This window comes from Sander lucioperca, chromosome 1 (assembly GCF_008315115.2).
Source record: "Sander lucioperca isolate FBNREF2018 chromosome 1, SLUC_FBN_1.2, whole genome shotgun sequence".
Classification (NCBI taxonomy): Eukaryota; Metazoa; Chordata; class Actinopteri; order Perciformes; family Percidae; genus Sander; species Sander lucioperca.
In genome coordinates, this window is record NC_050173.1 from 4067398 (window position 1) to 4139088 (window position 71691).

General features: G+C 40.8%; 25 non-coding genes across 25 annotated transcripts; all 25 read right to left on the reverse strand.

The window, feature by feature from the left end:
* Positions 1 to 12778: 12778 nt before the first annotated feature.
* trnam-cau lies at positions 12779 to 12851 on the reverse strand. The gene has a single exon. It is a non-coding gene; the product is annotated as a tRNA-Met (tRNA).
* Positions 12852 to 14421: 1570 nt separating this feature from the next.
* trnam-cau lies at positions 14422 to 14494 on the reverse strand. Its single transcript has one exon. It is a non-coding gene; the product is annotated as a tRNA-Met (tRNA).
* A 1213-nt stretch (positions 14495 to 15707) lies between these two features.
* Positions 15708 to 15780, reverse strand: trnam-cau. Its single transcript has one exon. It is a non-coding gene; the product is annotated as a tRNA-Met (tRNA).
* A 799-nt stretch (positions 15781 to 16579) lies between these two features.
* On the reverse strand, positions 16580 to 16652 carry trnam-cau. Its single transcript has one exon. It is a non-coding gene; the product is annotated as a tRNA-Met (tRNA).
* A 2098-nt stretch (positions 16653 to 18750) lies between these two features.
* Positions 18751 to 18823, reverse strand: trnam-cau. Its single transcript has one exon. It is a non-coding gene; the product is annotated as a tRNA-Met (tRNA).
* Positions 18824 to 19622: 799 nt separating this feature from the next.
* On the reverse strand, positions 19623 to 19695 carry trnam-cau. Its single transcript has one exon. It is a non-coding gene; the product is annotated as a tRNA-Met (tRNA).
* Positions 19696 to 20494: 799 nt separating this feature from the next.
* Positions 20495 to 20567, reverse strand: trnam-cau. The gene has a single exon. It is a non-coding gene; the product is annotated as a tRNA-Met (tRNA).
* Positions 20568 to 21780: 1213 nt separating this feature from the next.
* On the reverse strand, positions 21781 to 21853 carry trnam-cau. The gene has a single exon. It is a non-coding gene; the product is annotated as a tRNA-Met (tRNA).
* A 799-nt stretch (positions 21854 to 22652) lies between these two features.
* trnam-cau lies at positions 22653 to 22725 on the reverse strand. Its single transcript has one exon. It is a non-coding gene; the product is annotated as a tRNA-Met (tRNA).
* Positions 22726 to 23938: 1213 nt separating this feature from the next.
* On the reverse strand, positions 23939 to 24011 carry trnam-cau. Its single transcript has one exon. It is a non-coding gene; the product is annotated as a tRNA-Met (tRNA).
* Positions 24012 to 25695: 1684 nt separating this feature from the next.
* trnam-cau lies at positions 25696 to 25768 on the reverse strand. The gene has a single exon. It is a non-coding gene; the product is annotated as a tRNA-Met (tRNA).
* A 799-nt stretch (positions 25769 to 26567) lies between these two features.
* trnam-cau lies at positions 26568 to 26640 on the reverse strand. Its single transcript has one exon. It is a non-coding gene; the product is annotated as a tRNA-Met (tRNA).
* A 797-nt stretch (positions 26641 to 27437) lies between these two features.
* Positions 27438 to 27510, reverse strand: trnam-cau. Its single transcript has one exon. It is a non-coding gene; the product is annotated as a tRNA-Met (tRNA).
* Positions 27511 to 28723: 1213 nt separating this feature from the next.
* On the reverse strand, positions 28724 to 28796 carry trnam-cau. Its single transcript has one exon. It is a non-coding gene; the product is annotated as a tRNA-Met (tRNA).
* A 799-nt stretch (positions 28797 to 29595) lies between these two features.
* Positions 29596 to 29668, reverse strand: trnam-cau. The gene has a single exon. It is a non-coding gene; the product is annotated as a tRNA-Met (tRNA).
* Positions 29669 to 30467: 799 nt separating this feature from the next.
* trnam-cau lies at positions 30468 to 30540 on the reverse strand. The gene has a single exon. It is a non-coding gene; the product is annotated as a tRNA-Met (tRNA).
* An 856-nt stretch (positions 30541 to 31396) lies between these two features.
* On the reverse strand, positions 31397 to 31469 carry trnam-cau. Its single transcript has one exon. It is a non-coding gene; the product is annotated as a tRNA-Met (tRNA).
* A 1213-nt stretch (positions 31470 to 32682) lies between these two features.
* trnam-cau lies at positions 32683 to 32755 on the reverse strand. The gene has a single exon. It is a non-coding gene; the product is annotated as a tRNA-Met (tRNA).
* An 856-nt stretch (positions 32756 to 33611) lies between these two features.
* On the reverse strand, positions 33612 to 33684 carry trnam-cau. The gene has a single exon. It is a non-coding gene; the product is annotated as a tRNA-Met (tRNA).
* Positions 33685 to 34896: 1212 nt separating this feature from the next.
* Positions 34897 to 34969, reverse strand: trnam-cau. The gene has a single exon. It is a non-coding gene; the product is annotated as a tRNA-Met (tRNA).
* Positions 34970 to 35825: 856 nt separating this feature from the next.
* Positions 35826 to 35898, reverse strand: trnam-cau. Its single transcript has one exon. It is a non-coding gene; the product is annotated as a tRNA-Met (tRNA).
* A 1213-nt stretch (positions 35899 to 37111) lies between these two features.
* On the reverse strand, positions 37112 to 37184 carry trnam-cau. The gene has a single exon. It is a non-coding gene; the product is annotated as a tRNA-Met (tRNA).
* A 1920-nt stretch (positions 37185 to 39104) lies between these two features.
* On the reverse strand, positions 39105 to 39177 carry trnam-cau. Its single transcript has one exon. It is a non-coding gene; the product is annotated as a tRNA-Met (tRNA).
* Positions 39178 to 40320: 1143 nt separating this feature from the next.
* trnam-cau lies at positions 40321 to 40393 on the reverse strand. Its single transcript has one exon. It is a non-coding gene; the product is annotated as a tRNA-Met (tRNA).
* A 1213-nt stretch (positions 40394 to 41606) lies between these two features.
* Positions 41607 to 41679, reverse strand: trnam-cau. Its single transcript has one exon. It is a non-coding gene; the product is annotated as a tRNA-Met (tRNA).
* Positions 41680 to 71691: the final 30012 nt, after the last annotated feature.

The following is a 71691-nucleotide window of genomic DNA, read 5'->3' on the forward strand; positions in this document are numbered from 1 at the left end:
GGATAGCTAAACTTACTTGCAAGAGAAAACAAAGGTAAACGGTAGACTGTACAAACCTATATATCTATTGTAAACATCCATCACAGTTTACAGACTCAAAGTCTGTTCCAATTTTGACTTAATGTACTTGCCGCGGTTGAGATCATTTCCAACATTGCTTTCAGTTTTTACCTCCAAATAAAGTGTTTCCAATTATCTGGCTAAATTGTTGGCTTGATTACAACCTGTCTGGTGGTTTGACTCCTTGTGTTTCTTGCCCCGTAAGTTAAGATCCCAGCAATTAAATTGGTGAGTACAATATTCTCATAACTGATATAAAAAATGGCCAAAGCTACAAAAACAAAAGCCACGTTTTGATAACCGAGAATGGCCATCTAGCCCTGTTAAAACTGTCTGTTGGTGGCTTGTAGAATTCATTAAAATGTGAAAGGGCCACAATACTATATCAACCTGGAAAGATGGATTAAGAAAAAAAGATCTCTTGAATCTGGATGGATTAAGACATGTCATTTTCACCTCACCAAACTCCTTTCCCCCCCTCTCTATGTGTTCCTCCTCTGTTTCTCCCTCTGCTTCTTTTTACATCTTTTAGTATTGTATCAACCTGCTGAGCTACACTCATATCTACAAGATGTTCATCATGGGACCAGCTTATGCTTCACAATAGCCCAAACAGTGAGGAATGTCAGTATAAAAATCCTTTAAAGGTTTCACAAAAACATGAAGATGTTGTCATGTGACTCCATTTTTAAAAACTATTTAGAATTTCAAGACTGTATACTTGTTTTTTTCCCCTTTGTGAGTCAGGGCTGTTTGGTAATGTCAGTATCACCCATGAAACAGTATGAGACATGGCAACACATTAGTATGGAAATAAAAGACCTACAGAAGAGGTGTGAATTATATTAGTGCCACTGTCAGGATCAGAGCTATGGAGCGAGTCCATCAAAGAGATAACATGTTGCATACACATTACTGCAAGAACAAAATTATAGAAAAGGATTCAGTGCAAGTAATACTTCCATAGGCATGAGATTCAGAAGAAAAGTCAAAATACAGTTTAGGGTTTACCTGGTTATCAATATATCCAACATAGGTTTGTCATTTGCTTGGCAGATTAGAATTGTATTAGAACTGTATCTGGGCAGTCATAAGAAATCATGTTTTGAGCTAATTCTCCTGGTTTAACATCTAACAGGCACCCACGCTTTCTACCTTGCTACACTGGGAAAAAAAGGAAGGTCATTAGTTGTAAAAACATAGTGGGTTGACTAGCAAAGGCAGGCTTTAAGAATTTCAAAGAACAAAAGCACATTTGTTTTGTCCCTTGCACTTTTTTTTATTAAGTGATATTTCAAGATTTGGCAAATACGTCCCTCATAACAAGGAGTCACTGAATGTCTTTTCAGACACGTATTCACAGAATATGCTCCCACGCAACACTCATAAAGTGTCCTTTAGGAGCCCTAAGCCACACACATTAAGGAACCAGTCATAAGCTGAAATGAGTGACTCCCTGTTGTTTGCAACAGTGTGCGTCAAAAAAACAAGTGACTCGTGATATGATGTATAATGGTAATGTTCAGCCTGGAAACATCACATAGTATGTTAAAAAATGCCTAAAAGCAGCCTGAATTTGACCTCCACAGTCTGAATGAAATGGTAACACACCAAAAAGACGACTAAAGCAGTGGCAGCAGTGGCAATACAATTGAACACAAACTGCAGGGTACCAGTGCTTTGTAGTGATGGCCAACTGAAGCTTCATGAAGTTTAATGAAGCTTCATGAACCTGAAGTGATCAGCTGTACAACAAATTATTTAGATTAACCTTATGTTTCTAGGAAATCTTACACTGTATGAGAATCATTACTCAATGCCAGAGTGACTCACTGAGCAAATTCAAATTGTGCTCTTGCGAGAACTCTGGATTTCCTGGGTAGGATATATGGACAGTTTGAGCAAATGTGACAAAAAGTTATTTTTTATGAAAGTTACAACTGTAGCTTTAATGCTCCTTGCTGTTGTACAGTAAACTAAAGCAGGAAACAGTTTTGGTGAAAACCTTTAACACAGCACATATGCTTTGATAATTGTTGTATATGAGCTGTATAATGATATAACACCAATGAAGGCATTCTGTAATGCAGTTATAGCAGCTTCAAAACCCCACTTGCTGAAAGCAATGTATGAGGCCATACCATTGTAAATTACCAGCAATGCAGGGGCGGAAATTCCATAAGATAATGTTATCTTATATTATGCATCAACATCACAGCAACATATGGCACATCTCCATAATACCATTCACATTATTCCTTTATCCCATAAGATCCAAATGGTAATCATTGCAATGTTGCATTTTAAAGTGTGTACTTTAATGTATCCACAGCTGCAGTCGCATGTATTGTCCCTGTATGGCACAAAGGACAATAGATGATCAGGCTTAAAGGACAATTCCGGCGCAAAACGAACCTAGGGGTTATTAACAGATGTGTACCCACTCTGTCGCTCTCTGGGACATGTTTTCATGCTAATCGAATGAGTTTGGAGCTTGAAAGACGCTAGCGCGGACTGCTGATTAGCTTACAACGCTAGTATTCGGGGCACAGGGAACGTAAAAACAAATCGCTATTCATACCACTAAAAAGGCTCAAAATATCACCAAACTTCAACGGTAGCATAATGAGGGTCCCAACATGTTACATGAAGCATTGAGAACTTTGTAAGTGTACAGACAGTGAACGCGAGTGTCTTTATAATCTATCTTTTCAATAAACTGTCTGTCTGACAAAATCCAACCTTTATACAGCCTCACAAGTGAAGCTTTTTGAAAGCTGGATTTCCCAAATCATGTTTGCTTGCACAACCCAAGATTTAAGATTTAAAGCTGTCTTTTTATCACTTTTAAATTGTCATTGATACATTTAGGATTTATGGTTCACATAGAGTACCAAACACATGATCAGCTGTCTCTGTGTCACATGGGTGAAATAAAGTTAAGTTGGCAATGCAAATGTAGTGTGTCACTTGAGAGACTGAGGGAGATGAAGAGAGGGAGATAGATTATTTGAGCTGACAGGCTTTCATGTCATATGCTTTTTTCATCAAGTGAACGATCACCCCCCCCCCACACACACACACACACACACACACACACACACACACCGCAGTCAACTGCCTGATTGCCTAAGCCCCTATGGTTTAAGGCCCCAACCAACCTCAATATCCATGTAAATCTGCATAAGCCTACGGTAATGAAAGAACAACATGGATATGGCACGACTCTCAAGAGCCCTGTGATATGATGTGACACACGCACACACAACAGAGAGAAAAATAAATAGGCAGTGCTTATTCGAAAAGTTAATGACTAGGCTATATTACCCTGAGTGTATGTGTGTCTCTCTGTGAGGTGTGTGGACGTACAAACTGAAAGCCAGTTGTCTTTACTTAAGGTGCCTAAGCTTTAGCATTAACTAACAAAGGATGGGTCGATTGTATTTAATAACTGGCATAATTAGCAGTGACTCATCTATTCTTTTGTTCTTGGGAATGATTTGCATCACCACCAACATGCAAAGGCTGTTTCTTAAGTTGAAGTGGAATTCACAAGGGGTTTGGAGATTCAAGTGGGGTAAATAGGTGGGTGGTTTACCTTTTCATTTACAGAATACAGAGAAGAGAGCACCCACCAGGCTGGAATAAATCTTTATGAATAAAGTATACAGAATAATAAATCAGCTCCAACAAGATTAGGGTGTAAAAGGCAGAAATTGTCATTCAGAAAATGTTTTCTTATATCTATGTTTGCTTTCTGATGGTCACAGAGTGAAGGTCATGGTGTACCCACAGTTTTATTTACCACCAGAGCCCCTGGCTCATTAAATCAGAGGCACTAGAATGTCAAATCCTCTTTAATTTTATTTTTGCCAACATTTTCCTAAATTATTCATTGTTGTGGTACTTTCACACAGTATTTTTTAAAGAGTACTGTGACATCCTTTTCCCTATATTTAATGTTCCTGAAGATATTCTCTGCAGGTGATGGCCTTTTCACCTCAATTCCTGTGAGTGGATTGGTATAAATATTATGATGGCCAGGCAAATGGAGCTTCATGAAGCTTCATTAACCATTTTCTTTATTTTCTGAGCTCACTAGATGGCGCTCCCTGTTCAACAAAGGGTTGAAAGCAGACTGAATTGCCATTCCTTTAGCCTTTTTCTTTAAAGGGGTGATAGAATGCAAAACCGAGTTTACCTTGTCATAGTTGAATAACAGTTCGGTTGGTGAAATGGGCATACTGTCAGGGAGGAGGTGTAGCTTGGACCCAAATGCAGTGAAGATGAGAGCAGAGTAAAAAAAAAAGTGTAGTGTTAGTGTAATATAATGTAATGTTACCTAGCTTGTTGGATAGAAATGCACCCACTACAACTAACGTTAACATGCCGATTAGCCTAACGTAAGAAGCTTCCTGCTTCTTACAGTGCAGACGCTTTGCTGCTTGCTCCTGCCTCTGCTTGCATATTTCTGCTGATAATCTTACTTTTCCTCTGAGAGAAACTATGAGCAGCGGCTCTTGGATACTTATAAATCACTGGACTATACATTTTTTGTAGACATAGTAGGCTATTGCCATATTTCAACATTTTTCTGCGTGAGTGTGGCCTACCAATAGCTCAAGCCTGTCCTAAAGTGATTGTAGCTAAAGCTAATTAGCAGCAGGATGCCTCCCTTCTCCATGGAGGACTACTACAAACTCCTTCAGAAGATTGTTATTCTGGAAACCAAAATTCAACGGTTAGAAGTAAACCTGGAAGTGAACGGATCATGTGGGAATGACACCACTTTACCATTGACCCAAAACAATGGTCAGAAGCATGCCAACACACGGCTAACTAGCACCAGCAAGACTACGGACAAACAGGAGGGCTGTGGAATAAGTAACAAATCAACAAGTGGTAGTCCTCCCTGGAACTCTTTTGGTGCAAAGCCTAAGAGTAAATCCTTTTCCTGGAAAGGACGACTAACGGGCAGGGCACAGCGCCCTGAGATTTGTGATATGAACGGCTGGCCTGCATTACCATCCAGGCAGAGCGCCTCTTCTACCCCTGTACTCAGTAGGACACAGCCGTGGACAGCTGCAAAAGGGAGAATTAGCAACAAAATGCCTCCCCAACAACTGAGTGTGCAACTGGATAACAGATTTGCTCCTCTGCTGCAGGACCCTGGACATGACCTGGATTGCGTCTCATCGTCACACAGCAGGGTAAGGACTGAGAGCAATTCAAAAAGTAAAAATCTGCAGGGAAAGCTAACGACTGGGCACCAAACTCTGATTGTGGGTGACTCTGCTGTAAAAAACATAAAAAGCAGTAAAAACACCAAAATTCTCTGTTTTCCCAAAGACATGGTGTCTGACTTAGCCCAAAGAATCCCGGATATCATGGCAGCACACCCAACTGTGAAAAACATTATACTGCATATAGGGTCACATGATGTCGTAAAGCAACAGTCTGAACTGCTGAATCGTGACTTCATGATTCTGCTGAACACAGTCAGCTCCCTAAACGCGAAGGTGTTTATCAGTGGCCCTATACCGCCAGTCAGAATAGGAGCTGAGAGATTCAGCAGACTGTTGGCACTGAACAAATGGCTTTCAACTGCATGTACCGTCCACTCTCTGCAGTTCATTGACAATTTTAAAAATTTTTGGGACCGCAGACATCTCTTTAAAGCAGATGGACTTTTCCTTAACAAACCAGGAGTAAAGCTGTTCACCTCTAGCCTACTTTACTTTCTGCACCACACATCTGCTCCCTCAGCCAAGGACACAGGACAAGATAAATCAACACAAACAAAACAAGAGGAAGACACAACAAAGTGCGGCAGTGATCCACCACAGCCCCCACCTGAGCAAAGATTTGACCATGGAGGACCTCAGAGCGGAGACGAGAAATCTCAACCCCCTTCACCCGTCCAACACTCCTCAAACCCCCTTATCAACACCGACGCCTTTGATGATCCATCGCTCTCCCCATTCACCCTTTGCCCTGTTTCCCCCTGCCACATGTTGGGGTTCACTGACCGGATGGAGCAGCTGGTAGATGCTGGAACCAAGTTTACCCCACTACCTTCTCCCATCACTCGCCCCCAGCATCAAACTGACCCTGTTTGGACTCAACCACTGACAGTAAAACGCCAGGCACCTCTGCCCCCTCCAGGACGGCAGCTAACTCCTTCTCCCCAGACTGATAAGTATGCTTGTGTACAGAATGAAACAAGCTTTAACTGATATGTGCTGGGCCCAGGCTGCATGCCTAGTGGCACTCATGACTCTTTCCAGGACAAGCCTGGGCCCTGTGTATTCAATTCTTCGTCAATCTATGTTGTGATAGGTAATAGAAAAAGAATGGTGAATCCGCTAAGTAAGAAAAAGAAGCACTTAACTGCCAACTTAGCAAATTTAGCATCCATTCCTCGTCAGCCACAGCCTGTCCCAAAAAACGAGACAGATAATTATTTTAACACACTAACATTAGCCTTACTAAACGTCAGGTCTTTGGCGGGTAAATCATTTTTAATCAATGATTTTATTATTAAACACAATCTTGATTTTATGTTTTTAACTGAAACCTGGTTAGACCATAATAACAGTGCTGCTGTTCTCATTGATCAGCTCCCCCTAACTTCAGTTTTATGAGTGAGAATAGAGCGAATAAGAAAGGAGGTGGAGTCGCCATTTTTGTTTAACGACTCGTTCCAATGTACTCAAATAGCTTATGGAAACTTTGCTTCTTTTTGAATATGTGGCTCTTCAGCTAAGGTCCCCCTCTCGACCTATATTTTCTAATTATCTACAGCCACCTAAATACTGTGCATCCTTCTTTGACGACTTTAGTGGACTGCTGTCTTTAATCTGTATTAACTTTGACTGTGTATTATTGCTGGTGATTTCAACATTCATGTTGACAACCCCCAGGATAGAGGGACAAAAGAACTGTGTTGTATTTTTGAGAACTATGGACTGACTCAGCATGTGACGGAGCCCACACACAACAAGGGGCACACTCTGGACTTGACTATCTCGAAGGGTTTGAACATTTCCAGGGTTGTGGTGACTGATGCTGCTCTCTCTGATCATTCCTGTGTTTTCTTTAATGGCACTATCTCTGTGCACAAAAGTGTCCAAACAAAGTTAATAAAAAAACGGTATATCACTGACAACACCAGTGAAACATTCATTCAGCTTTTCTCGTCCACACCCACCCTCTCAGGGGTCTCAGTCACTGAGCTTGTAGACAATTTCAATTGTAAAATTACAAATGTTATTGATGCCATTGCTCCCATTAAGGTAAAAACTGTCTCTGATAAGAAAAGATCTCCATGGAGAAATGCCATACTGGTAAGAACAGAAAAAAGAGAGTGTCAAAAAGCAGAACGCAGGTGGCGAAAAACTAATCTCCAGGTCCACTACAACACCTATAAAGAGAGACTTCGCACTTATAATTTGGAACTGAGGAATGCAAGGCGGTCCTTCTTCTCGGACATTATTGCCAAAAACAATAATAATTCGCGTGCTTTGTTTGCTACTGTTGATAGGTTAACAAACCCTCCAGTACCAGTAGCATCTGAACTTTTATCCACAAAGGCCTGCAATGATTTTGCCACCTTCTTCAATGACAAAATTCAGAAAATTAAACAAACAGTCAGTGCTTCCATATCGAGTACAGGGTATGTGTTGTCAGTGTCCAGGCAAAACAGATTCCAATATGACCCAATTTCATATGATTAACCGTAAAAACCTAGAGGACATTATACAACATCTGAAAACCTCCTCCTGCTGCCTTGATATTCTACCAACGGGCCTTTTCAAAAATGTTGCAAATTGTTTGGCTACAGATCTTCTACAGATTGTAAACACGTCTCTTCTCTCAGGTATCTTCCCACAGGCCCTGAAAACTGCAGTCATTAAGCCACTCTTAAAAAAGAACAATCTAGACACGTCACTAATGAGCAACTATAGGCCGATATCAAACCTTCCATTTTTAAGTAAAATCATTGAAAAAACGGTTTCTCAACAACTGAACCTTTTCTTGTCACTAAACAACAGTTTTGATGCATTCCAGTCGGGTTTTCGACCACACCACAGCACTGAGACAGCTCTTGTTAAAGTCTTTAATGACATCCACTTAAACACAGATAGTGGCAAAATTTCAGTCTTGGTATTACTTGATCTCAGTGCTGCATTTGATACGGTCGACCATGACATATTATTAGACCGATTGGAAAACTGGGTTGGCATTTCTGGCTCAATGCTAAAGTGTTTTGAGTCTTATTTAAAGAATAGGGACTACTTTGTGTCTATAGGGAATTATACATCTGAGCATACAAATATGACGTGCGGAGTTCCCCAAGGCTCAGTTCTGGGGCCTGTCCTGTTTAACATCTACATGCTTCCACTGGCTCAAATTATGGAAAACAACAAAATAAGTTACCATAGTTATGCGGATGACACACAAATTTATATAACCTTATCGCCAGGGGACTATAGTCCAATACAACAACTGACTAAGTGCATTGAACAAATTAACGACTGGATGTGCCAGAACTTTCTTAAATTAAATGAAGAAAAAACTGAGGTGGTTGTTTTTGGAGCAAAAGAGGAACGATTAAAAGTCAGCACTCAGCTTCAAACGATAATGTTAACAACAACAGACAAAGCCAGAAATCTTGGTGTAGTCATGGACTCAGACCTGAATTTTAACAGCCACATTAAGACAATTACAAAGTCAGCCTATTACCACCTTAAAAATATCTCAAGGGTTAAAGGACTTATGTCTCAGCAAGACTTGGAAAAACTTGTCCATGCTTTCATCTTCAGTAGACTAGACTACTGTAACGGAGTCTTTACAGGTCTCCCTAAAAAATCAATCAGACAGCTGCAGCTGATTCAGAACGCTGCTGCTCGAGTCCTCACTAAGACCAAGAAAGTGGATCACATTACTCCAGTACTGAAGTCTCTACACTGGCTTCCAGTGCATCAAAGAATTGATTTCAAAATACTTTTGCTGGTTTATAAATCACTAAACGGTTTATGTCCAAAATACATTTCTGATCTGCTAGTACACTATGAACCACCCAGACCTCTCAGGTCGTCTGGGACAGGTCTGCTTGTTGTCCCCAGAGTCAGAACTAAACAGGGGGAAGCAACATTTAGTTTTTATGCTCCACATATCTGGAACAAACTCCCAGAAAACTGCAGGTCTGCTGCAACTCTCAGTTCTTTTAAATCAAGGCTGAAGACCTATCTATTTGATGTTGCCTTTCTTTAAATCTGATTAGTTCTCTGATACAGCGTGGCAAGGGAATAACAGAAGAGTCAGACGTCGGGCTGATCAAGAGTTAGAAGAAGTAAACTAACTAAAATTAGGCAGAAGGCCTAAATACAAATAGACTAACATACTCCAAGGGAGTCCCTGTCTATTTAGAGACAGACTGCAGAAGGAAATAAGATAGTTTAAGAAAAAGTTCTTGACTACTGAAAGGTTTTTGTCTGCAGGGCTGTACCGGGTTTTTACAAGGTTTGCCGAAAAAAGAACCGAGCCTTGTGGTGACGATCACATTGTAAGGAAATAGTATACTAGCTTCTGTTATTATGAGTAATGAAAGCTCAAAGCCGTGCCAGGTATCGGGGCCCATTGTGGGCGAGATGGTTGGAAAAATATGGACCGGACTGCTTGAGATGTTTGTCTTATTGGTAAAAATGGATACTGCACTGTAACTTTTATTCTTGTATTTTATCTGTTTTAAATTTTTTTAATCTGTTTTCATGTAAAGCACTTTGAATTGCCCTGTAGCTGAAATGTGCTATACAAATAAAGCTGCCTTGCCTTGCCTTGTGTGAACTGATATTAGGGTTAATATTGAAGATCTACAGTTGTGTTTTGCTCAATATGATGTTAAGTGGCAGATCAGTGGGTTTGCTGCAGTTAAATATATATCCTCTGTCCCAGACGAAACCTAATATGTATGTGGATGACCCAAGATCATTTTAGAATTATAATATGACCGCGTGGTGAACCTATGAACCTAACTCATATTTAGACATCTGACGTTAAAGATTTGTGCTGTTGTTGCCCAGATAAAATGAAGAAAAACAGACATAAGATCCTTTTTCAGTGCACCAAAACGCCAAGCATAATAAGTCCTCATATGAAGACAATTTGGTAACATCTTTATAAGAATGGGTGCTTATGGAAATACTAACGTCACTATGTCACAGGCAAAGAAGACAGAAAGAACTGAGGAACAGGGAGACCAGGGACAGTCAGCTGTAGAGTCTCAGGTAAGTGTGTTGAGCTTAGTTCATATTTTTGGAGGTGTGGCTGTCAGGGTTAGCAGATGAGCTTTACCAGTGGCTCACTAATTTACATTATGATCAGCTAATTTAACAAGTGTACAAAAGCATTGTATTTCGTTTATATGGGGGCACTTTTTCAAAATAAGTCATTATGTTTTAAGGTATTTTTGATTGTAAACAATTTAATAACAAATAAATGGTTTTAAAGAAGAATACTTTTGGTCAATTTAGTCAGCTTTTTCATTTAATCAAGAGAAACACTGAAAAGAAGGCTAATGGTACTCCATGCTACACTAATGATAGTATTAAGGCTTTCCTCTGTGTACACATGTCCTCTACAAATATAATTATGGCTGTATTATTTGTGTCCCCTTCAAAGAAGGCTCTTGGAGGACGGTAAATGAAGGCTCTGGGAGGCCAAATTCCTGCTCCGTAGCCTGCCAGCGCACCTCCATAAGGTGCCTAGCCATGGCAGGGTCCTCCTCCTAAAGACAGCGAAAAAATGTGATCATGAATTTACCATCAGAGTCCAATGGGTGAACGTGAGGCTCAAAAACTGCTGTGTCCATTTCTGGTCGGCTCATTCTGTCAGGGGGAGGTGTAGCTTGGACCAAATGCAGTGAAGATGCGAGCAGAGTAGCGTTCAAAGATTTAATTTAATCAAAAGGTACAACAAAAAGTGGCCTGAAGCAACATGCAAAATATGTTTCCAAAAAAACACTGAGGTTACAAAAGTCCAGGAAACACAGAACAAACTGGAACACCGACAACAAAACGTGTGTGTGTGTCTGTGCAACGCAGGCAGCGGTGTGTCTGTGTGTGTGCGGGTAGGCCGCGCTGTGTGTGTGTGTGTCTGTGTTGCGCAGGCAGCGGTGTGTCTGTGTATGTGTGTGTGTGTGTGTGTGTGTGTGTGTGTGTGTTTGTGTCTGTGTCTGTGTGTGCATGGGCAGCGGCCGCACTGTGTGTGTGTGTCTGTGCCGTGCAGGCAGCGGTGTGTCTGTGTGTGTGCGGGTAGGCCGCGCTGTGTGTGTGTGTCTGTGTTGCGCAGGCAGCGGTGTGTCTGTGTATGTGTGTGTGTGTGTGTGTGTGTGTGTGTGTGTGTGTGTTTGTGTCTGTGTCTGTGTGTGCATGGGCAGCGGCCGCACTGTGTGTGTGTGTCTGTGCCGTGCAGGCAGCAGTGTGTGTGTGTGTGTGTGTGTGTGTGTGTGTGTGTGTGTGTGTGTGTGTGTGTCTGTGTGTCTGTGTGTGCGCAGGCAGCCGCCACGCTGTGTGTGTGTGTGTGTGTGTGTGTGTGTGTGTGTGTGTGTGTGTGTCTGTGTGTCTGTGTGTCCCAGGGGCAGCAGTGTGTCAGCAGTGGTGTGTCTGTGTGTGTGTGTGTGTGTGTGTGTGTGTGTGTGTGTGTGTATGTGTGTGTGTGTGTGTGTGTGTGTGTGTGTGTGTGTGTGTGTGTGTGTGCAGCTTCGCTCATTGTAAACCAACCAGCGTGCAGCTCATCTAAATATTCATGAGCATACCATATAAGGGAGAAAACCTCTCATTTCATTCAGGGCTATTTCACAGGGTTGCATTAGGGCGCATAGAACAGCACCCGGGCCATTTTCAGCCCAACCAATGTTACATATTCGGAGACCTTAAGGAACAGTGTGAAATACCCTATATAATCATTCTATCACCCCTTTAAACCAAGAGTCCCTGGTTTATTTTTAAGCATCAGTTGTGCTTTTTTGTCATGCAAATCTTCTGGAAGTCTACTTTTTAAGAGTACGTATTCCTGTGTTCCCCATTGAAAACATGCCTTGTGTGAGGCTTGAACTCCTAGTAGGCTTGAAACCTACTTTGACATGACAGCCTGTGGGCAGCGGTGACAGGAGCAGGAGGCTGTAGAAAAAGCGGATTCTGGGGTGCTGGCTGTGGCATGACAGCCTGTGGGGTACTCATCCATAGACAGTGAATTACCTACTGTAGATGGTAGTCGGCATTAGCCTGGATGCCAGCCGAACTTAGCCCCGCCCACAGCATTTGAGGTCGGGAAGTTCGGTCTGGACTTGATCCGTTGTGGAGCATGCCAACGAAGCTTGAAAATTTGCACATGGTGATTCGGAGTTGATGTCACAGTTGAAAGTGCAAAGTGACTTAATTTTCTAAAATGTCTGCCTACAGTGCCAACGAGAGCTCTTTTCAAATATTACAGGGTAAGCAATATCTATTGAACTTCGTAAGTCACTGTTGAACTCGGAAACGATTGACAACACGATCTTATCACAACGTCCACTCATATGCTTGTTCCAGAGCTTTAGACCACCTACTACTACTATTTTTAAGCATCATTTGCGCTTTTTTTGTTATGCAAATCTTCTGGAAGTCTACTTTTTAAGAGTATGTATATCCGTATTCCCTGTTAATTTTAAAACTCATGCCCCGTGTGAGGCTTGAACTCACGACCTTCAGATTATGAGACTGACGCGCTGCCTACTGCGCCAACAAGGCCATGGAAGCTGTTCCAATTATCGAGAAAATTACGGAAAGACTAACAATGCAGTCTTTAAACTCAATAAAAAACAATGTATCTGCAAACTCAAATACTCACACAATGGCTAAAATCAACCGTAGATGCTTTGTCATGACCCCACGCAAAAGCCATGATAGAAGACGGGAAGCAAAGGCTGAAGGAAATGCAAGACTAAGTATATGACTACAACACAAGAAATGATAATTCAGTGACGATGGTAGTCAGTTTAATCAGTGGTGAATGTGTATGCATGGATGAGTGTGAGGTATGGTGTCAGAGATTTACGCTGGACAGCGTAAAACAAGCAAAGATGAGCGGGAGAGGTGCTGGACTGAGAGCACCTCTAGGGCAATCACAGATGCACAACCAATAACGAAACACGACTGAGTGAATTTGCTCAGAAAATAAAGAAAATGGTTCACAAAGCTTAATGAAGCTTTATTTAGCCATCACTATTAACCACCTAAACCTGGTAAAAGGTATGAGGTACTCATTGAATTGCCTACTGTAGATGGTGGTCGGCATGCCAACGAGAGCTCTTCTCAAACATTACAGGGTAAGCAATAACTATTCAACTTCGCAAGTCACTGTTGATCTCGGAAACAAACTGGATGAGTGTGAGGTATGGTGTCAGAGATTTACGCTGGACAGCGTAAAACAAACAAAGATGAGCGGGAGAGGTGCTGGACTGAGAGCACCTCTAGGGCAATCACAGATGCACAACCAATAACGAAACACGACTGCGTGAATTTGCTCATAAAATAAAGAAAATGGTTAACAAAGCTTAATGAAGCTTTATTTAGCCATCACTATTAACCACCTAAACCTGGTAAAAGGTATGAGGTACTAATTGAATTGCCTACTGTAGATGGTGGTCAGCATGCCAATGAGAGCTCTTCTCAAATATTACAGGTTAAGCAGTAACTATTCAACTTCGCAAGTCACTGTTGGTCTCAGAAACAACGATTGACAACGCAATCTTATCACAACTTCGCAAGTCACTGCTGATCTCGGAAACAAACTGGATGAGTGTGAGGTATGGTGTCAGAGATTTACGCTGGACAGCGTAAAACAAACAAAGATGAGCGGGAGAGGTGCTGGACTGAGAGCACCTCTAGGGCAATCACAGATGCACAACCAATAACGAAACACGACTGAGTGAATTTGCGCAGAAAATAAAGAAAATGGTTCACAAAGCTTAATGAAGCTTTATTTAGCCATCACTATTAACCACCTAAACCTGGTAAAAGGTATGAGGTACTCATTGAATTGCCTACTGTAGATGGTGGTCGGCATGCCAACGAGAGCTCTTCTCAAATATTACAGGTTAAGCAGTAACTATTCAACTTCGCAAGTCACTGTTGGTCTCAGAAACAACGATTGACAACGCAATCTTATCACAACGTCCACTCATGTGCTCGTTCCAGAGCTTTCGACCACCTGCTTCATTTTTAAGCATCATTTGCGCTTTTTTTGTTATGCAAATCTTCTGGAAGTCTACTTTTTAAGAGTATGTATATCCGTATTCCCTGTTAATTTTAAAACTCATGCCCCGTGTGAGGCTTGAACTCACGACCTTCAGATTATGAGACTGACGCGCTGCCTACTGCGCCAACGAGGCCATGGAAGCTGTTCCAATTATCGAGAAAATTACGGAAAGACTAACAATGCAGTCTTTAAACTCAATAAAAAACAATGTATCTGCAAACTCAAATACTCACACAAAGGCTAAAATCAACCGTAGATGCTTTGTCATGACCCCACGCAAAAGCCATGATAGAAGACGGGAAGCAAAGGCTGAAGGAAATGCAAGACTAAGTATATGACTACAACACAAGAAATGACAATTCAGTGACGATGGTAGTTAGTTTAATCAGTGGTGAATGTGTATGCATGGATGAGTGTGAGGTATGGTGTCAGAGATTTACGCTGGACAGCGTAAAACAAACAAAGATGAGCGGGAGAGGTGCTGGACTGAGAGCACCTCTAGGGCAATCACAGATGCACAACCAATAACGAAACACGACTGAGTGAATTTGCTCAGAAAATAAAGAAAATGGTTCACAAAGCTTAATGAAGCTTTATTTAGCCATCACTATTAACCACCTAAACCTGGTAAAAGGTATGAGGTACTCATTGAATTGCCTACTGTAGATGGTGGTCGGCATGCCAACGAGAGCTCTTCTCAAATATTACAGGTTAAGCAGTAACTATTCAACTTCGCAAGTCACTGTTGGTCTCAGAAACAACGATTGACAACGCAATCTTATCACAACTTCGCAAGTCACTGTTGATCTCGGAAACAAACTGGATGAGTGTGAGGTATGGTGTCAGAGATTTACGCTGGACAGCGTAAAACAAACAAAGATGAGCGGGAGAGGTGCTGGACTGAGAGCACCTCTAGGGCAATCACAGATGCACAACCAATAACGAAACACGACTGCGTGAATTTGCTCAGAAAATAAAGAAAATGGTTCACAAAGCTTAATGAAGCTTTATTTAGCCATCACTATTAACCACCTAAACCTGGTAAAAGGTATGAGGTACTCATTGAATTGCCTACTGTAGATGGTGGTCGGCATGCCAACGAGAGCTCTTCTCAAATATTACAGGTTAAGCAGTAACTATTCAACTTCGCAAGTCACTGTTGGTCTCAGAAACAACGATTGACAACGCAATCTTATCACAACGTCCACTCATGTGCTCGTTCCAGAGCTTTCGACCACCTGCTTCATTTTTAAGCATCATTTGCGCTTTTTTTGTTATGCAAATCTTCTGGAAGTCTACTTTTTAAGAGTATGTATATCCGTATTCCCTGTTAATTTTAAAACTCATGCCCCGTGTGAGGCTTGAACTCACGACCTTCAGATTATGAGACTGACGCGCTGCCTACTGCGCCAACGAGGCCATGGAAGATGTTCCAATTATCGAGAAAATTACGGAAAGACTAACAATGCAGTCTTTAAACTCAATAAAAAACAATGTATCTGCAAACTCAAATACTCACACAATGGCTAAAATCAACCGTAGATGCTTTGTCATGACCCCACGCAAAAGCCATGATAGAAGACGGGAAGCAAAGGCTGAAGGAAATGCAAGACTAAGTATATGACTACAACACAAGAAATGATAATTCAGTGACGATGGTAGTCAGTTTAATCAGTGGTGAATGTGTATGCATGGATGAGTGTGAGGTATGGTGTCAGAGATTTACGCTGGACAGCGTAAAACAAACAAAGATGAGCGGGAGAGGTGCTGGACTGAGAGCACCTCTAGGGCAATCACAGATGCACAACCAATAACGAAACACGACTGAGTGAATTTGCTCAGAAAATAAAGAAAATGGTTCACAAAGCTTAATGAAGCTTTATTTAGCCATCACTATTAACCACCTAAACCTGGTAAAAGGTATGAGGTACTCATTGAATTGCCTACTGTAGATGGTGGTCGGCATGCCAACGAGAGCGCTTCTCAAATATTACAGGTTAAGCAGTAACTATTCAACTTCGCAAGTCACTGTTGGTCTCAGAAACAACGATTGACAACGCAATCTTATCACAACGTCCACTCATGTGCTCGTTCCAGAGCTTTCGACCACCTGCTTCATTTTTAAGCATCATTTGCCCTTTTTTTGTTATGCAAATCTTCTGGAAGTCTACTTTTTAAGAGTATGTATATCCGTATTCCCTGTTAATTTTAAAACTCATGCCCCGTGTGAGGCTTGAACTCACGACCTTCAGATTATGAGACTGACGCCCTGCCTACTGCGCCAACGAGGCCATGGAAGATGCTCCAATTATCGAGAAAATTGCGGAAAGACTGACAATGCAGTCTTTAAACACAATAAAAAACAATGTATCTGCAAACTCAAATACTCACACAATGGCTAAAATCAACCGTAGATGCTTTGTCATGACCCCACGCAAAAGCCATGATAGAAGACGGGAAGCAAAGGCTGAAGGAAATGCAAGACTAAGTATATGACTACAACACAAGAAATGATAATTCAGTGACGATGGTAGTCAGTTTAATCAGTGGTGAATGTGTATGCATGGATGAGTGTGAGGTATGGTGTCAGAGATTTACGCTGGACAGTGTAAAACAAACAAAGATGAGCGGGAGAGGTGCTGGACTGAGAGCACCTCTAGGGCAATCACAGATGCACAACCAATAACGAAACACGACTGAGTGAATTTGCTCAGAAAATAAAGAAAATGGTTCACAAAGCTTAATGAAGCTTTATTTAGCCATCACTATTAACCACCTAAACCTGGTAAAAGGTATGAGGTACTCATTGAATTGCCTACTGTAGATGGTGGTCGGCATGCCAACGAGAGCTCTTCTCAAATATTACAGGTTAAGCAGTAACTATTCAACTTCGCAAGTCACTGTTGGTCTCAGAAACAACGATTGACAACGCAATCTTATCACAACTTCGCAAGTCACTGTTGATCTCGGAAACAAACTGGATGAGTGTGAGGTATGGTGTCAGAGATTTACGCTGGACAGCGTAAAACAAACAAAGATGAGCGGGAGAGGTGCTGGACTGAGAGCACCTCTAGGGCAATCACAGATGCACAACCAATAACGAAACACGACTGCGTGAATTTGCTCATAAAATAAAGAAAATGGTTCACAAAGCTTAATGAAGCTTTATTTAGCCATCACTATTAACCACCTAAACCTTGTAAAAGGTATGAGGTACTCATTGAATTGCCTACTGTAGATGGTGGTCGGCATGCCAACGAGAGCTCTTCTCAAATATTACAGGTTAAGCAGTAACTATTCAACTTCGCAAGTCACTGTTGGTCTCAGAAACAACGATTGACAACGCAATCTTATCACAACTTCGCAAGTCACTGTTGATCTCGGAAACAAACTGGATGAGTGTGAGGTATGGTGTCAGAGATTTACGCTGGACAGCGTAAAACAAACAAAGATGAGCGGGAGAGGTGCTGGACTGAGAGCACCTCTAGGGCAATCACGGATGCACAACCAATAACGAAACACGACTGAGTGAATTTGCTCAGAAAATAAAGAAAATGGTTCACAAAGCTTAATGAAGCTTTATTTAGCCATCACTATTAACCACCTAAACCTGGTAAAAGGTATGAGGTACTCATTGAATTGCCTACTGTAGATGGTGGTCGGCATGCCAACGAGAGCGCTTCTCAAATATTACAGGTTAAGCAGTAACTATTCAACTTCGCAAGTCACTGTTGGTCTCAGAAACAACGATTGACAACGCAATCTTATCACAACTTCGCAAGTCACTGTTGATCTCGGAAACAAACTGGATGAGTGTGAGGTATGGTGTCAGAGATTTACGCTGGACAGCGTAAAACAAACAAAGATGAGCGGGAGAGGTGCTGGACTGAGAGCACCTCTAGGGCAATCACAGATGCACAACCAATAACGAAACACGACTGCGTGAATTTGCTCATAAAATAAAGAAAATGGTTCACAAAGCTTAATGAAGCTTTATTTAGCCATCACTATTAACCACCTAAACCTGGTAAAAGGTATGAGGTACTCATTGAATTGCCTACTGTAGATGGTGGTCAGCATGCCAATGAGAGCTCTTCTCAAATATTACAGGTTAAGCAGTAACTATTCAACTTCGCAAGTCACTGTTGGTCTCAGAAACAACGATTGACAACGCAATCTTATCACAACTTCGCAAGTCACTGTTGGTCTCAGAAACAACGATTGACAACGCAATCTTATCACAACGTCCACTCATGTGCTCGTTCCAGAGCTTTCGACCACCTGCTTCATTTTTAAGCATCATTTGCCCTTTTTTTGTTATGCAAATCTTCTGGAAGTCTACTTTTTAAGAGTATGTATATCCGTATTCCCTGTTAATTTTAAAACTCATGCCCCGTGTGAGGCTTGAACTCACGACCTTCAGATTATGAGACTGACGCGCTGCCTACTGCGCCAACGAGGCCATGGAAGCTGTTCCAATTATCGAGAAAATTACGGAAAGACTAACAATGCAGTCTTTAAACTCAATAAAAAACAAGGTATCTGCAAACTCAAATACTCACACAAAGGCTAAAATCAACCGTAGATGCTTTGTCATGACCCCACGCAAAAGCCATGATAGAAGACGGGAAGCAAAGGCTGAAGGAAATGCAAGACTAAGTATATGACTACAACACAAGAAATGATAATTCAGTGACGATGGTAGTCAGTTTAATCAGTGGTGAATGTGTATGCATGGATGAGTGTGAGGTATGGTGTCAGAGATTTACGCTGGACAGCGTAAAACAAACAAAGATGAGCGGGAGAGGTGCTGGACTGAGAGCACCTCTAGGGCAATCACAGATGCACAACCAATAACGAAACACGACTGCGTGAATTTGCTCATAAAATAAAGAAAATGGTTCACAAAGCTTAATGAAGCTTTATTTAGCCATCACTATTAACCACCTAAACCTGGTAAAAGGTATGAGGTACTCATTGAATTGCCTACTGTAGATGGTGGTCGGCATGCCAACGAGAGCTCTTCTCAAATATTACAGGTTAAGCAGTAACTATTCAACTTCGCAAGTCACTGTTGGTCTCAGAAACAACGATTGACAACGCAATCTTATCACAACGTCCACTCATGTGCTCGTTCCAGAGCTTTCGACCACCTGCTTCATTTTTAAGCATCATTTGCCCTTTTTTTGTTATGCAAATCTTCTGGAAGTCTACTTTTTAAGAGTATGTATATCCGTATTCCCTGTTAATTTTAAAACTCATGCCCCGTGTGAGGCTTGAACTCACGACCTTCAGATTATGAGACTGACGCGCTGCCTACTGCGCCAACGAGGCCATGGAAGCTGTTCCAATTATCGAGAAAATTACGGAAAGACTAACAATGCAGTCTTTAAACTCAATAAAAAACAAGGTATCTGCAAACTCAAATACTCACACAATGGCTAAAATCAACCGTAGATGCTTTGTCATGACCCCACGCAAAAGCCATGATAGAAGACGGGAAGCAAAGGCTGAAGGAAATGCAAGACTAAGTATATGACTACAACACAAGAAATGATAATTCAGTGACGATGGTAGTCAGTTTAATCAGTGGTGAATGTGTATGCATGGATGAGTGTGAGGTATGGTGTCAGAGATTTACGCTGGACAGCGTAAAACAAACAAAGATGAGCGGGAGAGGTGCTGGACTGAGAGCACCTCTAGGGCAATCACAGATGCACAACCAATAACGAAACACGACTGCGTGAATTTGCTCAGAAAATAAAGAAAATGGTTCACAAAGCTTAATGAAGCTTTATTTAGCCATCACTATTAACCACCTAAACCTGGTAAAAGGTATGAGGTACTCATTGAATTGCCTACTGTAGATGGTGGTCGGCATGCCAACGAGAGCTCTTCTCAAATATTACAGGTTAAGCAGTAACTATTCAACTTCGCAAGTCACTGTTGGTCTCAGAAACAACGATTGACAACACAATCTTATCACAACGTCCACTCATGTGCTCGTTCCAGAGCTTTCGACCACCTGCTTCATTTTTAAGCATCATTTGCCCTTTTGTTGTTATGCAAATCTTCTGGAAGTCTACTTTTTAAGAGTATGTATATCCGTATTCCCTGTTAATTTTAAAACTCATGCCCCGTGTGAGGCTTGAACTCACGACCTTCAGATTATGAGACTGACGCGCTGCCTACTGCGCCAACGAGGCCATGGAAGCTGTTCCAATTATCGAGAAAATTACGGAAAGACTAACAATGCAGTCTTTAAACTCAATAAAAAACAATGTATCTGCAAACTCAAATACTCACACAAAGGCTAAAATCAACCGTAGATGCTTTGTCATGACCCCACGCAAAAGCCATGATAGAAGACGGGAAGCAAAGGCTGAAGGAAATGCAAGACTAAGTATATGACTACAACACAAGAAATGATAATTCAGTGACGATGGTAGTCAGTTTAATCAGTGGTGAATGTGTATACATGGATGAGTGTGAGGTATGGTGTCAGAGATTTACGCTGGACAGCGTAAAACAAACAAAGATGAGCGGGAGAGGTGCTGGACTGAGAGCACCTCTAGGGCAATCACAGATGCACAACCAATAACGAAACACGACTGCGTGAATTTGCTCATAAAATAAAGAAAATGGTTCACAAAGCTTAATGAAGCTTTATTTAGCCATCACTATTAACCACCTAAACCTGGTAAAAGGTATGAGGTACTCATTGAATTGCCTACTGTAGATGGTGGTCGGCATGCCAACGAGAGCTCTTCTCAAACATTACAGGGTAAGCAATAACTATTCAACTTCGCAAGTCACTGTTGATCTCGGAACCAAACTGGATGAGTGTGAGGTATGGTGTCAGAGATTTACGCTGGACAGCGTAAAACAAACAAAGATGAGCGGGAGAGGTGCTGGACTGAGAGCACCTCTAGGGCAATCACAGATGCACAACCAATAACGAAACACGACTGAGTGAATTTGCACAGAAAATAAAGAAAATGGTTCACAAAGCTTAATGAAGCTTTATTTAGCCATCACTATTAACCACCTAAACCTGGTAAAAGGTATGAGGTACTCATTGAATTGCCTACTGTAGATGGTGGTCGGCATGCCAACGAGAGCTCTTCTCAAATATTACAGGTTAAGCAGTAACTATTCAACTTCGCAAGTCACTGTTGGTCTCAGAAACAACGATTGACAACGCAATCTTATCACAACTTCGCAAGTCACTGTTGGTCTCAGAAACAACGATTGACAACGCAATCTTATCACAACGTCCACTCATGTGCTCGTTCCAGAGCTTTCGACCACCTGCTTCATTTTTAAGCATCATTTGCGCTTTTTTTGTTATGCAAATCTTCTGGAAGTCTACTTTTTAAGAGTATGTATATCCGTATTCCCTGTTAATTTTAAAACTCATGCCCCGTGTGAGGCTTGAACTCACGACCTTCAGATTATGAGACTGACGCCCTGCCTACTGCGCCAACGAGGCCATGGAAGCTGTTCCAATTATCGAGAAAATTACGGAAAGACTAACAATGCAGTCTTTAAACTCAATAAAAAACAATGTATCTGCAAACTCAAATACTCACACAAAGGCTAAAATCAACCGTAGATGCTTTGTCATGACCCCACGCAAAAGCCATGATAGAAGACGGGAAGCAAAGGCTGAAGGAAATGCAAGACTAAGTATATGACTACAACACAAGAAATGATAATTCAGTGACGATGGTAGTCAGTTTAATCAGTGGTGAATGTGTATGCATGGATGAGTGTGAGGTATGGTGTCAGAGATTTACGCTGGACAGCGTAAAACAAACAAAGATGAGCGGGAGAGGTGCTGGACTGAGAGCACCTCTAGGGCAATCACAGATGCACAACCAATAACGAAACACGACTGCGTGAATTTGCTCAGAAAATAAAGAAAATGGTTCACAAAGCTTAATGAAGCTTTATTTAGCCATCACTATTAACCACCTAAACCTGGTAAAAGGTATGAGGTACTCATTGAATTGCCTACTGTAGATGGTGGTCGGCATGCCAACGAGAGCTCTTATCAAATATTACAGGTTAAGCAGTAACTATTCAACTTCGCAAGTCACTGTTGGTCTCAGAAACAACGATTGACAACGCAATCTTATCACAACGTCCACTCATGTGCTCGTTCCAGAGCTTTCGACCACCTGCTTCATTTTTAAGCATCATTTGCCCTTTTTTTGTTATGCAAATCTTCTGGAAGTCTACTTTTTAAGAGTATGTATATCCGTATTCCCTGTTAATTTTAAAACTCATGCCCCGTGTGAGGCTTGAACTCACGACCTTCAGATTATGAGACTGACGCGCTGCCTACTGCGCCAACGAGGCCATGGAAGCTGTTCCAATTATCGAGAAAATTACGGAAAGACTAACAATGCAGTCTTTAAACTCAATAAAAAACAAGGTATCTGCAAACTCAAATACTCACACAATGGCTAAAATCAACCGTAGATGCTTTGTCATGACCCCACGCAAAAGCCATGATAGAAGACGGGAAGCAAAGGCTGAAGGAAATGCAAGACTAAGTATATGACTACAACACAAGAAATGATAATTCAGTGACGATGGTAGTCAGTTTAATCAGTGGTGAATGTGTATGCATGGATGAGTGTGAGGTATGGTGTCAGAGATTTACGCTGGACAGCGTAAAACAAACAAAGATGAGCGGGAGAGGTGCTGGACTGAGAGCACCTCTAGGGCAATCACAGATGCACAACCAATAACGAAACACGACTGCGTGAATTTGCTCAGAAAATAAAGAAAATGGTTCACAAAGCTTAATGAAGCTTTATTTAGCCATCACTATTAACCACCTAAACCTGGTAAAAGGTATGAGGTACTCATTGAATTGCCTACTGTAGATGGTGGTCGGCATGCCAACGAGAGCTCTTCTCAAATATTACAGGTTAAGCAGTAACTATTCAACTTCGCAAGTCACTGTTGGTCTCAGAAACAACGATTGACAACGCAATCTTATCACAACTTCGCAAGTCACTGTTGATCTCGGAAACAAACTGGATGAGTGTGAGGTATGGTGTCAGAGATTTACGCTGGACAGCGTAAAACAAACAAAGATGAGCGGGAGAGGTGCTGGACTGAGAGCACCTCTAGGGCAATCACAGATGCACAACCAATAACGAAACACGACTGAGTGAATTTGCTCAGAAAATAAAGAAAATGGTTCACAAAGCTTAATGAAGCTTTATTTAGCCATCACTATTAACCACCTAAACCTGGTAAAAGGTATGAGGTACTCATTGAATTGCCTACTGTAGATGGTGGTCGGCATGCCAACGAGAGCGCTTCTCAAATATTACAGGTTAAGCAGTAACTATTCAACTTCGCAAGTCACTGTTGGTCTCAGAAACAACGATTGACAACGCAATCTTATCACAACGTCCACTCATGTGCTCGTTCCAGAGCTTTCGACCACCTGCTTCATTTTTAAGCATCATTTGCCCTTTTTTTGTTATGCAAATCTTCTGGAAGTCTACTTTTTAAGAGTATGTATATCCGTATTCCCTGTTAATTTTAAAACTCATGCCCCGTGTGAGGCTTGAACTCACGACCTTCAGATTATGAGACTGACGCCCTGCCTACTGCGCCAACGAGGCCATGGAAGATGTTCCAATTATCGAGAAAATTGCGGAAAGACTGACAATGCAGTCTTTAAACACAATAAAAAACAATGTATCTGCAAACTCAAATACTCACACAATGGCTAAAATCAACCGTAGATGCTTTGTCATGACCCCACGCAAAAGCCATGATAGAAGACGGGAAGCAAAGGCTGAAGGAAATGCAAGACTAAGTATATGACTACAACACAAGAAATGATAATTCAGTGACGATGGTAGTCAGTTTAATCAGTGGTGAATGTGTATGCATGGATGAGTGTGAGGTATGGTGTCAGAGATTTACGCTGGACAGTGTAAAACAAACAAAGATGAGCGGGAGAGGTGCTGGACTGAGAGCACCTCTAGGGCAATCACAGATGCACAACCAATAACGAAACACGACTGAGTGAATTTGCTCAGAAAATAAAGAAAATGGTTCACAAAGCTTAATGAAGCTTTATTTAGCCATCACTATTAACCACCTAAACCTGGTAAAAGGTATGAGGTACTCATTGAATTGCCTACTGTAGATGGTGGTCGGCATGCCAACGAGAGCTCTTCTCAAATATTACAGGTTAAGCAGTAACTATTCAACTTCGCAAGTCACTGTTGGTCTCAGAAACAACGATTGACAACGCAATCTTATCACAACTTCGCAAGTCACTGTTGATCTCGGAAACAAACTGGATGAGTGTGAGGTATGGTGTCAGAGATTTACGCTGGACAGCGTAAAACAAACAAAGATGAGCGGGAGAGGTGCTGGACTGAGAGCACCTCTAGGGCAATCACAGATGCACAACCAATAACGAAACACGACTGCGTGAATTTGCTCATAAAATAAAGAAAATGGTTCACAAAGCTTAATGAAGCTTTATTTAGCCATCACTATTAACCACCTAAACCTTGTAAAAGGTATGAGGTACTCATTGAATTGCCTACTGTAGATGGTGGTCGGCATGCCAACGAGAGCTCTTCTCAAATATTACAGGTTAAGCAGTAACTATTCAACTTCGCAAGTCACTGTTGGTCTCAGAAACAACGATTGACAACGCAATCTTATCACAACTTCGCAAGTCACTGTTGATCTCGGAAACAAACTGGATGAGTGTGAGGTATGGTGTCAGAGATTTACGCTGGACAGCGTAAAACAAACAAAGATGAGCGGGAGAGGTGCTGGACTGAGAGCACCTCTAGGGCAATCACAGATGCACAACCAATAACGAAACACGACTGCGTGAATTTGCTCATAAAATAAAGAAAATGGTTCACAAAGCTTAATGAAGCTTTATTTAGCCATCACTATTAACCACCTAAACCTGGTAAAAGGTATGAGGTACTCATTGAATTGCCTACTGTAGATGGTGGTCAGCATGCCAATGAGAGCTCTTCTCAAATATTACAGGTTAAGCAGTAACTATTCAACTTCGCAAGTCACTGTTGGTCTCAGAAACAACGATTGACAACGCAATCTTATCACAACTTCGCAAGTCACTGTTGGTCTCAGAAACAACGATTGACAACGCAATCTTATCACAACGTCCACTCATGTGCTCGTTCCAGAGCTTTCGACCACCTGCTTCATTTTTAAGCATCATTTGCCCTTTTTTTGTTATGCAAATCTTCTGGAAGTCTACTTTTTAAGAGTATGTATATCCGTATTCCCTGTTAATTTTAAAACTCATGCCCCGTGTGAGGCTTGAACTCACGACCTTCAGATTATGAGACTGACGCGCTGCCTACTGCGCCAACGAGGCCATGGAAGCTGTTCCAATTATCGAGAAAATTACGGAAAGACTAACAATGCAGTCTTTAAACTCAATAAAAAACAAGGTATCTGCAAACTCAAATACTCACACAATGGCTAAAATCAACCGTAGATGCTTTGTCATGACCCCACGCAAAAGCCATGATAGAAGACGGGAAGCAAAGGCTGAAGGAAATGCAAGACTAAGTATATGACTACAACACAAGAAATGATAATTCAGTGACGATGGTAGTCAGTTTAATCAGTGGTGAATGTGTATGCATGGATGAGTGTGAGGTATGGTGTCAGAGATTTACGCTGGACAGCGTAAAACAAACAAAGATGAGCGGGAGAGGTGCTGGACTGAGAGCACCTCTAGGGCAATCACAGATGCACAACCAATAACGAAACACGACTGCGTGAATTTGCTCAGAAAATAAAGAAAATGGTTCACAAAGCTTAATGAAGCTTTATTTAGCCATCACTATTAACCACCTAAACCTGGTAAAAGATATGAGGTACTCATTGAATTGCCTACTGTAGATGGTGGTCGGCATGCCAACGAGAGCTCTTCTCAAATATTACAGGTTAAGCAGTAACTATTCAACTTCGCAAGTCACTGTTGGTCTCAGAAACAACGATTGACAACGCAATCTTATCACAACGTCCACTCATGTGCTCGTTCCAGAGCTTTCGACCACCTGCTTCATTTTTAAGCATCATTTGCCCTTTTTTTGTTATGCAAATCTTCTGGAAGTCTACTTTTTAAGAGTATGTATATCCGTATTCCCTGTTAATTTTAAAACTCATGCCCCGTGTGAGGCTTGAACTCACGACCTTCAGATTATGAGACTGACGCGCTGCCTACTGCGCCAACGAGGCCATGGAAGCTGTTCCAATTATCGAGAAAATTACGGAAAGACTAACAATGCAGTCTTTAAACTCAATAAAAAACAAGGTATCTGCAAACTCAAATACTCACACAATGGCTAAAATCAACCGTAGATGCTTTGTCATGACCCCACGCAAAAGCCATGATAGAAGACGGGAAGCAAAGGCTGAAGGAAATGCAAGACTAAGTATATGACTACAACACAAGAAATGATAATTCAGTGACGATGGTAGTCAGTTTAATCAGTGGTGAATGTGTATGCATGGATGAGTGTGAGGTATGGTGTCAGAGATTTACGCTGGACAGCGTAAAACAAACAAAGATGAGCGGGAGAGGTGCTGGACTGAGAGCACCTCTAGGGCAATCACAGATGCACAACCAATAATGAAACACGACTGCGTGAATTTGCTCAGAAAATAAAGAAAATGGTTCACAAAGCTTAATGAAGCTTTATTTAGCCATCACTATTAACCACCTAAACCTGGTAAAAGGTATGAGGTACTCATTGAATTGCCTACTGTAGATGGTGGTCGGCATGCCAACGAGAGCTCTTCTCAAATATTACAGGTTAAGCAGTAACTATTCAACTTCGCAAGTCACTGTTGGTCTCAGAAACAACGATTGACAACACAATCTTATCACAACGTCCACTCGTGCTCGTTCCAGAGCTTTCGACCACCTGCTTCATTTTTAAGCATCATTTGCCCTTTTGTTGTTATGCAAATCTTCTGGAAGTCTACTTTTTAAGAGTATGTATATCCGTATTCCCTGTTAATTTTAAAACTCATGCCCCGTGTGAGGCTTGAACTCACGACCTTCAGATTATGAGACTGACGCGCTGCCTACTGCGCCAACGAGGCCATGGAAGCTGTTCCAATTATCGAGAAAATTACGGAAAGACTAACAATGCAGTCTTTAAACTCAATAAAAAACAATGTATCTGCAAACTCAAATACTCACACAAAGGCTAAAATCAACCGTAGATGCTTTGTCATGACCCCACGCAAAAGCCATGATAGAAGACGGGAAGCAAAGGCTGAAGGAAATGCAAGACTAAGTATATGACTACAACACAAGAAATGATAATTCAGTGACGATGGTAGTCAGTTTAATCAGTGGTGAATGTGTATACATGGATGAGTGTGAGGTATGGTGTCAGAGATTTACGCTGGACAGCGTAAAACAAACAAAGATGAGCGGGAGAGGTGCTGGACTGAGAGCACCTCTAGGGCAATCACAGATGCACAACCAATAACGAAACACGACTGCGTGAATTTGCTCATAAAATAAAGAAAATGGTTCACAAAGCTTAATGAAGCTTTATTTAGCCATCACTATTAACCACCTAAACCTGGTAAAAGGTATGAGGTACTCATTGAATTGCCTACTGTAGATGGTGGTCGGCATGCCAACGAGAGCTCTTCTCAAACATTACAGGGTAAGCAATAACTATTCAACTTCGCAAGTCACTGTTGATCTCGGAACCAAACTGGATGAGTGTGAGGTATGGTGTCAGAGATTTACGCTGGACAGCGTAAAACAAACAAAGATGAGCGGGAGAGGTGCTGGACTGAGAGCACCTCTAGGGCAATCACAGATGCACAACCAATAACGAAACACGACTGAGTGAATTTGCACAGAAAATAAAGAAAATGGTTCACAAAGCTTAATGAAGCTTTATTTAGCCATCACTATTAACCACCTAAACCTGGTAAAAGGTATGAGGTACTCATTGAATTGCCTACTGTAGATGGTGGTCGGCATGCCAACGAGAGCTCTTCTCAAATATTACAGGTTAAGCAGTAACTATTCAACTTCGCAAGTCACTGTTGGTCTCAGAAACAACGATTGACAACGCAATCTTATCACAACTTCGCAAGTCACTGTTGGTCTCAGAAACAACGATTGACAACGCAATCTTATCACAACGTCCACTCATGTGCTCGTTCCAGAGCTTTCGACCACCTGCTTCATTTTTAAGCATCATTTGCGCTTTTTTTGTTATGCAAATCTTCTGGAAGTCTACTTTTTAAGAGTATGTATATCCGTATTCCCTGTTAATTTTAAAACTCATGCCCCGTGTGAGGCTTGAACTCACGACCTTCAGATTATGAGACTGACGCCCTGCCTACTGCGCCAACGAGGCCATGGAAGCTGTTCCAATTATCGAGAAAATTACGGAAAGACTAACAATGCAGTCTTTAAACTCAATAAAAAACAATGTATCTGCAAACTCAAATACTCACACAAAGGCTAAAATCAACCGTAGATGCTTTGTCATGACCCCACGCAAAAGCCATGATAGAAGACGGGAAGCAAAGGCTGAAGGAAATGCAAGACTAAGTATATGACTACAACACAAGAAATGATAATTCAGTGACGATGGTAGTCAGTTTAATCAGTGGTGAATGTGTATGCATGGATGAGTGTGAGGTATGGTGTCAGAGATTTACGCTGGACAGCGTAAAACAAACAAAGATGAGCGGGAGAGGTGCTGGACTGAGAGCACCTCTAGGGCAATCACAGATGCACAACCAATAACGAAACACGACTGCGTGAATTTGCTCAGAAAATAAAGAAAATGGTTCACAAAGCTTAATGAAGCTTTATTTAGCCATCACTATTAACCACCTAAACCTGGTAAAAGGTATGAGGTACTCATTGAATTGCCTACTGTAGATGGTGGTCGGCATGCCAACGAGAGCTCTTATCAAATATTACAGGTTAAGCAGTAACTATTCAACTTCGCAAGTCACTGTTGGTCTCAGAAACAACGATTGACAACGCAATCTTATCACAACGTCCACTCATGTGCTCGTTCCAGAGCTTTCGACCACCTGCTTCATTTTTAAGCATCATTTGCCCTTTTTTTGTTATGCAAATCTTCTGGAAGTCTACTTTTTAAGAGTATGTATATCCGTATTCCCTGTTAATTTTAAAACTCATGCCCCGTGTGAGGCTTGAACTCACGACCTTCAGATTATGAGACTGACGCGCTGCCTACTGCGCCAACGAGGCCATGGAAGCTGTTCCAATTATCGAGAAAATTACGGAAAGACTAACAATGCAGTCTTTAAACTCAATAAAAAACAAGGTATCTGCAAACTCAAATACTCACACAATGGCTAAAATCAACCGTAGATGCTTTGTCATGACCCCACGCAAAAGCCATGATAGAAGACGGGAAGCAAAGGCTGAAGGAAATGCAAGACTAAGTATATGACTACAACACAAGAAATGATAATTCAGTGACGATGGTAGTCAGTTTAATCAGTGGTGAATGTGTATGCATGGATGAGTGTGAGGTATGGTGTCAGAGATTTACGCTGGACAGCGTAAAACAAACAAAGATGAGCGGGAGAGGTGCTGGACTGAGAGCACCTCTAGGGCAATCACAGATGCACAACCAATAACGAAACACGACTGCGTGAATTTGCTCAGAAAATAAAGAAAATGGTTCACAAAGCTTAATGAAGCTTTATTTAGCCATCACTATTAACCACCTAAACCTGGTAAAAGGTATGAGGTACTCATTGAATTGCCTACTGTAGATGGTGGTCGGCATGCCAACGAGAGCTCTTCTCAAATATTACAGGTTAAGCAGTAACTATTCAACTTCGCAAGTCACTGTTGGTCTCAGAAACAACGATTGACAACGCAATCTTATCACAACGTCCACTCATGTGCTCGTTCCAGAGCTTTCGACCACCTGCTTCATTTTTAAGCATCATTTGCCCTTTTTTTGTTATGCAAATCTTCTGGAAGTCTACTTTTTAAGAGTATGTATATCGGTATTCCCTGTTAATTTTAAAACTCATGCCCCGTGTGAGGCTTGAACTCACGACCTTCAGATTATGAGACTGACGCGCTGCCTACTGCGCCAACGAGGCCATGGAAGCTGTTCCAATTATCGAGAAAATTACGGAAAGACTAACAATGCAGTCTTTAAACTCAATAAAAAACAATGTATCTGCAAACTCAAATACTCACACAAAGGCTAAAATCAACCGTAGATGCTTTGTCATGACCCCACGCAAAAGCCATGATAGAAGATGGGAAGCAAAGGCTGAAGGAAATGCAAGACTAAGTATATGACTACAACACAAGAAATGATAATTCAGTGACGATGGTAGTCAGTTTAATCAGTGGTGAATGTGTATGCATGGATGAGTGTGAGGTATGGTGTCAGAGATTTACGCTGGACAGCGTAAAACAAACAAAGATGAGCGGGAGAGGTGCTGGACTGAGAGCACCTCTAGGGCAATCACAGATGCACAACCAATAACGAAACACGACTGCGTGAATTTGCTCATAAAATAAAGAAAATGGTTCACAAAGCTTAATGAAGCTTTATTTAGCCATCACTATTAACCACCTAAACCTGGTAAAAGGTATGAGGTACTCATTGAATTGCCTACTGTAGATGGTGGTCAGCATGCCAATGAGAGCTCTTCTCAAATATTACAGGTTAAGCAGTAACTATTCAACTTCGCAAGTCACTGTTGGTCTCAGAAACAACGATTGACAACGCAATCTTATCACAACTTCGCAAGTCACTGTTGGTCTCAGAAACAACGATTGACAACGCAATCTTATCACAACGTCCACTCATGTGCTCGTTCCAGAGCTTTCGACCACCTGCTTCATTTTTAAGCATCATTTGCCCTTTTTTTGTTATGCAAATCTTCTGGAAGTCTACTTTTTAAGAGTATGTATATCCGTATTCCCTGTTAATTTTAAAACTCATGCCCCGTGTGAGGCTTGAACTCACGACCTTCAGATTATGAGACTGACGCGCTGCCTACTGCGCCAACGAGGCCATGGAAGCTGTTCCAATTATCGAGAAAATTACGGAAAGACTAACAATGCAGTCTTTAAACTCAATAAAAAACAATGTATCTGCAAACTCAAATACTCACACAAAGGCTAAAATCAACCGTAGATGCTTTGTCATGACCCCACGCAAAAGCCATGATAGAAGACGGGAAGCAAAGGCTGAAGGAAATGCAAGACTAAGTATATGACTACAACACAAGAAATGATAATTCAGTGACGATGGTAGTCAGTTTAATCAGTGGTGAATGTGTATACATGGATGAGTGTGAGGTATGGTGTCAGAGATTTACGCTGGACAGCGTAAAACAAACAAAGATGAGCGGGAGAGGTGCTGGACTGAGAGCACCTCTAGGGCAATCACAGATGCACAACCAATAACGAAACACGACTGCGTGAATTTGCTCATAAAATAAAGAAAATGGTTCACAAAGCTTAATGAAGCTTTATTTAGCCATCACTATTAACCACCTAAACCTGGTAAAAGGTATGAGGTACTCATTGAATTGCCTACTGTAGATGGTGGTCGGCATGCCAACGAGAGCTCTTCTCAAACATTACAGGGTAAGCAATAACTATTCAACTTCGCAAGTCACTGTTGATCTCGGAACCAAACTGGATGAGTGTGAGGTATGGTGTCAGAGATTTACGCTGGACAGCGTAAAACAAACAAAGATGAGCGGGAGAGGTGCTGGACTGAGAGCACCTCTAGGGCAATCACAGATGCACAACCAATAACGAAACACGACTGCGTGAATTTGCTCATAAAATAAAGAAAATGGTTCACAAAGCTTAATGAAGCTTTATTTAGCCATCACTATTAACCACCTAAACCTGGTAAAAGGTATGAGGTACTCATTGAATTGCCTACTGTAGATGGTGGTCAGCATGCCAATGAGAGCTCTTCTCAAATATTACAGGTTAAGCAGTAACTATTCAACTTCGCAAGTCACTGTTGGTCTCAGAAACAACGATTGACAACGCAATCTTATCACAACTTCGCAAGTCACTGTTGGTCTCAGAAACAACGATTGACAACGCAATCTTATCACAACGTCCACTCATGTGCTCGTTCCAGAGCTTTCGACCACCTGCTTCATTTTTAAGCATCATTTGCCCTTTTTTTGTTATGCAAATCTTCTGGAAGTCTACTTTTTAAGAGTATGTATATCGGTATTCCCTGTTAATTTTAAAACTCATGCCCCGTGTGAGGCTTGAACTCACGACCTTCAGATTATGAGACTGACGCGCTGCCTACTGCGCCAACGAGGCCATGGAAGCTGTTCCAATTATCGAGAAAATTACGGAAAGACTAACAATGCAGTCTTTAAACTCAATAAAAAACAATGTATCTGCAAACTCAAATACTCACACAAAGGCTAAAATCAACCGTAGATGCTTTGTCATGACCCCACGCAAAAGCCATGATAGAAGATGGGAAGCAAAGGCTGAAGGAAATGCAAGACTAAGTATATGACTACAACACAAGAAATGATAATTCAGTGACGATGGTAGTCAGTTTAATCAGTGGTGAATGTGTATGCATGGATGAGTGTGAGGTATGGTGTCAGAGATTTACGCTGGACAGCGTAAAACAAACAAAGATGAGCGGGAGAGGTGCTGGACTGAGAGCACCTCTAGGGCAATCACAGATGCACAACCAATAACGAAACACGACTGCGTGAATTTGCTCATAAAATAAAGAAAATGGTTCACAAAGCTTAATGAAGCTTTATTTAGCCATCACTATTAACCACCTAAACCTGGTAAAAGGTATGAGGTACTCATTGAATTGCCTACTGTAGATGGTGGTCAGCATGCCAATGAGAGCTCTTCTCAAATATTACAGGTTAAGCAGTAACTATTCAACTTCGCAAGTCACTGTTGGTCTCAGAAACAACGATTGACAACGCAATCTTATCACAACTTCGCAAGTCACTGTTGGTCTCAGAAACAACGATTGACAACGCAATCTTATCACAACGTCCACTCATGTGCTCGTTCCAGAGCTTTCGACCACCTGCTTCATTTTTAAGCATCATTTGCCCTTTTTTTGTTATGCAAATCTTCTGGAAGTCTACTTTTTAAGAGTATGTATATCCGTATTCCCTGTTAATTTTAAAACTCATGCCCCGTGTGAGGCTTGAACTCACGACCTTCAGATTATGAGACTGACGCGCTGCCTACTGCGCCAACGAGGCCATGGAAGCTGTTCCAATTATCGAGAAAATTACGGAAAGACTAACAATGCAGTCTTTAAACTCAATAAAAAACAATGTATCTGCAAACTCAAATACTCACACAAAGGCTAAAATCAACCGTAGATGCTTTGTCATGACCCCACGCAAAAGCCATGATAGAAGACGGGAAGCAAAGGCTGAAGGAAATGCAAGACTAAGTATATGACTACAACACAAGAAATGATAATTCAGTGACGATGGTAGTCAGTTTAATCAGTGGTGAATGTGTATACATGGATGAGTGTGAGGTATGGTGTCAGAGATTTACGCTGGACAGCGTAAAACAAACAAAGATGAGCGGGAGAGGTGCTGGACTGAGAGCACCTCTAGGGCAATCACAGATGCACAACCAATAACGAAACACGACTGCGTGAATTTGCTCATAAAATAAAGAAAATGGTTCACAAAGCTTAATGAAGCTTTATTTAGCCATCACTATTAACCACCTAAACCTGGTAAAAGGTATGAGGTACTCATTGAATTGCCTACTGTAGATGGTGGTCGGCATGCCAACGAGAGCTCTTCTCAAACATTACAGGGTAAGCAATAACTATTCAACTTCGCAAGTCACTGTTGATCTCGGAACCAAACTGGATGAGTGTGAGGTATGGTGTCAGAGATTTACGCTGGACAGCGTAAAACAAACAAAGATGAGCGGGAGAGGTGCTGGACTGAGAGCACCTCTAGGGCAATCACAGATGCACAACCAATAACGAAACACGACTGCGTGAATTTGCTCATAAAATAAAGAAAATGGTTCACAAAGCTTAATGAAGCTTTATTTAGCCATCACTATTAACCACCTAAACCTGGTAAAAGGTATGAGGTACTCATTGAATTGCCTACTGTAGATGGTGGTCAGCATGCCAATGAGAGCTCTTCTCAAATATTACAGGTTAAGCAGTAACTATTCAACTTCGCAAGTCACTGTTGGTCTCAGAAACAACGATTGACAACGCAATCTTATCACAACTTCGCAAGTCACTGTTGGTCTCAGAAACAACGATTGACAACGCAATCTTATCACAACGTCCACTCATGTGCTCGTTCCAGAGCTTTCGACCACCTGCTTCATTTTTAAGCATCATTTGCCCTTTTTTGTTATGCAAATCTTCTGGAAGTCTACTTTTTAAGAGTATGTATATCGGTATTCCCTGTTAATTTTAAAACTCATGCCCCGTGTGAGGCTTGAACTCACGACCTTCAGATTATGAGACTGACGCGCTGCCTACTGCGCCAACGAGGCCATGGAAGCTGTTCCAATTATCGAGAAAATTACGGAAAGACTAACAATGCAGTCTTTAAACTCAATAAAAAACAATGTATCTGCAAACTCAAATACTCACACAAAGGCTAAAATCAACCGTAGATGCTTTGTCATGACCCCACGCAAAAGCCATGATAGAAGATGGGAAGCAAAGGCTGAAGGAAATGCAAGACTAAGTATATGACTACAACACAAGAAATGATAATTCAGTGACGATGGTAGTCAGTTTAATCAGTGGTGAATGTGTATGCATGGATGAGTGTGAGGTATGGTGTCAGAGATTTACGCTGGACAGCGTAAAACAAACAAAGATGAGCGGGAGAGGTGCTGGACTGAGAGCACCTCTAGGGCAATCACAGATGCACAACCAATAACGAAACACGACTGCGTGAATTTGCTCATAAAATAAAGAAAATGGTTCACAAAGCTTAATGAAGCTTTATTTAGCCATCACTATTAACCACCTAAACCTGGTAAAAGGTATGAGGTACTCATTGAATTGCCTACTGTAGATGGTGGTCAGCATGCCAATGAGAGCTCTTCTCAAATATTACAGGTTAAGCAGTAACTATTCAACTTCGCAAGTCACTGTTGGTCTCAGAAACAACGATTGACAACGCAATCTTATCACAACTTCGCAAGTCACTGTTGGTCTCAGAAACAACGATTGACAACGCAATCTTATCACAACGTCCACTCATGTGCTCGTTCCAGAGCTTTCGACCACCTGCTTCATTTTTAAGCATCATTTGCCCTTTTTTTGTTATGCAAATCTTCTGGAAGTCTACTTTTTAAGAGTATGTATATCCGTATTCCCTGTTAATTTTAAAACTCATGCCCCGTGTGAGGCTTGAACTCACGACCTTCAGATTATGAGACTGACGCGCTGCCTACTGCGCCAACGAGGCCATGGAAGCTGTTCCAATTATCGAGAAAATTACGGAAAGACTAACAATGCAGTCTTTAAACTCAATAAAAAACAATGTATCTGCAAACTCAAATACTCACACAAAGGCTAAAATCAACCGTAGATGCTTTGTCATGACCCCACGCAAAAGCCATGATAGAAGACGGGAAGCAAAGGCTGAAGGAAATGCAAGACTAAGTATATGACTACAACACAAGAAATGATAATTCAGTGACGATGGTAGTCAGTTTAATCAGTGGTGAATGTGTATACATGGATGAGTGTGAGGTATGGTGTCAGAGATTTACGCTGGACAGCGTAAAACAAACAAAGATGAGCGGGAGAGGTGCTGGACTGAGAGCACCTCTAGGGCAATCACAGATGCACAACCAATAACGAAACACGACTGCGTGAATTTGCTCATAAAATAAAGAAAATGGTTCACAAAGCTTAATGAAGCTTTATTTAGCCATCACTATTAACCACCTAAACCTGGTAAAAGGTATGAGGTACTCATTGAATTGCCTACTGTAGATGGTGGTCGGCATGCCAACGAGAGCTCTTCTCAAACATTACAGGGTAAGCAATAACTATTCAACTTCGCAAGTCACTGTTGATCTCGGAACCAAACTGGATGAGTGTGAGGTATGGTGTCAGAGATTTACGCTGGACAGCGTAAAACAAACAAAGATGAGCGGGAGAGGTGCTGGACTGAGAGCACCTCTAGGGCAATCACAGATGCACAACCAATAACGAAACACGACTGCGTGAATTTGCTCATAAAATAAAGAAAATGGTTCACAAAGCTTAATGAAGCTTTATTTAGCCATCACTATTAACCACCTAAACCTGGTAAAAGGTATGAGGTACTCATTGAATTGCCTACTGTAGATGGTGGTCAGCATGCCAATGAGAGCTCTTCTCAAATATTACAGGTTAAGCAGTAACTATTCAACTTCGCAAGTCACTGTTGGTCTCAGAAACAACGATTGACAACGCAATCTTATCACAACTTCGCAAGTCACTGTTGGTCTCAGAAACAACGATTGACAACGCAATCTTATCACAACGTCCACTCATGTGCTCGTTCCAGAGCTTTCGACCACCTGCTTCATTTTTAAGCATCATTTGCCCTTTTTTTGTTATGCAAATCTTCTGGAAGTCTACTTTTTAAGAGTATGTATATCCGTATTCCCTGTTAATTTTAAAACTCATGCCCCGTGTGAGGCTTGAACTCACGACCTTCAGATTATGAGACTGACGCGCTGCCTACTGCGCCAACGAGGCCATGGAAGCTGTTCCAATTATCGAGAAAATTACGGAAAGACTAACAATGCAGTCTTTAAACTCAATAAAAAACAATGTATCTGCAAACTCAAATACTCACACAAAGGCTAAAATCAACCGTAGATGCTTTGTCATGACCCCACGCAAAAGCCATGATAGAAGACGGGAAGCAAAGGCTGAAGGAAATGCAAGACTAAGTATATGACTACAACACAAGAAATGATAATTCAGTGACGATGGTAGTCAGTTTAATCAGTGGTGAATGTGTATACATGGATGAGTGTGAGGTATGGTGTCAGAGATTTACGCTGGACAGCGTAAAACAAACAAAGATGAGCGGGAGAGGTGCTGGACTGAGAGCACCTCTAGGGCAATCACAGATGCACAACCAATAACGAAACACGACTGCGTGAATTTGCTCATGAAATAAAGAAAATGCTTCACAAAGCTTAATGAAGCTTTATTTAGCCATCACTATTAACCACCTAAACCTGGTAAAAGGTATGAGGTACTCATTGAATTGCCTACTGTAGATGGTGGTCGGCATGCCAACGAGAGCTCTTCTCAAACATTACAGGGTAAGCAATAACTATTCAACTTCGCAAGTCACTGTTGATCTCGGAACCAAACTGGATGAGTGTGAGGTATGGTGTCAGAGATTTACGCTGGACAGCGTAAAACAAACAAAGATGAGCGGGAGAGGTGCTGGACTGAGAGCACCTCTAGGGCAATCACAGATGCACAACCAATAACGAAACACGACTGAGTGAATTTGCACAGAAAATAAAGAAAATGGTTCACAAAGCTTAATGAAGCTTTATTTAGCCATCACTATTAACCACCTAAACCTGGTAAAAGGTATGAGGTACTCATTGAATTGCCTACTGTAGATGGTGGTCGGCATGCCAACGAGAGCTCTTCTCAAACATTACAGGGTAAGCAATAACTATTCAACTTCGCAAGTCACTGTTGATCTCGGAACCAAACTGGATGAGTGTGAGGTATGGTGTCAGAGATTTACGCTGGACAGCGTAAAACAAACAAAGATGAGCGGGAGAGGTGCTGGACTGAGAGCACCTCTAGGGCAATCACAGATGCACAACCAATAACGAAACACGACTGAGTGAATTTGCACAGAAAATAAAGAAAATGGTTCACAAAGCTTAATGAAGCTTTATTTAGCCATCACTATTAACCACATAAACCTGGTAAAAGGTATGAGGTACTCATTGAATTGCCTACTGTAGATGGTGGTCGGCATGCCAACGAGAGCTCTTCTCAAATATTACAGGTTAAGCAGTAACTATTCAACTTCGCAAGTCACTGTTGGTCTCAGAAACAACGATTGACAACGCAATCTTATCACAACTTCGCAAGTCACTGTTGATCTCGGAAACAAACTGGATGAGTGTGAGGTATGGTGTCAGAGATTTACGCTGGACAGCGTAAAACAAACAAAGATGAGCGGGAGAGGTGCTGGACTGAGAGCACCTCTAGGGCAATCACAGATGCACAACCAATAACGAAACACGACTGCGTGAATTTGCTCAGAAAATAAAGAAAATGGTTCACAAAGCTTAATGAAGCTTTATTTAGCCATCACTATTAACCACCTAAACCTGGTAAAAGATATGAGGTACTCATTGAATTGCCTACTGTAGATGGTGGTCGGCATGCCAACGAGAGCTCTTCTCAAATATTACAGGTTAACTATTCAACTTCGCAAGTCACTGTTGGTCTCAGAAACAACGATTGACAACGCAATCTTATCACAACGTCCACTCATGTGCTCGTTCCAGAGCTTTCGACCACCTGCTTCATTTTTAAGCATCATTTGCCCTTTTTTTGTTATGCAAATCTTCTGGAAGTCTACTTTTTAAGAGTATGTATATCCGTATTCCCTGTTAATTTTAAAACTCATGCCCCGTGTGAGGCTTGAACTCACGACCTTCAGATTATGAGACTGACGCGCTGCCTACTGCGCCAACGAGGCCATGGAAGCTGTTCCAATTATCGAGAAAATTACGGAAAGACTAACAATGCAGTCTTTAAACTCAATAAAAAACAAGGTATCTGCAAACTCAAATACTCACACAATGGCTAAAATCAACCGTAGATGCTTTGTCATGACCCCACGCAAAAGCCATGATAGAAGACGGGAAGCAAAGGCTGAAGGAAATGCAAGACTAAGTATATGACTACAACACAAGAAATGACAATTCAGTGACGATGGTAGTCAGTTTAATCAGTGGTGAATGTGTATGCATGGATGAGTGTGAGGTATGGTGTCAGAGATTTACGCTGGACAGCGTAAAACAAACAAAGATGAGCGGGAGAGGTGCTGGACTGAGAGCACCTCTAGGGCAATCACAGATGCACAACCAATAACGAAACACGACTGCGTGAATTTGCTCAGAAAATAAAGAAAATGGTTCACAAAGCTTAATGAAGCTTTATTTAGCCATCACTATTAACCACCTAAACCTGGTAAAAGATATGAGGTACTCATTGAATTGCCTACTGTAGATGGTGGTCGGCATGCCAACGAGAGCTCTTCTCAAACATTACAGGGTAAGCAATAACTATTCAACTTCGCAAGTCACTGTTGATCTCGGAACCAAACTGGATGAGTGTGAGGTATGGTGTCAGAGATTTACGCTGGACAGCGTAAAACAAACAAAGATGAGCGGGAGAGGTGCTGGACTGAGAGCACCTCTAGGGCAATCACAGATGCACAACCAATAACGAAACACGACTGCGTGAATTTGCTCATAAAATAAAGAAAATGGTTCACAAAGCTTAATGAAGCTTTATTTAGCCATCACTATTAACCACCTAAACCTGGTAAAAGGTATGAGGTACTCATTGAATTGCCTACTGTAGATGGTGGTCGGCATGCCAACGAGAGCTCTTATCAAATATCACAGGTTAAGCAGTAACTATTCAACTTCGCAAGTCACTGTTGGTCTCAGAAACAACGATTGACAACGCAATCTTATCACAACGTCCACTCATGTGCTCGTTCCAGAGCTTTCGACCACCTGCTTCATTTGCGCTTTTTTTGTTATGCAAATCTTCTGGAAGTCTACTTTTTAAGAGTATGTATATCCGTATTCCCTGTTAATTTTAAAACTCATGCCCCGTGTGAGGCTTGAACTCACGACCTTCAGATTATGAGACTGACGCGCTGCCTACTGCGCCAACGAGGCCATGGAAGCTGTTCCAATTATCGAGAAAATTACGGAAAGACTAACAATGCAGTCTTTAAACTCAATAAAAAACAATGTATCTGCAAACTCAAATACTCACACAAAGGCTAAAATCAACCGTAGATGCTTTGTCATGACCCCACGCAAAAGCCATGATAGAAGACGGGAAGCAAAGGCTGAAGGAAATGCAAGACTAAGTATATGACTACAACACAAGAAATGATAATTCAGTGACAATGGTAGTCAGTTTAATCAGTGGTGAATGTGTATACATGGATGAGTGTGAGGTATGGTGTCAGAGATTTACGCTGGACAGCGTAAAACAAACAAAGATGAGCGGGAGAGGTGCTGGACTGAGAGCACCTCTAGGGCAATCACAGATGCACAACCAATAACGAAACACGACTGCGTGAATTTGCTCATAAAATAAAGAAAATGGTTCACAAAGCTTAATGAAGCTTTATTTAGCCATCACTATTAACCACCTAAACCTGGTAAAAGGTATGAGGTACTCATTGAATTGCCTACTGTAGATGGTGGTCGGCATGCCAACGAGAGCTCTTCTCAAATATTACAGGTTAAGCAGTAACTATTCAACTTCGCAAGTCACTGTTGGTCTCAGAAACAACGATTGACAACGCAATCTTATCACAACTTCGCAAGTCACTGTTGATCTCGGAAACAAACTGGATGAGTGTGAGGTATGGTGTCAGAGATTTACGCTGGACAGCGTAAAACAAACAAAGATGAGCGGGAGAGGTGCTGGACTGAGAGCACCTCTAGGGCAATCACAGATGCACAACCAATAACGAAACACGACTGCGTGAATTTGCTCAGAAAATAAAGAAAATGGTTCACAAAGCTTAATGAAGCTTTATTTAGCCATCACTATTAACCACCTAAACCTGGTAAAAGATATGAGGTACTCATTGAATTGCCTACTGTAGATGGTGGTCGGCATGCCAACGAGAGCTCTTCTCAAATATTACAGGTTAAGCAGTAACTATTCAACTTCGCAAGTCACTGTTGGTCTCAGAAACAACGATTGACAACACAATCTTATCACAACGTCCACTCATGTGCTCGTTCCAGAGCTTTCGACCACCTGCTTCATTTTTAAGCATCATTTGCCCTTTTTTTGTTATGCAAATCTTCTGGAAGTCTACTTTTTAAGAGTATGTATATCCATATTCCCTGTTAATTTTAAAACTCATGCCCCGTGTGAGGCTTGAACTCACAACCTTCAGATTATGAGACTGACGCGCTGCCTACTGCGCCAACGAGGCCATGGAAGCTGTTCCAATTATCGAGAAAATTACGGAAAGACTAACAATGCAGTCTTTAAACTCAATAAAAAACAATGTATCTGCAAACTCAAATACTCACACAATGGCTAAAATCAACCGTAGATGCTTTGTCATGACCCCACGCAAAAGCCATGATAGAAGACGGGAAGCAAAGGCTGAAGGAAATGCAAGACTAAGTATATGACTACAACACAAGAAATGATAATTCAGTGACGATGGTAGTCAGTTTAATCAGTGGTGAATGTGTATGCATGGATGAGTGTGAGGTATGGTGTCAGAGATTTACGCTGGACAGCGTAAAACAAACAAAGATGAGCGGGAGAGGTGCTGGACTGAGAGCACCTCTAGGGCAATCACAGATGCACAACCAATAACGAAACACGACTGAGTGAATTTGCTCAGAAAATAAAGAAAATGGTTCACAAAGCTTAATGAAGCTTTATTTAGCCATCACTATTAACCACCTAAACCTGGTAAAAGGTATGAGGTACTCATTGAATTGCCTACTGTAGATGGTGGTCGGCATGCCAACGAGAGCTCTTCTCAAATATTACAGGTTAAGCAGTAACTATTCAACTTCGCAAGTCACTGTTGATCTCGGAAACAAACTGGATGAGTGTGAGGTATGGTGTCAGAGATTTACGCTGGACAGCGTAAAACAAACAAAGATGAGCGGGAGAGGTGCTGGACTGAGAGCACCTCTAGGGCAATCACAGATGCACAACCAATAACGAAACACGACTGCGTGAATTTGCTCATAAAATAAAGAAAATGGTTCACAAAGCTTAATGAAGCTTTATTTAGCCATCACTATTAACCACCTAAACCTGGTAAAAGGTATGAGGTACTCATCCATAGCCATTGAATTACCTACTGTAGATGGTGGTCGTCATGCCAACAAGAGCTCTTCTCAAGTATTACAGGGTAAGCAATAACTATTCAACTTCGCAAGTCACTGTAGATCTCGGAAACAACGATTGACAACACAATCTTAGTTCAGTCAGTGGTGAATGTGCATGGTTGAGTGTGAGGTATGGAGTCAAAGATTTACGCTGGACAGTGTAAACCAAGCAGGTGAGTGTTCAGAAAATAAACAAATTGCTTCACAAAGCTTCATTTGGTCATCACTTTCATACGGTGGCCGACAGGGGCAAACGCCCTGCAACTTAAGAAAACACATGCAAATAGACAAAACACAAGCAAATTAAGAAAACAACTTCATTAATTTGACAACACATGTGCAGCATTCAGCAAACGCGCTGGAAATACCACAACACAACCAAATACATAAACGCACTGCAAATAAAAAACAATGCAAAAAGAAAAGCACGCAAACCCCGAAAAAAGAAGCGATGCAAAAAGAAAAACAACTTCAATAATTTGACAACACATGCGCAGCATTCAGCAAACGCACTGCAAATATCACAACACAACCAAATACATAAACGCACTGCAAATACACACAACACAACCAAATACATAAACGCACTGCAAATATGAAACGATGCAAAAAGAAAAGCACACCAACCCCGAAAACAAATGCAATAAAAAAACGCTGCATCCAGATTACACAACGGAAGTTCTCCAGGCCTCTAGACGGAGCAGTTAGTGGAACAGTTTGATTTTCGACCTCACGGGGAGAGAGGGAGGGAGAGAGAGAGAGAGAGAGAGAGAGAGAGAGAGAGAGAGAGAGAGAGAAACTGCATAGACTGCATAGACTGTAAATATTAAATCTATGTTTGAGATCTGTTTCTCTCGTTTGGTGGGTGTGTCTCGGCTCAGGTCCCAGCTGATACTCAATCAGCAGAGACGTCTGTAAACTCGTGGTGATAAAACATTTAAAACTGCATCAGCGTTTAACGTTGACGTTTGTTTAAGCCACATGAGAGGGTTTAATTTCGAGGTCCGAAATTACTGAAGTGTAGGCCTCCTCAAGTGCATATTGTGGAGCAATTCGCTCTTGAAATACAAAAAACAGACAGGATTTCTAGTACTTCCCTGTTAGTAAACCAGCCAATTTACTGTGGGATTTATCAAACTGAATAAATCCCACCTGTGACATATAAACACAAAACTGCTTTGCTAACTTCAACGTGTTGTAAGTAAGACATCTGCTGAAAAAGTTATTGTATTCATCAGCATGATTGCCGTACTGTTTAGTTCACAAACACCCAACACACCAAAGTACAAACACATAGTGGACCAGACGCGAGCTTTTATTTTGAAAAGCCGAAGCTCGGGGACGGCACCAGCCGGGAGGGCATGAGACAGGAGCATAGACTGTATATTAATAATATATTATGTTATTAATAATAATAATAATAATAATAATATGAATTTAATATCGGTTAATAACGGTCGAAAATCCAGCTGTTCCACTTAGCTGCTCCCTCTAGAGGCCTGGAGAACTTCCGTTGTGTAATCTGGATGCAGCGTTTTTTTGTTGCATTTGTTTTCGGGGTTTGTGTGCTTTTCTTTTTGCATCGTTTCATATTTGCAGCGCGTTTATGTATTTGGTTGTGTTGTGTGTATTTGCAGCGCGTTTATGTATTTGGTTGTGTTGTGTGTATTTGCAGCGTGTTTATGTATTTGGTTGTGTTGTGATATTTGCAGTGCGTTTGCTGAATGCTGCGCATGTGTTGTCAAATTAATGAAGTTGTTTTTCTTTTTGCATCGCTTCTTTTTTCGGGGTTTGCGTGCTTTTCTTTTTGCATCGTTTTTTATTTGCAGTGCGTTTATGTATTTGGTTGTGTTGTGGTATTTGCAGCGCGTTTGCTGAATGCTGCGCATGTGTTGTCAAATTAATGAAGTTGTTTTCTTAATTTGCTTGTGTTTTGTCTATTTGCATGTGTTTTCTTAAGTTGCAGGGCGTTTGCCCCTGTCGGCCACCGTACTATCAACCACAAGAGTCTCCAATTAAATGGAAAGTCTGGATTTATTTTTTTTGTGAGTGGTTGTATGAGGCAGTTATCCATAGTCAGTGAATTACCTATTGTTGTTGCTGGTCGGCATGCCCCTAGGAGTACTGACACAGAAGCTAAACAATGTACTGCTGTGGGCGCTGACAACAGCAAAAAGTATATTAGCCACCTAAAAAGGCCCACCTAAAATAATCAATATCAGTTTAAAGGGGCTGTACTCAAAATACTGAAATAAATGGGCTGGGATTGCCGCCACATGGCTCTCACAGCCGGTTCCCCACCTTGTCAAATACTGATGCTTTTTCATGGCATTCGGTATCTAAAACCAATGCACAAGGCACTCATATGCACTAAAGGCTATAAAAACAAATAACAGAGAAACTCGGATTACAACACATACACACACAGAGGGAGTTGTGACTTCATTGTCTGCTCAGGATGCCATTACTCCACTATATTGTATAGCAAATAGTTGTTTACTGTGTAGAATAAATATTTTTTGTGAGAATAAAGTGAGAGGTTTTAGAGTTCATTAGGCTGACCTTGTCGTCTCTGCTTCCCTGGCTTGTGAGAGGCCATCTGGTTTTTTAGAAGTGATAAGATTTAAAGGGAGTACGGGATATTCGCACCCAGGAAATGATTGGAAAGTTGATAAAAGGCCTCCTCTGACCACAGGAAGCGGAGATGACAATGGAGCAGTTATTCGCAAGCGGTTAGAAGTATGGTGCAGGTTGTGAAATGTCCTTGGCTCTCAGGACTCCCTTAGTCTGCAGAAGATAAAGAAAATACACAGGGTCCAGCTGGAATCGAGAAGATCTGGACTGTATCCAAACTGATGACAGCACCACCAGAAGATGGGACAGAAATGGCTAAAAAGACTGGGCAACATCAGATGCTGGCGAGACTCTGCCAGTTTGTTAGGAGAGATAGACTTGTCTTGTAATATCTGATCCTTGTGCACAAGTTTGTATTCTGCAATATCATTCACTAAAGTTTGTTATATTAGTGGAGTATTTTAGCCTAGTTTGTTTATTATTCCAAATATATTGCCGAATTAAGGTAAGGTAATTAAGGTCTTCCAGAAATTTATCGGTGGGGTTAAGGGGATCATTGTACTTAAGAAATTCACACAAGGAACTATGTTCATTTTAACAACAGCAATCCTGGAGCGTAGTGATGCTGGCAGCGCAGACCAATTGGCCAGATCCCTTTGAACACTACTTAATATAGTTTCATAGTTGTCCTGGACAACTCGCTGTAGGGATGCGTGTATGGTGATGCCCAAATATGTAATTTTACTTTGGGTTGGTATTGTAACACTAATGGTTGATGCCACATGCCTGTTGTTCAATAAAAGAAGGTTAGATTAATTCCAGTTAATTTTATAGCCAGAGCCTGAGCCAAATTTGTTGAAAATCTTAAGAATTTTTGGGATAGAGTCCTCAAGATCAGCAATGTACAACAAAATATCGTCTGCAAATAATGATATTGAGCTGCTACTGGATTTAATCTGGATATTACAGATTTTATTTTGCCTTATGGCTTGGGCTAATGGTCTCTAAGCGGAGAGCCAGGACTTTGGAATAAAGCTTAATATCAGTCCCGATGAGGCTGATGGGCCTGTAATTTGAGCAATCCGTAGGATCTTTACGGAATAACGGAAATCAGCGCAGTGTTTGTTGGTGGAAAGTTCCCTTCTCTATGGCTGAAGTTAAAGCTTGTAAAATGGTAGGTCCTAATATATCAAAATACTGTAGAAGAAGTTCTGATGGAATTCCATTCCATTTCCCTTTTTTAACTGTTTTTAATGCTGATTTAAGTTCTTCTAAGGTTATCGGTTGCCTCTTCTGGGTTAAGAAGAGGCAGGTTTAGTTCTTTTAGGAACTTCTGGCACTGTGTCTGATCTGGGTTGCAGGAGGACTCATACAACTTTGAGTAAAAGGATTGAAAAGTGGCGCTGATATCCTTAGGATTTGTTGAGATACCTCGGTCTGTGCGGATGCTGTTGATAGTAGCTCTGGATTCGCTTACTGTAGGTAATACTGATAAGTACCACATACCACCCTACTTCAAAATGTCCAAACTATCCCTTTAACAGGCTAAATTTGCTAGCTTCCTACTTGACTCATATTTAGGTCACCCTAGGAAAGGCTTACCAGACACCACAGCAGTCATGAAGTGGCCAAATGTTGAATCACTGTTGTTCTATCAGTCTATGATGGAGTGACATTTATTTCTATGAATTTGTCAGGGATTATTAGCTTCTCTGCACTGGCTTCCTGTAAAATCCAGGATTGAATTTAAAATCCTTCTCCTTACCTAAAAGCTCTAAATGGTCTAGCACTATCATATCTAGAAGAACTCTTAGTACTGTATTGTCCCACTAGAGCACTGCGCTCCCAGAATGCAGAGTTACTTGTGGTTCCCAGAATCTCTAAAAGTAGGATGGGAGCCAGAGCCTTCAGCTATCAGGCTCCTCTCCTGTGGAACCAGCTCCCAGTCTGGGTTCGAGGGGCAGACACTGTCACCACATTTAAGAATAAACTGAAAACACTCCTCTTTGATAAAGCATATAGTTAGGGAGTGAGGAGATCCAGAAATGCTTGTTACTAACCTAGCTCTGGGGAGTTTACTCCCCGGAGTCCTTATGTTCCTTTTCCCAGCGTTTTTCGTTGAATCTGGATGGCACCTAGACCTTGGTTTCAGCTGTCGGCGTGGTCCTGCTTCAGTTCACCCTGCTACGCTCCACGGTGCCCTGCTTCGTCCTGCTGAACCTGCTACATCCAGCCATGCCCTGCTGTACCACGCTTCATACTGCAACGCCCTGCAGTGCCCTGCTATGACATGAACTACTATGACTACTATTTCTTAGTCACTGTTCCATTATCTTCACTGTAACTATTATTTCCACTGTCCAGCACATCCCCAACCGGCATCGTCAGACACCGCCTACCAAGAGCCTGGGTCTGGCCGAGGTTTCTTCCTAAAAAACGTTTTTCTCAATCTGAGGTTTCTTCCCAAAAGGGAGTTTTTCCTCGCCACTGTCGCACTGAATGCTTGCTCTTGGGGGAACTACTTGAATTGTTGGGTCTTTGTAAATTATAGAGTGTGGTCTAGACCTACTCTATCTGTAAAGTGTCTCGAGATAACTCTTGTTATGATTTGATACTATAAATAAAATTGAATTGAATTTAATTGAATTATTAGCGCAGGTTTAAGCCACGATTATGATTTTGAATAACACGCTGCATAGACCCATTTCAATCAACAAACTTGCATGAATATATAGGAGGGCATCTAGCTAAGTCACTGAATGTTAGAGTGGAAATGACTCATTTAGTGTAAATGATCTCCGTTAGTCAGTATTTATGTTGTGATGTTGTGATTTTTGTGATGTACCTGCGTGCTACCTTTTGCTTTCATTTCCATAGATTGACCTGATTGTCTGGCACTTCCTCACTGATTAGGTCTATTTCAGGTCTTATCAACACACATCATTGCCGTGCTTTCCATGAGCAAATATCGTAGTTGACAGTTTGTCTGAAAACATCATCATCAACACTTAAATCAGATTGTAAGAGCAAATGATTTGTGCTGCAGTTTTCTATAGTAAAGAGCTGTGAGTCATCATTGGTCTGTGGGTGTGTGCAGATACAATTGTAGGCTGTGAAATGTGTGTCTATGCAAACACATCCATATAGAATATATATATATATTCCATATATGTTCATGTCTGCAGACAATTCAGCCAAGTATGACAGATGGCTTTGAATGATTTCCATCAGCTTTTTAGAAGTTTTGATTTTGCTGTGATTTGGCAGTTCATAAAGGACATATTGATGATGAGTCATGTAAGCAGTGTTGCAGTTTTCCCTCTGCCCTGCATTTTTCTGACTTTATTGCAAAATAGTGCAAAAAAGATAAAGAAATGTATTTAGTTGATTAACATTAAATGAACAAATGGGATAATTCATTAATAACATCTAGCTGAAATCACAATTCGTAATGCTGTTTTGACAGTCAAAATTCATGTCAAGGTGATTATTAAATTGATTGTTAGTTTTTATTAGTGTAAATTTGGAGACTGCATCAGCACCAGTGTTTTCTAGCATGTAGGGCAGCCTATATGACACTGCATCATGTTTTATCCACTGGAAGGTAGTGATGAACAATTGTATTCTGTATTGCACGTCCAGTCAGTCCGTCATTCTGAGAGAACGCGGGAGGTTGGTTTGTGTCTTCAACAGGTCCAGGTGCAACATAAACATCATCACAGAGAGGGACATTGCGCCTGGTAACGATGTCGTGCAGGACAATACAGGCCAGTATTATGTTGCACATTCCCTGTGGACATTAGGCCTTTTATGATTTGAAACACATTTGTGAATAATGTACATTTTTTTGTTTCTATTAGTTTGTTGTGGGTCACACTGTTTACTGTAAAAGAATAGAAAATGTAAGGGGATGTTTGTATTGTATTCTCTTCAAATAAAAACACTTAAAGTTGTCATGGTTGTAGGTTTCTGTTTCCTGTTTTATTTTGGTAGTCTGGTTTTTCTGTCTTGTCTGGTCTTGTTTTACTTCCTGCCTTGTGTTTTCCCACCTTTTTTGATTGTTCTGCCCAGCCCTGATGTGTTTTACCTGTTCCTTTCCCTTGTGTCACCTGTCCCTGGTTAACTCGTTACCCTGTGTATTTAGTTTCTGTGTTTCCCTTGTCTGTTGTCAGGTCATTCTGTCATGATTTCAGAGAATGTGTAGGATCCAAATGCAGAGAGCAGGCAAGAATAGTGTTGCTTGAGGATTTAATCAAAAAAGTCAAAGATATACATACTAAGAAAAGGAGTCCACAAGGCAGCAGGCAAAAATCCCTCCAGAATGTGGAGGAAAACAAAAGACAGGAATACCAAAACTGGAAACAGAGACAACGGGATAGACTCCACAAACGACCACGAAACAGAATACAATGACCTGACAAGGGAAACACAGAGACTAAATGCACAGGGTAACGAGTTAACCAGGGACAGGTGACACAAGGGAAAGGAACAGGTGAAACGCATCAGGGCTGGGCAGAACAATCAAAAAAGGCGGGAAAACACATGGCAGGAAGTAAAGAAAAACCAGACTACCAAAATGAAACAGGAAACAGAAACATACAACCATGATAAAGGTGACCCCATGCTGGCTATTCTACCTGTTCTTAGCTAATAGCTTACATTGTGATATGTAGGCTATTTTAGAACCCTGGTAATCTGGATTTGTAATCTTGAAAAGTTTGTATCTGGATAAGGGTGATCCAATCCAATTTTCTCAAAACTGGCACAAAAGTAACATGGTTTACCTGATCCTGGATAGCAAAACATGGGATTTCCAGATTAAACTTTTTGAACAACTGGGCCCAGAAAAGATATTTATGCCGTAAAAAAAACCCTGCAATTTAATTTCCGTTGGACTTTAATTAATGTACTTTAATAGAACCTTGATAAAGCTTTACATGTACTTTGCAGATCCCAGTGTCTCAAAAATTTAAGGATTTTCTGAAAACAAAATGAGCAATTTTAAGTGTCACCAACATTCTAATTAACAATAAATTGATTTAATTTGGTCAATACCGTAATATATTATAATAATAATAATAATAATAATAATAATAATAATAATAATAATAATTAAAGCTGCAAGCAGTGATGGACGGGCCCTTACGCCTCTGCACGTGTCGGGGTTACTGGCGGATGTCGTTCCTTGCGACCATGCATTTGCGCGGCACTCAGACACTGCAAATCGTCACCAATGAAAAGGGAACTCCCTGCTGAGTTCAATGATACCTCACACAAGACTCTACGTCATACAGTTCATTAGCTGTGAAAGGGGGCGTGGCCTAAGCATAGGGGTCGGGGCAAACCTTTACCAATTAAAAAGGAAGTCTCTGCTGAGTTCAATGATACCTCACATAAGACTCTACCTTAAGTGGGTCACCAGTTATGAAAGGGGCATGGCTTAAACATAGGGGAAGGGCCAAACCATCACCAATGAAGAAGGAACTATCTGCTGAGTTCAATGATACCTCACACAAGATTCTACCTTAAATGATTGAAATGTTACGAAAGGCGCGTGGCTTAAGCATAGGGGGCGGGCCAAACCATCACCAATGAAGAAGGAACTCTCTGCTGAGTTCAATGACACCTCACACTCTACCTTAAACGATTCAAATGTTATGAAAGGGGCGTGGCCTGCGTAAGTGGGCGTGGTTAAAGTATAGGGGGCGGCTCAGTATCACATGTAGACCACACATTATGTAAGTTTCATGTAAATCGGATGATGTTTGTCATATAAGGCTGATTTCCTGTTGCCAGCGGGGGGCGCTATGACCAAAAGTCAATATTGGCCTGTATATGTCCTCAGGCCTGGCCTCTTGTTGATTGTGGGAAATTTCAAGCAGATATGACAATGTACACTGTAGTTACAGCTACTTTCTCGTTCATCGCTAAACACTCAAAATGGCCGCCATGCCACACCCACACCGTCTGACGAAAAGTTTTTCTTTTAATAACTTTTCATCTTTAAGGTGTTGAGATGGTACAGACCAAATTTGAAGTCCATCGGATGAAATCTCTAGGAGGAGTTCGTTAAAGTATAGCACCTTGACTTTTAAGCCTACTTCCTGTTGCCACTAGGGGGCGCTATGACTTTAAGTAAATATCGGCCTTTATTTGTCCTCAGGGTTGGACTCATGAATCATCACACTCAAGTTACACCCACTTCCTGTTTTGATGGCGAAACGCACAAAATGGCCACCACGCCCTATGACGAAAAGTTTTTCTTTGAACAACTTTTCATCTTTAAGGTCTTAAGATGGCAAAGACCGAATTTGAAGTTGATCGGATGAAATCCCTAGGAGGAGTTCGTTAAAGTACGACATCAAAATCGCACTAATTTCGAACTTTGAATTCAAAATGGCGGACTTCCTGTTGGGTTTAGGGTATGACTCCAATGACGTTTGACTGTGCGTCTTGACATGCTACATATGTGTACCAAGTTTCGTGAGTCTACGTTAAACGTACTGCAGGGGCTCAATTTTGTTAAGTTTGTAGGGGGCGCTAGCGAGCCATTTTTGTGCGCCTATTCCCGAAACTCTTAAAATACGTAAATTCTCACCAGACTCGATGCAACCGCCAATTTTGGTGAGTTTTTGAATATGTTAAGCCCCTCAAAAAGGCAATTAATTTGCCGTAATAATAATTCCTTCAGTTTCAATAGGGCATTCGCCACTGTCGGCGCTCGGGCCCTAATAGTAATAATAATGTCAAGTCTCTTCTGATTTTTGTGCAGATTCCCCACTTGAAAGGGATTTGCACAAAAATCAGAAGAGACTTGACAGTGAAAAACCGCTGGAACCAGGAAATCTGGAAACCTGCTAAAGAGACAGTTAAGTCAAAATGAATTAAGCTGAAAGCACCTTCAGTAAGTGTACTCACCATTTCCATCTGTTGAAAACTTCAGATTGGAACTAGAAGCATGGCTGAGCAAAGATCAATGGAGGAGATCAAGATGGAGAGGACGACAACAAAACGAGCATTCTCTCGTCTTGTTAACAGCATCATCAGAAACTACAAAGAAATGTCTGAGGAGCAGCTCAGGGACAGTTTCAACAAACTCAGGCAGGAGGCCGAAAAAGTCATGGAAGCCAATGATGATGTGGAGGCTGGACTCATTGCAGATCTGGAGGCGGAGCTGGACGCAGATGAGGAAGCTGTGTTAACCAAACAGCAAAAGGCCGACCTGACAAAGACTGCAAAGGAGTGTGAGCAGAAACTAAAAGAAGTCAAAGAGCTCATCCAGGACACTTTGTGGGCAAGTTATGGAAATGTTGAATTATCCACCTCCCTACAGTCGGCAGAGGGTGCATTGGATCTTGCCGCTGCTACCTCACCATCGAATAGCAACCAAGAAGCATATGACTTCATGCTCAACCACCTGCAAGAACTGGTAGGGACTGCAAAGGAGGCGTACGGTCGGTGGAAACGTTGGATCCCCCTGGAGGAACAAGAGGCTTCCAGAAGCACGTAAAAACACTCGAGCTCCACATCCCCAAACTGGTATCAAGAAAGGCTGACTTTATACAGGCAAGAATAAAGGAGGACACTGAAAGATTAACACAGAGGTCGAATGCTTTCAATTATTCTACATCAGCCATCAGAGTGAGACCCATAACCCTTCCAAAGTTTACTGGGAACAAGCGTGACTTTTACAGATGGAGGAAGGACTGGGAGGCACTGCAAGGGCAAGGTGAACCCACTGGATCGAGAGAGGTGAAGAAGGCTCAATTGCTTGACAGTCTGGAGGAAAGAATGATAAGAGACCTCTGCCTCACAAGTTACAACACTGCAGAGGATATTTTCCGTGTCCTAGAGAACCGGTTTGGAAATCATACAGCTATTGCTATTGAAATAGTGGAGGATCTTCAGAAGATTCCACCTGTCAAAGGACATCAGCCACGTAAAATAGTGGAACTTATTCAAGCTGTGGAGAAGGCGCTTCAGGACTTGAGCGATCTTGGAGACACAGGCGCTATTAAAAATCCACTGATGACAAAATCGATTGAAGGCAAGCTTCCAGAAACCCTCAAAAAGGAATGGCTGGTTTATGTTGCTGACAAGAAGAATGCTGTGGCACCAGAGAAACGCTTTGACGGTCTCTTGGCATTTCTCAAAGAGCAGGAGCCATACAGCGAGAAAGCTACGGCTATCAGACATTCTTCGCAAATAGGATTGGAGAGATACAAAACAGCACAAGCATTCAGGACTGGTGGTGGATTCCTGGTCCACAAAACATCACTGATATCATCACCAGAGGTACCAGCCCTCAAAACCTTGATGAGGACTCGGAGTGGCAGAATGGACCAAAGTTCCTGATGTTTCCTGTGAGTGAGTGGCCAATAAAATCAGCTAAAGAACTGGCTGCCACTGCCAGAGAGAACATAACAAGTTGCAGAAGAAAGCTTTTGTTGCAGCACTGTCGAGACACAAAATGGAGCAACAAGAAGCAGAACCAACAAATGTAAGGAGACCACCTGCAGGGTCAGTTATTCGGGATCTTGTTGATGTCAAACGGTTCAGCATTCTAACTCGACTGGTTAAGACAGTAGCATGGATTTGGAGAACAGCAAAGAGGTTTCTCGGAAAGAACAAGTCCCTAAACAGTTCAAAGTGGAAGGCGGTCTCATTAACCGGAGTCATCACAGTAAGAGAACGAGAAGACGCCCTAAGAGACATTTTTTGTGCTGCGCAAATGGGCACAACCTTCCCAGGCACCACAACAGACCGACTGGTAGCCTATAGAGATCAAGACTCTGGGCTGATGGTTTGTGGTGGCAGACTGCAAAGCTTTGAAGAGGATAAAGTTGCTGTTCCAATCCTGCCTGTTGATGCATGGGTGTCCATGCTGCTAGCTCGGGAGGCTCACAGTGAGAGTCATGACGGAGTGGCTGGAACCTTGCTTAAAATGAGAAGGAAAGCTTGGATCATAAAAGGAAGGAGGATTGCTCAAAAAGTCGTTGATCACTGCATAATCTGCAGGAAAGCAAAAGCAAAGAAATGTCAACAAGTAATGAGTGATTTTCCACCTGAGAGAACTGAATCTGCTGCTCCTTTCAAGTTCACAACAGTAGACCTCTTTGGACCCTATTACGTTAAAGATGAAGTCAAGAAAAGGGTAACACTCAAAGTCTGGGGAGTCGTCTTCTGCTGTATGGCCAGCAGAGCTATCCACACAGAGGTGGTCAACACCTTATCAAGTGAAGGGTTCCTGATGGCTTATCAAAGGTTCACAGCAATCCGTGGGCACCCCAGGAAGATCTGGTCTGATCCAGGCACCAATTTTATTGGTGCAAAACCAGCCTTAGAGGAGCTCTATAGATTTCTGGGCAGTATGGACAGGGCAGTTCTGGAGGAGATACTCAAAGTTTGACTGTAAAGCGGCGATCTCCCAAGTGATTCCATTGGGAGGTCGAGTGGGAGGTGTCAAGTCAAACTGGAGAAAAACTGTTTAAATCCCAAGCAGCTGCTTGAAGAGGACGATTGGTAAAGTGGGCGGAACCAATGTGCCCGGCTGAGTTTCGCCCAGGGCTTTAAAGAGGAGACAACATCGGAAGTAAAGAAAAACACAAGTTGACAAGCGGCAAACGGCGAGGATAGAAAGGAGAGACTGTCCAAAAAGCTGCCGCAATCGCCAGCTAAAGCAAGCGGAATTGATGATCTACAACACCCGAATGGCAGCCGGTAAGAGACGTTAGCTTAGCTGTAGCCACACGGTCGGCAGCGATACAGAGACTCTAGCGTCACTTGACCCTTTAATGCCTGAGAGACTTGTCTGCTTACCATATTGATTTCAAACGTGTTTCAACTGTGATATTGTTATACTGTTATACTGCTAAATATTTGTTAACTAAACAGGAGGTAGTGTTTAGTAACTGTTAAAAGTGCATACTGCTTCGGGGTTGGTAGCAACATGGTGAGAGCTAATATGAGCTAATTTAAAATGTATGGTGTTGGTTTAAATAATTGCACTTTAAAATGTTAAATAAGTATGATAAAATGTTTAATTACTATTTTTATATGTGGGTAAAAAAAATACTATAAAAATGTTAAAATGGGTTTAAAAAATGGTTAAAAAAAATATGATAAAAATGTGTATTTTCTTTTCTTTGTGTTGAAGGTTTTTCACCTGCTACTCCTACTGCTACTGTTAGAAACGACAAAACTGTTAAGCAGCTTAAAGACCAACAAAGAATCCAAAATGCCTTCTTTGGCTGAAGCAATAACTCAAATTGAACTGCTGAAGTGTGCCAAAATAAAAGGAGGAAAAAAAAAGGAAAAGAAATGTTTGGTCATTGAGTGAAATCCAGTTATTTATTCCGGGGTGGATGCATCAAATCCCTTTCAAGTGGGGAATCTGCACAAAAATCAGAAGAGACTTGACAAATAATAATACTAACAATTATAGTTGCAGGCCTAAAATATATGCTATGTGTGTTCATATACCCTCTGTAGGCAAAAGTGACAAGTTTTTTAGGAATGTGCAGCATTGTCAATAGCATCAGGGCTTGTGCTCCAAGAAATGCTGCATAGGAGGTGTGCTAATGTGTCCTGTGTCGGTGTGTGGGTTTGTATGGGATTAAAAGGGCTCTTCAGTTTAAAAGTCACTATATTCTCAAAAATACGAGACACTGGGTTTTAGATTAGCGGTGGTGCATGAGTGCTTGTGCGTTTGTGCAGATACATGTGTGTGTGTGTGTGTGTGTGTGTGTGTGTGTGTGTGTGCGCATGTGTTTTTGTGTGTGTGTGTGTGTGTGTGTGTGTGTGTTTGAGGGATAGGAAAAGACGGATTACTGTAGACTTAATTTCACTGAAAAACTGAGTATGTGTATGTTCTTCATTATGTTTTCATTCATGCCTACAATCATAAAGGTCTTTTACCTGAAGAGGGTATTACATATGTGTGTTGGTGTGTACTTTGCATTTATGATTGTTTATAGCTGTAAGTGTGTGTGTGTGTGTGTGTGTGTGTGTGTGTGTGTGTGTGTGTGTCTGTGTGTGTGTGTGTGTGGGTTGCGGTGGATTTAAGTTGTCATTTCTAACAACATATGACTTTTTTTTTTTTTTTTTTTTTTTTTTTAAACAAGAACGCCGTAAAACAGACTGCAATGCAATGCTATGGGGGCAATATCGACGGTCAGTGTACATCCATTAAAGCTGCAGGAGGTAACAATTTAAATAATGCCAGAATTTGAAGTAGAGTGAGACCTCTTTCTGCAGCTCTCCCTCTCCCCTCTCTTTCTAGTCCCTCCCATCAGGCGAGCACAGATATGCAGCAGTACCAATCATTCATTTCATCCAGATGGCATGTTATTGTAAAAAGGCTACCTTTCTCCCTTTTCACTAGGCCCTGTTCCCAAAATGAACCGTGTTTTGTGTCTGCTTAATCCTTAATTTCAGTATGTTTTAGATTATTTGATAAATTATCATTTAATGTGTATAAAATGACGTAGGCCTGTTTAGGTGGTTGTGGGTTCATAGTATTTTAGTTATGGTTCTGTCTTTTGATGTGGGCGGAGATCAGCTGCTTACCAATTCAATCAAGGAGAGTACATACAGGTTTGCCTGATTAGGTCCTTTCAGCACTGAGGGGCTGGGCACTCCTAAGGTGTAGAAGAATAGGTAAGATAGTTCTGCAGTGAATGACATTTCTATAATATTGGAGGTGCTTATGGGTACCCATATATGTAAATAGTAATGTCAGCAGTAACTTATCAATGTAAATGTAATGGTATTTTCCAGATCCAGAGTGATTTAATGTTGCTTTTTTCAGTTTAGCTTACCCTGTTTGATGTTATTTTGCCTCAGTTTATCTTAGTTAGTTATCTTAGTTTTTTGTTTGTGTTTTATACCCCGGGTTTCATTTTGTGCCATTTGTTTGAGTATGTTTTTTTTTGTTAGTAAACCACCGTTTTTTTCAATTCTTCAGCTTCCTGTCCGACTTCTTTAAAGTCCCTGTATAAAAGTTTCTGGTGCCCCACCACTCTGCCTTTGCTTGAGGTGGTTATAGAGCGGCAATTCTATGAGAATAAACATCCCGTTCGAGATGACATACTGTGAATTGAGGCTCTAGTTAGCTACATAAACATGAACTTGAATCATCAGCAGTATTGAGCTAAAGTCTCCTGTCACAGCTAGATTTACTAAAGCCTGAATACAGAGCCAAGTAGGAGTTCCAGAAGTCAAGTTTTCTTTCAGACTACTTGAATAACAATATGCTGAAATATTATTATGGAATTTTTACCAAACAACACCAAAAATAAACTGCCTATCACAGCCTGCCTATCATGCTTTTGTGTGTAACTTACGGATGCCAGGTCAACTAAGTAACTTTAGGTAAGGGACTGTTCGTTATTTATTTCAGGGGCCACCGGAGGAGTTTCGGGACCTTTAGGCTAAAAAGACTTGACCCTCTCCTTGCCAGTAATAATTTTTCTATGACCCTCCAAAATGATTTGAAAAAGAGGCATGACCCCCTCCCCAGCAATTTATTGATGCCTTCTGTGCTAGTTTGCGCTTAGTAAAGATGTACAGATACCCTTTGATTTTTTTACAGCCATGACATAGCTGAGTTAACCTCTGCTTTCTGATCTTACACATCACACTCCTCTGTTATGGTGTGGTGGCCATTTCAGTAGATTTACTCACTAACATTGTCGTGGAAACAGCATAAGTATGGAAACTAAATGCACACGTCCTGCATTACTGCATTACTTCAAATACTAAGTTACTCCTCTAGTAAACTAGTATTCACATGAAATAAAACAATAAAACATTGAGACCATTCAGCAAAGGACACTGGGAAATAACAAATTCAACGCTGGTTGCTATGGACTTGTCACTAGGCTTCCTCAGTCATTGTATATTTTAGCACATAGGTAAATCTGCCGAATCTGAACATTATATTCCAAAACATATATGTTTATTTTTAAAGCAGATTTTAAATTACATTGTAACAATTTAACAATTCACCCTTATGAAATCCAATCGCGGCACGGCTGTCTTGGAACGCAATAGACTACACTTAAATTCAACTAAAATGTAACAGTGAACAATCAGTGTTCGACCTACAGTCTGTTGAGATGCCTCTCCAAACGCAGAAACAAAGCGCAGTCACACCATAAAACGTTAAGACACGTTGAGAAAAAAGATCCGCATTTTGCCGTAATCCAATGACACAAAAAAAAAAAAGTAATCCACAGCGATCAGTAGATCCACAAAAAGGGTCACGGTGTATCCAGCAAGGCCTACGCATGTCACCATCACCAGCCAGCTCCAAACAGGTGAACGAGGCCTCTCCACTTCGCTGTTTAAACAAAGTGGAATAAACGTATAAAAGTCCAAATCTACACAAAACCCACAATCAATTAGTAAGCTGACATCAAATTATATTATATTATTATATACATGGCATTTAGAAAACCTTTATTGCAAGGTTGGCACGGCAAGATGTCCAGAACAGTAATTTTCGTTTTTTGCGTCCTGCTGCTCCCATCGTCAGCCAGGTAATATTTTTTTTACTAAAGCAGTATATGAAATCTGATGTATTACCTACCACCATTTAGTTGTTTTGTGTTATTTAAGATATTTATAAAATATCTGGTCATGCCAGACGTAATTATTCCACTCATTTTTTAAACAATGCAGTTACCCGTTTCAGCCACCAGGGGGCAGTGCTCCCCCTGACCCACCAGAAAACTCATGGGTCAGACCCATCTGGTAGCGAAGGAGGGCTGAGACTAAGAGCTACATGGAAAAATATGCACCAAACGAGCCACTTTGAAATTTTGCTGTTTTCATCAATACAAAAGTTGGGTGACCCCCCCCCCCCCCCCCTCCCCCCAGACTAAAAAATGTTGGGTGACCCTCCACTCAACAAAGAATAAAAAGACATGACCCTTCCCTATTTTCCTCCGGTGGTCCATTCCATAAATACCGAACGGTCCCTAATAGCATTAATTTACCTGAGCTCTGTCTAGAGCTCTCCACTCTTGGAACAGCATTTTTCTTTAGGACAATGTGCTATGGTATAGGTTTCTTCTCTTTGACTGGCTGTAGTATGCCGCGCTCAAAATGGTCACTGCAGACCCGATGGTGTGCAAGGCGCAGTGTATGGACCGGAGTGTTAGGATCCATTTGTAGCTGTAGCGCTAGCCACAACTTTAGCTTGTCCGTATCTAAAGATAACGTTTATTAAAGCTGCGTGAAGTGTAGCACAACATGCTGTTGGCACAATTCAGAAATGTGAATTTGTAAATCTTTTAGACAACACAATGCTATGCTTGTTGTACTCTAAAACAACAAACTCCCCAGATCTCCTCTCTCCCCACTCGCATCTTCCAGCAAGTTACCTTGCAAGATTTCAGAACAAGACTTGACATCTCTCCATAATGTAATCAGACATTATAATGACAATTTGAGCCTTTCACTGGCAAAAAAAAACACTTTTAGTGGACGAAAATTGAAGGTGCACATTTGTCCCACAGAATTACATTGCAGCCCGGTTCATGGCTGGCGGTCACAGCATTCTCGCTCAATACTAGCCCAAATTTCAAAGATTAGGGTCAAGCTTGAAAAATACAGACATTCCCCTTTAAGTACACAATGAGAAAACTCAGAGAAGTGACATTTACTTGGTAGATTTGTGTGTTTGACATGTGTGTGTGTCTGCACAAACCCATGTACAATGCATTCTCATATCCGTATGCATGCATGCTTCCCTGCAGTTATTTCAGCATTTCCTGTAGAGTAATTTGTCAGGACCCAAAGAGAACAGACTGGTTGAACAGATGTGCAGGAAACACCACCATTTCCATAATTACCTACAGAAAAAACATTCCCTGCAAAAATCAATTTACCCCTCTAACGAATGTGATCGTAAAGCGACTAAGACAAACACAATGAGCTGCAGGGAGCGGTTGTACCTCACCCCAGTTAAACGACAAAATGTTCCAATGCAGTAGCAAACGAGTGCACAAGTTGATTTCTTTGCATTCAACATCATTCTTTCAAGTAATAATTCATAGAATTTTCATATGTATATATGTAATTTTGCAACTCTGTATCACTAAGACACCATGCAGCAGTTTTTCAGTCTAGTCTGACTTAAGAATGTTGTATGGACATGGTGCCCATAGGATGAATCCTGATGACTTTGGTGATTCCCTTGGTTTTTCTCTAGCACCACTATGAGGTAGAAATTTGTGGTATTTAGTGACATGTCTTGACAACTATGGATGGATTGGCAAGACATATAGATACAGGTTCACAGAGGATAAATCCTAATAAGGAATCCTAAATATTTGGCCAAAGGTAAATAAATCTGCCTTAAACACCTCTGAAGCACATTAATTAAATAATTACTAGTGATGTCCAAATTAAGCTTCATGAAGCATTTTCTTTATTTTCTGAGCCCAACAGATGGTGCTCTCTGTTCAACAAAGGGTGGAAAGCACACTGAATTGACATTCCTTGAGCCTTTTTATTTAATCCAAGAGCGCCATCTAGTTGGGTCAACAAATACAACTAATGGTTCATGAAGCTTCATTTGGACATCACTGCTAATTACCACATTATATCTTGTTTGTTGAATGCATACATAATACAAAATGTAGAAACAACAATGTGGTTTTGCGGAGAGTTACAAGGCCCATTAGCTGCTTTCCCACTATCATGCCATTGCAAGCTATAGGCTACTTTCGAGTCTGTCAGTGTTAACAGGCCTGGGCCTTATTCAAACAAAATATAAAAACAAAGGGTACTTTGTACCATTAATTCCTCCTGGGTATAGATAAAAATGAAAACTATGTAAATTGTGTAGTTGTATGTAAAATGAATCATTCTATGTAAAATTAAGTAGTTTTGATAAGTGAAATTGCTCTGCCTTTAATGATGAGTTTGCATGCACAGGACTGTAGCTGTGATTTTAGGAATACTGAGGTCATATTTATCTAATCTAAAAATCATTTTTGTTAGCCCTTCAAATTTTGTTAGTACTGTAACCATCCAGTCATATTTTCTGTTAAGTGTACCTCCCTGCATGATGGTCAACATCCTTTCTCAAAGACTTCCACACTGTCAAGAATATATTTCTGTTCGAAAAATACTAAATTACCTTATTTTATTTTTTGCCACTAACCAGACAAATATAACTAGTCTAAAAAAATCATCATCAGCTTTAAAGAAAAACACTATCGGAATGTCTGTGTAGGTGTGGAATGTAAACTCTCCCAAGTCTTTAAAACCTTAAAATTCATAGAAACAAGAGGACATGACCTCAGTCTCCATAATGGAAGCGAAAGCAACTGCACAGGCACATAAAGCATTCATAAAATAGATTTTAAGAACACTTCTTGTTCCAACCTGTTAAAAAAACCTTTTCTAAACTACTTTCAGGAAGGACATCTACAGTAGCTCCCAATTTAATTAAATGTGTTGACTTAAAGGCTTGTCATTGTTGGCTCAAGCCATTGTATCAGCAGCTATTCAACATTAAATGTTTTTTGGTGTAGGACCTTGACAAGAGATGTCCTGGTAAACTTGTTGAATGTAGTTATTTTTTCGTATTCTTTGCCATTGGGCAAGACATCTGTTATATGAATGCTTTCATGAACTGGCTCGGAGAGAATGCGCTCCAGGCAGTGACTGTGTCTCATCCTATTAAACCATTAAATAGACAAAAAAAAAGTGTCAAGTGTCAAAAGCCTAACAGCCTCTTCTCTTTGAATAATAAAAAGGGCAGGTAATTGTTGTTTTCTGTTCACTCCTTAACACAGATTCAGTCGTAGTACACTCAGGCATTTATTTTTTTTATTAAATTTAGGACCTTGAAACCCAGGGCTGGTCTGGTACCTACTTGATATATTGTTGTACAATATCCCCTTTCTCAGCTCTTGGGTTGTTATATAAAAAAATTCAATAAAGATATTGTTGAAAAAAAAAATTTAGGACCTTGTCCTTTTCTATTGTTGAACAGAAAGCACGGACAAAAACTCATGTCAGCTGAAATAAAATAGGTTTGAATCCTGGAGAAAATGACATGAAAGGCCAGCTCTTATCATTTTAGTGCAAAAGGTAAACCAATAGACCTTTGCCAAGTGTGCACCTCCATGTTCTGATTAATCATATTTTGCATCACAAAATGTCCTAAGTATGCATCAAACAAAGTGCTTTGTTCGATTTGACAAACTATGTAACTTTCTGATACAGACAATCTGTCAGTCACAGCCACTTGCTTGAGACACGAAAATGGATTTGGAGTTAAGAGACAACGTCGCTACATCAGATACTGTATCTTCATATGCAGCATAGTTGATGGGTTCCAAGACTGCATTTTGACCAGTGCTCTCCACACCGATACCAACATCTTGTCTCGTTGCCAACAGATCCTGCATTCATATGCAGATATCTGTTTAGAGAGATTAAGCAGCGGGTTATGATTACAAAACATTAGAGGTGTGATGAGATCTCGTCCCACGAGATCAAAACGTGACAAGATTTCTCTTGGGGGAATTACTGGAATTACTAGAATTGTTGGGACTTTATAAATGTGTGTGGTCTAGACCTAGACCTAGACCTAGACCTACTCTATCTGTAAAGTGTCTCGAGATAACTCTTGTTATGATTTGATACTATAAATAAAAATGAATTGAATTAAATAGTGTCTCATGATATCAGTACACAAGTGCAGAACAGCAGCCAGCATGACGGAGTCTGACTTTGACCTCGATTTTAGCATAGAAGATCTCCCCCGTCTGTTCTCCAAAGTTGACTCTGAGTTAACTTTTGCAGAGCGATAGCAGAAGAAAAAAGCTGCCCGTAAAAACCAGCGTTAGAATGTCGCGAGTACCGTCGCTCTCTCTCTCTCTCTCTTCCTCTCTCTTGGCCGAGACACACACCTCTGCAGCGTGCAGTTCACTGTGGTGCTGTCTCACACAGACCTCTCTCTTTCTGTCCTTTTGAAAATGAGTAACAGATAAACCTAACTTTACTTTTAATGATATTAAACAAAGAGAAATGTTTTCTGTTCATCCTATAATGGTCATAAATTGATACTAGAGTAGCCTAATTCCTTGTTTACTGCTGCAATGAATACAATGCAGAGGAGAATAGAGCATCTGTCTTCACAAAAATCATCTGTTGAGTGTTTGATAGTAATTTATTTGTGCTTTAGAACGTAATCACTGGGAAACAATAGTAAAATAAGCTTTATTTCTCTCTGTCAACTGTACAGTGACAAATTCAAGTACAACATAACTGGTCTCAACTACTGCCAGAAAACGTTTAGTTATGTTGTAACCTTGGTTCTCTGAGTGAAGAGACTCTCTCTCCACCATACATATGGAATAAGTAACGGTGTAATTGTTAGTTATACAGGAGAGAAGCCAGTCATTTGAGTTTGTGGCAAAACCTTTGTGTTCGTTTTTGATTTTGTGACTTTCGATTGAATAACGGACTTCCAGTCGTATTTCTTCAGTGAAGTTTTTTTTTAAAGTGTTAAAATCTCATCTTGATCTCATGAACCCAATGTCGTGTCTCGTCTTGTGAGCTGGGTGTCTCATCACACCCCTACAAATCATTTATGATAATACCTGTATAATTTGTACGTGTAATTGTCATATCATGGTATTGCATACATCATGACTAGGTGTACAGCTAGTGATGTACTGATCCAATCTGCTGGAGCGATCCACATTACACTGTGTTCCAAATGATTATGCAAGTTATATTTTTCACTGAATTTCCTAAATAGTCAATGCAAATGACAGTCAGTATAATTTTCAAGTTATGAGGGTGATATCAAAGAAGGGGTCCTATGTTAACATGAAACTATTAACTTATATTCTTTTGGTCATGGCAAGCCACCAACTCAGTTTTCAGTGTTGCAGCAATCCCTGGCCTTATGTTAAATAAGGTAGAAAGGAGGGCGATATAAAATGCCCAAATTTGCTAAAGTTGGCACTCCTCGACATGTTTGATAAATGTCATAATAAGATAGCAGCTACACTATATGGAGACAACTATGCATTGACCACAGACTTGTGCTTCTTTGTTGCAGCAGTTCAAAATAAATACTCGTATTTTATTGAATTTTGTTATTACCAAAATATCCTACTATATAGTGATATTGTTCAAAGGCAATTTTCGTAATATCATAGAAGAATGGAGAAATATTCTGTATCCACAAAGCCAAGAGGCCAATGGAAAAATCGCTGAATTTAGTCATAGCAGGAACAGTTATGGTTAAGTACTAATGTCATAACATTACAGTACATCTTACAGTACTGAAATATTTTCCACACACAGGGAACAAGACCAGTTGTCACCTGGTCCAAATCCCAGAAATGTTAACACTGGGGATAGGTTTTGTTTTTGCAGGAGGCTGATATTATGAAAGTAGACCACGTAGAGCATGTATAGACTGCCATCTTATCTTACTGTACCACGGCCCTCAAAATGGATTCGATTTATAATGATTAAACTAACAAAGTGGATCTGACGCAGGCACCTTCAAGGATAGCCAAGGTCATTCTATTAGAGAAGAGGAGAAATATTTCTTCATTCACAGGGCTAAAATTAATTTGAGTTTTATTTGACTGGATGTCATTTTTTTTTAAGATCAATTTTTTATTGGTTTTATATTTTTAAACACACAGAACAGACAAATAACCTACAATTGAACAAGAACACTGGATGTAATTTTTGATTCGATCTTAATGTGCCAGTATTGCAGTCAGTATCACAAGCCAAATGCTGTCGCATACTTGATTGAGACACCTTGGTCTCAAGGTGTCCGCAGGGTTTAAAAAAAAATAAAAATCAATTTAGCTAAAACTAAGGCCCTTAAAAATGATTAAAAAGTCTTAAATGATATTTTCCAAGGTATTACATCTTGTAGCTTGTTTTCAAAAATTATTAATAATCATTGTGTGGGCGCATTGTGCTGCTTCATAAAATTGCGTGAAGGTTCCTTTACACATGTTACGTAGCTAATTAGGAAATGTTTGGGAAGTTTTCGGTAGTGCTTGCCAAATTAAGCTTCATGATGACTCTCAGCACTGCATTGACCATAGATATAGAGTAAGTTAGCCCGTGACTGCGCAGTCACAGTTCTTTGCAATTGCAAATTATTCCAACGACACATATTTTAGGCAACTTTTGCTTGCTTTCAGTGTGAATTTTACGCTGATATTTTTACACTCACCTGGACTAAAACGAGGGCATGCATTTCTCGGCAGGTAAAAAAAACACTCTCTACCAAATACTGCATTCACCCCTTCAAGGGGAATTTTTGGTATTTGTTCTACCTGGACCCTGTTTTCTGTCTAAGTGACCAAATTAAACAAAAATCTTTGATTGGTCCAGTGAGGGAGAACACTATAACCGGCAGCCACGAACCAGACTGCAATATAACCCTAGGGCAAATGTGCCGGTTGTTTTAGACACTTATAATAACAATCTGAAAACTAGCAGTTTTAGTGGACAGAAATTGACAGCATGCATTTGCCCTATAGGATTACATTGCAGCCCGGGTTGCGGCTGCTGGTCACAGCGTCAAAACTGGACAAATTTCAAAGATTTTTGTTCACATTGGCCACTTACGCATGGGAAAATAGGGTCCATGTTGAAAAATACTGAAATTCCCTTTTAACTTTAAAATAACTAGTAGTCAAAAAGTTTTACCAGCACATATTTAGGCTGTTATGGCCCAACAGTGTGAAATTCATATGTGACAGTATTCCTGGCTGCAATAACAGGGGATGCAAATCTCAGCAGCTCTAAAACCAGTTCTGTCGAATAATCCATCCACCTTATAAGCTTCTTTTTCAACACGTTGGGTTCAAACAATGTTGTCAGCTCATATTTTGTGCTGTTTTGGCTCAAAGTTGTGAATTTCATCAACACTCACCTGGTCTGACAAAGGAGGGTATGCCATTCTTAAAGTGGTAATGAGGTCTTAAAATGTATGGAAAGGGTCTTAAAAACGGTATTACATTTAACTTCAGTATTCCTAAATATACCCTGTCCTGTGAAAGGTTGTCATATAATTAAAAGGACTATTCTATTCATTTAATGTCAATCAGCCATGTAATGTACATTTAAACTAAAGTATAACACATTCACATGCATAACAGAATCCAAGTACATCTGGAAGTCAAATCCATAAGCACTCTCCCACCTATGTAAATGACATGGAAATATCCAGGTAATTCTGCTTTATTTTTTGCTTTTTAATCAGTTTGAACATTAAAGTCCCTCCGAGCTCTTCGCCTCAGGTGAATTAGACTGCATACCTCCTGATGTAAAAAGCAATTATCTTAAACCACATGAACCTAATAACGAACTGACAAGGGCTGCCACATGCCCTGTGGCTCCATTTCTATGTTGCTCTCCGTCTTCCACTTCCTCTATATACTGTATATAATGAACATACTGTAAGGTGGCTTGTGTATAATAATTTAGCAATTTTTATGGCCTTTACATTCCAGGAACAACAATAAATTGTTAAATGGATGTGTAAGTTGGTGATAATGAAGAGTGATAAGGTTGTTATTGCTACATCCAATAACATTTTATAGCCAATTACTTGGGGTTGTGCAATATCTTTTCTAGGTGGTGATTTTTCATTTATTTTAAAATGATTATACAGCACGTAATGATTTTTGTATGTGTTTACTTTGCAACCTAGAAAATAAATATATAAATGGGGGCGAGGAGGGGGCCACATTAGCAAACAAGCTTGTCTGCTCTTGTGTTGAGTTTGAGCTTTAAGCAGAAATATGATTTCATCAGGCAAGTCAAAGTTTGCATATTAATACTTTTAAACTGGTTCGCTTAAACTGAATTCATTTTATTCTCTTCAACTCATATCAATGCTTACAGTCCAGAAATTCAACAGACACATCCAGCTCAATTCATCACCTGCGACTTCAGTTAAATCTATAAGTCCTTTTGAGCACTTTAACTTCACTCAGCGCCTACACTTAAATTGACACTTTAGCTTCACTTAGTGCTTACACTGAAACTTCTTTCAGCATTCAATTTTTAACTGCCATTTTAACTTTCAGTATTTGTATTTCAACTGCACATTTTCAACTCTCAATCCATTTCTAGTCTTCAAATTGTCCTGATGGTCATGCTAGTTGTTCCACACAGTTTTGTTTCTGGGCCTTTACAAGCATGGATGAACCAAAAGGGTATACCAGACACAGGCCCAGGGGTTCACCAGACCAGGTGGCCTGAGCCAGAGCCTATTAACATTCCTTGTTCAAAGTCAAAAAGCTATTTTTTTTTGGTCCTGATGAATCTCAATTCAAATCTTGATAGGTTTGATAACAGGATAACTTAAAGAAAATATAACCTGAACCACAGGTTCCCTTTGATGCTTTCCTATAATAAGTTGAATAGTGCCATGTAGTAAATATGGAGAGGATGTCGGTGTGGATGTTAAGCCTTTTGACTCATCTTTCAATAAGTTTTATGACCAATTACATATTGTCTTTTCAGGAATTATTGTATTACCTACTCATCCATGTGTTACCAAAAATACTTGACTTGAGGACATCGTTGAATTTCGTTGAAATTGACAATGTATTCTGTGTCTGTCACTGTAATCTCAGGATTTAAAAAAGTAACTCACAAGTACACTTTATTTTCTCTACAAACTTCTCCCCTTCCTGCTCTTCTTCTCCCCCGTTTTTTTCTTCCAAAGGGAAAACTAGTAGTACTAAAGTACGGTGAGTCACAAAATCACAATGTTAGCAACATAACAACCATTCAGAACCAAAGTTAGGTAAATGAAGCAAGTAATACTAAATCCGCCTCTCAAAACGTCCATCCTTTATAGCCATCCATCTTCAGTCTTTCCCTTGTCTCTCCCTCGTCCTTTTGTTTTAGAGAAAACTAGGCTAATCTTCTGACTCTGTGGGCTGAAGCAGTTGGCCACCAGCCCCAATTTTCACCCAAGGACACTGTCACACACTGTATGTTTGTTTGTGTCCTTTTATTACACGTCTGTAAGGTTACTTGGGATGCCCCTACCACACCGCACACATGTACGTTTGTCTGCCTCTTTATCTTTTTTTCATCAATACCTATGACATTATTATTATATTATATGTAAAGTACTCACCCCTCCTCCACTCCAAATACAATCTGACAGTCAGGGCCACCAGTTGGTCTCTGTACACCAGGTATCTAATGGGAAAATTGAGTGCACCTGCAATGTTCAGGCTATCCTCTGCTTCTCTGATAGCAAAACCAACATCTTCAGTTGTTAATGCATTGGGGATTTACACATAAAAATCAATTGCATATTAATTTCAAAGGTAAATTGCTATAGTTAAATAATTATTTTATTATGTACATGTATCACAGCCTACATCTGAACATTAATCTTTCCTGGCAATGTTTGCCCTGTAAAATCTTCAGACGACTTTTCGGATGTCAAAAGTGTCAGGCTTCAGGTCCATATATGACCATCCTTCAGGCACTTTCTCAGCAGAGTCTTAATGTAAAAATGAAATTGACTTCAAAATAAACATCTTAATTTGTGTAGTTTTTTTTTATCATTTTATTATTTTCCTATACAATTAATTACTCACCAACTTGTGGGCTGAGAACAGCCTTTCAACGTTGACAATCTGAACAGGGGCAGTGAGGGCAACAGCTGTTGCCTGAGTGAGCTGGGGGTAGAGTTCCTGAAAGTGAGGGGTTACCAGCCACAGCAAAGTCTCCTCCAGAGTTCTTGACTGAAAAAAGAACACAAGAACACACAAAATCTGCAACATTATTTATGAACTCAGCATTGAACAGTTACCAACATCCACTCCCTTTCCATGTCAACCACTGGGCTGCTGTTGGTTACCACCCCCTACCCAGACTCAAAGAATGATTTCCATTACAATAAGGGATTGTAAAACCAAGTCCTCTGAGCTCAACCACATCCCACGCTCTTGAAGGCTCAGACAAACCTTGATGTCCAGGAGCATATAACTCAAAACTGTGTGGTTCCGAAAGTAAGAATCCCATTCATTTTCTCCATAAGGATTTTGATTATTAGCCATAATGTCTAAACCATCCGAGCAAGACTTACCACTAGCAACTTGATTATGAAACAAAGGTTTTATGCCCCTGTAGAAGCCAGAAGTCTGTATGATATTAAGCTTGTTGATCAATCTTGTTACAAAATCCTCTGTTATTAATCTGTAGTATGTCGTTTTTAGTCAACTATCAGAAGCCTTGGCTATAGGCGGTCACTGTTGAGCTCTATTGCTGGTCCTGAAATGCTTCCCACTCTACTAGCAAGAGCTGCTCTTTCAGCCTGTGGAAGTGTCTTGCTAGGGACTTCATCTCCTGCTGGCCACAACTGATGTCCAGATCCCTCTTGATTATTTTTTTTGGAAGTACGCATCTTGAAGTCCCCTAGGATACCCAAGTTGGGAAAGCGACTCAACATTCTTGACCAGCATGATGAAAAAAAAAAAATCAAAAAGAAACAATAAGCTCAGGGTCATCCACTCCATCGATCTATTCTATCTGTTTAGAGCTTAAGAAAATACATTGCCAGAGAAGCGGTCCCAAACACTGTCTGTGAAGTAGGCTGGGACCTCATCTAGCATAGGCTGCCAGCCCAATCTATTAGCTAGGCTGCTCTCCCACTTCGCCATGGCCTGTGTCCTTGGATTTCTCAGAGAGCAAAACAGTGCTGTCACCTAAAATACATGTATTTAGATACTCCACATAATTTGTAATGTGTGATAGTGATGTAATACTCAACTTGTTACACTGATTTAACATTATCCTCCTCCTGCACAACTTGAGAAAAGAACAGGTTCCTCCTCTGGAACACTTGAAATGTCCTGTGCAGTTTATCATGCATCATGGTTGTTTCTCTTCATGCCGCTGCTCTGATGATCTGATATTTAAAGCAATTAGTTTGTGGCCTATACAGAAACAGATCAAATACAAAATCCTCTTAGTTTTTAATTTGTAGTTTGTAGTCGACTATCTAAAGACTTGGCTACTTAAACTGTCCAGACCATCACTTGTCCACTAGCTTCTTTGGACAACCAGCCTGCCTGCTCCAATGTGTCTTTTGTGTTGCAATATAATAGGAGTAAGAAATGGTGTACCATTAAAATTCCATTAAAGGCAGAGTATCAAATAGTAGCGTGTCTCTTATAATCACAAGGGAGATGTCATGTTTTGGTAGATCCAGCAAATGTTTGAGCTCCAAAAAATACAGAGTCTAAATTTATTTGATCTGCTTGTCATAGATACACCATGCGAGGCAGCCAGCTGTCTTCTGAAATAAATGCCTGCTTTTTTAAGCATTGGATGACCGTCATTGTCAAAAGAAATAAAAAGCCCAGCCGAATTATTAAGTTATATGGTGGGTTATATGGACAAAAGATGCGCCTTTGAATCTTGACATCAATCAGGAAGAAAAAGGCCATCTTCAACACTTTTAGCTTAATTTCACAATTTCTGTGTTGTCACACGCTGTTCATTATTTGATATTCACATGTTAATATTAAAGGATTTGATTTTTCCAAAGCATGAAAAATCACATCAGCTGGCGGATACATAATTTGCTTTCTCACAAATCCCTCTGAGAAACTCACACATCCAGCCTTTTGTTTGAAGCAGTCCTCACATGACTGAGATAATCAACAGCAGTTTGACAGTGAAAACAGCACAGAATAAGCAGGTGGAGGTGTAGTGGTAGAAGGTGTAAGAGTATATGTATTTATTCTAGGTTTAACTCTGCCAGGAAACTGTTTAGAAGAATTGTAGAAAATGTAAATGTAGAAATGTGAAATTATTGGTGCTGGTGCCTTCTAGACCGAGAAAAGCTAGAAAATGTATTTTTGGCTCATGTGGATGAAAGACATCAACTCCCAGAAATCACTTGCTTCGCTTCCCTACGAGTCCACTCCCAAGCCACGCCTACCGGTTACAGACATAGACAGTGAGGCAGTCAGGTCAACTCAAATGTGTTTTATTGTCATTTCAACCATATACACGAAACGTTTCATCATGGCTCAAGTGGTGTTACACATTGAAAATATATAAAAACATTATATAAAAACGACATTATATAAAAACGACATACGAAACAGGCAACATTTAGTGAACACACATTATAGGCTCCGTAAAGTTCAGCTAACGCAGTGGTAGCATTAGCACTTGGTGTGATGTAAATACAGAGTATAAACACAGCCGTGAATTTGCGTGTAACGTAAAATGGTCTGCATTTAACAGTCACAAACTCCACCAGCAGTTAGCAGTAGTTGGATAAAAGCACCCCATTTCTGCACCAGTCCGTGTCTGTGTTAACACAGCCCACCTCCACGAGTCTTACCCGACAGAGCAGCATCTATCTGCTCGGAAGGCCAGCAGGCCTGGTAGCTGGATAGCGGAGTCCGTTACACTGTTGTTCAGCCATGTTTCCACAAAACAAAAACACAGCAGTCTCT